Source organism: Rousettus aegyptiacus, unplaced genomic scaffold, assembly GCF_014176215.1.
Source record: "Rousettus aegyptiacus isolate mRouAeg1 unplaced genomic scaffold, mRouAeg1.p scaffold_m13_p_8, whole genome shotgun sequence".
In the NCBI taxonomy this organism is placed as follows: Eukaryota; Metazoa; Chordata; class Mammalia; order Chiroptera; family Pteropodidae; genus Rousettus; species Rousettus aegyptiacus.
The window spans coordinates 10,282,657-10,354,745 of record NW_023416311.1 but is presented as its reverse complement, the minus strand read 5'-3'; the positions used below and the strand labels follow the sequence as shown (position 1 = coordinate 10,354,745).

The window sequence follows — 72,089 nt, the reverse complement described above, 5'->3', positions numbered from 1 at the left end:
CATTTTTATAAAACAAGCAATTACCCACAATCAACGTGATTATATGGGCCAAGATACAGGCATGGAAAGATCCACAACAAATCTTATTATTGGCTGACACTGGTGTGGGTGTGGGGATGAACAATATATATATTTTTTTAAGATTTAACATACATTTACGCAATGCTTACTACGTGCTGGACATTATTGTGGGTGTTTTACAAATACTAACTTATTTAATCCCCTAACAACCACCTGATATTGGTCCTTTATTATCCCCGCTCTACGGATGGGGAAACTGAGGAAGAGAATTAAGTAATCACTTGAGCGAGCTGAGCAAGCGGCAGAACTGAAACGCGACAGCAGCCTCCGGGCTCACAAGCCCTTCGTCTGCTGTCTCTGCATGAATGGGGGTGGTGGGATTCCAGGCCGTTTTGACTCTTGCATGGACTTTCATGTATTTTCCAAATATTTTATGATGGTTATGAACTGCTTATCAATTGGAAAAACTGAAATATTACTTGGCTCCCCCTCTATCAGACCAGAGGCCTAATTTATTCATTTAACAACTATTTATGGAGTTCCTACTATGCGTCAATCAGTATGCCCAGAATCAGTTTGCATGCATTATCTCATTTAATTTGCACAGTATTTCTGTACTGTCTTATGATTGTCTATATTTTACAGGTGTAGAAATTAAAACTTAAAGAAAAGCTTGGCCAAGTCTACACAGGAAAGCTCTGGCAAGGAGGGAAATGAACCCACGACTCTCTAGCCTAGTATCATGAAGTAGAAATATAACATGAGTCAAAGGTGTAATTCTAAACTTTCTCATAGCCACACTTAAAAAGTTGAAAAGAAATAGGTGAAATTCATATCAATACATTTCATGTAATCTAACCTCTGAAATATTATCATTTCAACAAGTAATCAGTATTTGAAAAATTATTAATGAAAAAGTTTACATTATTTTTTGTCCTAAGTCTGCAAAATGCAGAGTGTATTTTACACGTAGAGACGTCTCCATTCAGGCACTAAATTTTCATTGGAAATACTGATCTGCAGTAAGGTTTAATAAAATGTATGGTTGAAAAGATAGATTCACAAGTTGCTGCAAACATACTTAAAATGTTTTCAATAACTAAACTATCAGTTTTTTAATTTAAATTAAGTAAAATTAAAGATTCAACTTCTCTATCACACGAGCCACATTTGAAGTGCTCACGAGCCGCATGTGGCTTGTGGCTACTCTACTGGACAGAGCAGATCTAGACTGTTAGCATCACATAGGCAGGGATCCATTTGTCTTATTCACCCAGCAGAGAGCATAAAATATAGCAGGTGCTCAATAAATATCTGAGGAATAGAGGGAGAAAAGACAGCCTTAAACAAACCTATCAGAACTTTTTTATTCTTCTTTTAATTATAGTTCAGCTGGCATTATCGAAAAAGACAAAATCCAAGATTAATGATTTAGTATTTATGAAGCGTCTACTCAGAGCCAGGGACTCGGTCCTCTGCTAGACCTCTCAGCTACGTAGTTGATCCCATCTCCATCTCCATGTCCTACCCCCACCACTAACCACTAGCCGCAAGCCTTTCTGAGCCTCTCATAGGATAGGGATGGTGACAACTCATTCCACAGAGTGTTGGTTTGGGGACGGATGTAAAGTTCCCCACACAGAGCCTGGCACTTTGCAGACATTCAGTAAGTTCTCGCTTCCCGCCCTCACCCAAGGTGATGCCAGAAATCAGCAAATGGGACTTAAAAGGAGATGAAATGTGACCACTGAAAGGCCCAGTGACATCGGAAACTTAGGTGCGCACTATTATTCCTATAGCTTCTGATAATGACATTTGAGGCAAAAATCAACGTAACTTTCATGAGTTCAAAACTAAACAGAGAGAATTCCTACGGTGAAGGCAGCTTTCTAGAGAAGTAGAAAAATAAACCTACTCTTACATCAATTTGTGTCTCTCTAACCTGTGTTTCTCAACCTTTTTCTTTCATGATCACTCCCCTAATGAGTCTTTTTAAAAGGCACTTTGTTTTCCTAATCACCACTCCTTTTGAATTTTAATAAAATCCCTATGAAATTTTAACACCACAGATATACCGTATAACTGTTTGTGTGTCGTATGCATATCTGCACTTTATACATAAAAAGAACAAGATTTTTCACTACCCAAGGACCCAGTTTTGCCTTTCTGGGCACCATATGACTCCATTAAGAATGTATAATTTAATCTAGTGGTTCTCAACTGGGGCTGATCCCCCCCCCCTCAGGTGACACTTGGCAATGTCTGGAGACATTTTTGGTTTTCACATCTGGAAAGAGGATACTACTGGCATCTAGTGGGTGGATGTTAACAACCTATAATGCACAGGACAGTCCCTACTACAAAGAATGACCTGGACCCAAATGTCTACATTGCAGAAGTTGAGAAACCCAGATTTAGGTCAATTCATTCTTCTTTTTATTATTTTTTTTCTCAAACAATACACCAAATGACCAGTTGAGCCAGCACTCAAAACCTATGAGTCCTCCAGTCACAGACATACATCATAGCCATGGAAACTGTACGAAGGGTGCATGTATTCCATGGCTACTATCGTGTCCACTGAGGTCCTGTGGCTCAGGGAATGACCGCAAGGCAGCCGGCCTGGACAGAAAATGGCCATCTTTCCCATAATCCCTCACTGAAACAAAATGGAGGGAAGGGGCCACCAACAGGCCAGACCCCTTTCTCACATCCAAGCCCCTGCTGCAGTTCAGCAGGGAGCTGAGTCTGTTTGACAAGTGTAAGCTTCTTGTCTGTGCTGTTAAAGGTTTCAAAGCCTCTCCGAGAGGAGGTGTCATCTGAAGGAGAAACATCCCAGCGAGGGGCCCAGGCAGCCCAGGTCAGTGTGATTCAAACAGCAGTACCTTCCCAGAGCAAAGCCTGACCTTGCAGGGGTGGCAGCTCGGTGGAAGCGGGGACAGCGTTGATTTCTGAAGACTGTCAAGTGAGAGCTACTTTGGGCTGAGTTGTAGGGAACTGGAGATCTATAAACCTTTTTATGTGCGGGCAGAAAGGAGCCAGCACTGTTGCCAGCGAGGTTCCCAGGCGAGTGGAGACAAGCGGAGGCTGAGTGACAGTCGGGCAAGGAGCAAGTTTTCCTTTTATTAACAGGCTCATAAAGCAACTCTAAAAAATAAATTAAAGCTAGAAAACTATCCTTGGATTTACCGCCAGAAGGGAAGGTGAGGGGGGCTGTCCTCGGCCTGGCTGTGACACTGCAGGAACGTTCTCATGTAAGATCAGCTGGGGGTCCAGAGGTTGCAAAGCGCACCCCAGGGCAAGCTATTCTTGAGCTTTGACCGACCCTCCCCCAGCCCCCCGCATGAGAGACACGGTGCGCCCTGAGACAAAGAGGCCCTGACTGTCTGGTCTGGGGGAGGGCGACTTTGAGAGCTCATTCTTCCCCCTTAAACCAGGCCCCTGAGACGGAGACCTCTAAATCACGTTGACGACTCCCCTCCCTCCTCCTCAAGCCTTGATACTCACCCTGAGACGCCTCACTAATCTAAATGCAAACCCTAGAGCCTGGCACCGAACAGATGCTCCGGCCATTTTTCTTGCTTTCCCTTCACTCTTTGTCTTCCCTGCCCTCCAGTTACCTTTCTCTTTTCTTTCTGACTCTTTTTCCTCCCCCCCTCTCTTCTTCCCTTCCTCCTTCTCAAGGAACTACTATTGTCACTGTATAGGGTCAGGTACCCCCCATCTCTCACGTGGACAAGCATAACCATGCCACCCCCCATATATAACCCTCCAGGCTCCTCACCGAGCAAGTCTCTGGCATAGAAAACATGAGGTCTAAACAGATTAAAACGAATGTCAAGGTCAACATAGTGCACATCTGGGAGCATAACTTCAATGACTGGGCCACCTTCCCACGTGTGTCCCTTGGTCTCCTATCTCTCCCTTGAAAACTCCAACTCCTTCCCTAGGTGAAAGAAGACCATTCGTATTTTTCCTGTTATAAGTCCACTGTGATACATGTGTGCCTTTTCTTTATATTTTATTTAGCACATTTATTGAATGCCAAAAACCACGAGAGGCACTGGCGATAGCACAGTGAATAGAAACTATCTTCCAAAATAAGGCCGCTGGATTTTAAGCTCTGTGAAGCCAGGCACCGAACCTGTCCTGATTGCTGTGTCTCTGTGACCGGCATAGCACCTGCCACAGAGGTGTTCAGAATCCACGTGATGCGAAAAAATGGAATGAAAGAATGAGAGCAAAGAGGGTGCTGAGATTCCACCCCGAAAATAACCAGATGTCCTCAGAGGGATTTTCCCATAGCCACATCCGTTACTCCTGCTGATGGCATCGGTCATTCCTTCATTCAACAAACGTTTACTGGCCTCCTGCTAAATGCCATGCCCTGTGCTGGGTGCTGGAGATATGACAAAGAATAAAATCCAGTCCCTGCCCTTGAAAGCTTAGCTAGCAGGAGAGCAAAAGGCAACTACAGAGTGATATAATCACACGCAGCCGTGTGTGTGTGTGTGTGTGTGTGTGCGCGCGCACGCGCGCATCTGTAGTGCACACACATGGGAGATGTTGAGAAATGTGTTCCTGGTGGAAGGCTCAACAAGTGCAGGAGGACACAGAGGTGAGGGAGAGCAGAAAAATGTTCATTATGGCTCATGCATGCACTGAGCATACAAGATTGGTGGGTACTAAGATGAAAAAGAGTCCCTCCTAAGTCATGTTAGGGAGCTTGGATTATATCCAGAAGGTTTATTGAGCTCATTCATACAATGTTAAAAAAAATAAGTAAATAAATAACATGCCTCATGGACCTCAGTTTGACGTCCTGGAAGCAGAAGTGGAACTCCCAGCCTGCCCAGTACAGAAAGGTTATTCGTGTGGTAGAAAACAAAAATACAAACAGAAAACATGGCGGCATCAGAGAGGCTCTCTTCCTACATATCTGCCCCTGGAATGAACGAAAGCTCCCTAGACCCTCCTTTGCAGCCTGGTATGGTCCAAGTGACAGCAGGGGCGTGGGTGATCGGAGATGCAGCTCGCTCGCCTTGGAGGCCCCTATCTATCCATTTTCCTTTCCTGATATTTTGTCGCTTGTCATCTTTTTTTCATAAATTCCTATTTTTTAAGTTTCTTTATTGGATTTTGTAACATTGATCACATTAAAGCAAAAATTTAAAAACCAGCAAGTGAGTGACCAAGAGATGGCGCGGCCTTCTCATATATTGTGGCCGAGTGGCACTTTGTCTCATCTGTGCACTCAGAGGAGGAATAAACGTCAGAAATGCTTGGACGACGGAAGAACAAAGTTGAAGGAAATGATGTTAAGTTTGGCTAGATTATTGCTAGGGAACCTGACACGATCATAATCACTTTGTGGCTGGGCCTTCACTCGATTTAGAATATTCTTCCCCTTCTCTCCTCCACTGCACCTTTCAAAATTAAACAGTTATATGCAGGTCAGGTTACATTAATTGAGCACCAACTGCATGCCAAGTACTGGGAAATCAGAGAAACGTGTCATTAATCATTAAGCTCTTGTACTATTTGGGAATTAGGTTGAAGGCCAGTGTATGGCTTGAACTCTGATACTGTCTCACTCCACCCAACATAAAGATGTGTTAAGTGTTGTGTGAGAACATCGAAGGAGGCTTCAATCATTTCATCCAGCAGGACTAGAGGCTTTCAGGAAGAGAAAACACTTAAGATTAGCCCCAATAATAATCTTCAGCATTTAATGAACACCTATTATTGCCTAGTGCTGTACTAGATTTTAATACATCATCTCATTTGGTCCATACAACCCTCTTAGGCAATTTCCCATGTTAGACACTTGGTTTCCTACCCAACAGTCATCCACCCCCTTCCTCTTCGCTAAGAGAGCCACCATCTTATTCACCATCCTCCATGTAGCCATGTGATGTACAGGCCCTTTCCTAGCCCAAGTTGTGAATCTCGATTTCTCTAAGACAGTGACAGTGGGGTTATGCAATTGGCAAAGTGCAAGCACGTGATTCAGCTCTGGCTGTCAAAATACGATGGAAAGTCTGTTGCGGAGTTTCTGGAAAAGGTTTATTCGCTCACTCACCAAGACACGAGAAAGGGATGTTTTCTTTGCTGCCTTTGGGTATTGTCATCTGCACATAATACCTAATAAGCAGGATCCTCTTAGAGCTTGTGGGAGTCAGTCTAAGAAGGAAAGCCAATATCCTACATGTGTCAAATCACGAAAAGACGGATGAGGAGGAGAAAATCCCGAATAGTTGATAACATCACTGAGCTGCTGCATTAACCACCTCTGGGACCACCATAACCCAGATTTTATGTGCAAGCCACTTTTAAATGTTTTGCATTACCTGCAGCTAGTAGCATCTTAAACGATACAGTACCACTGTCCGCACTTCATAGACGAGGACACTGAGACCCACGGAGGTTAGTTAACAGTATCAGAGCCAGGATTCAAACTCCAGTTTCCTGGCTCCCTGATCCTTCCATTGCACACTGCAAATGGGATAAAAGTTTACTGGCAGAAAATGGAGTGTGTGGGATTGAAGGGTTCGGCCTGAGGTGACAGAATCAGAAGAGGTTGAATATCAAAGGGAGGGAGGAGGTTATGTGTAGAGGGAGCCAGGAGGTTACGAAGGCGGATACGTTCCCATCCCAGGGGCCAGAAACACCAGGTCAGAGAGGATTCCGTTATGTCCTCAGTGGCAGAAGTGGGTATGGGGAAAAGGGAACAGGAGCAGGAGTAACGACTTACGTCACCAGCGAATGTGGTAAGTGACTGCTGGGGATGAGGGGGATGAAGACAAAGTGGCCTTCTATGAACACTCCTCCATTCCCACAGGGGACACTTTTCCTCAACTGTGCCAACATGTGTCGCCTCATCAGCAGAAGGGTGATCCACGTACGCATGTCAGTTTCACACGATGACTTCTCCAACACTCTATATCCCAGGAACCAATACCAAGAGTCCTCTGTATGCCTTCGAAGGCTGGCACGGGCTGCCCTGCCTACCTGTCTGCCCAGGTCTCTCTAACCAGCCCACCGCTCTCTCACCGTACCCCAGCGCCACCAGCCTGCTGCTCAAAGACAGAGGGGGTGCTCCTGCCTCACGGATTTCACCCTTAGCTCTTCCTTCTGCCTTAAATGCAATTGCCAAGTTCCTTAAAAACTGCTTCCTTCTCATCATTCAGGTCTCAGCTAAAATTTCACCTCTGTAGAGAAGCTTCTCTTTGAGTTTTACCCACCCCCAGAGAGCTGGAGAGAGAAAAGGGGAGGGAGGAGGGGGAGAGAGAGAGATAGAGATTGATCGAGATTTTGTCTTCCGTATCTGATACAATGAGAAAATTCTGGATGCTTTAAGAATAAACATCCTGCATCTTAGAAGCACCAAGTGCAGAATGTCATTTCCATGTAAATGACCCAGATGAGCAAAGTACTGACTCACCCCAAGAAGCATCCACCTGGGGAAAAAAAATGTTATTTATAAGAACAATACCAGATGTTGGACGCAGAATATCCTGCCTTAACATTTGAAGGCTACCAAGGGAGATACGGGAACTTGCGGGCAGGCAAAGTAAAAGTAGAAGAACAGAGTTCATTTAGAAGTGACTTTACATGTTAAGTTAATTCCCAGTATAATTCAAGAGTCTGATGGGGGATGGAGGAATAATGGAAAGAAACGAGTCCTTTAAAAGTGCTGAAGAGAGAGCAAGACCCATAATTCCATCTAGAAGTAATGGTAGTTGAAATTGGTTGTCCCTGATTTAAATAATCTTGATGGCATCGTTATTTTTAATTGTGATTAGTGGTCGTAATGTGCTAATAAATAAGACTAGAGACAAGGTACAACCTTGCCCTGTCCCATAAACGATTTGGAATCAGACTGTGAGAGGCCGGCCAGGCTCTGGACAGAAGGAACCACTTCTGGGACAGGCGCTAAAAGATGATTTTTGTGAGTGTTTGAGAGAGAAGGCTTCAGTAAATTCCTTCCACTCCGGCATCAAGCAATTCCTCAAAAAAATAAGGAAGCACTGGGCTGGCTTTTCTTTATGGTAGCTCTTCGGTTGAAGAACTATGCCCAGCTCCCCACTGGCAAGGGGTGCTTGGAAAGTCTTTTTCCTGGTTTGTTCATATCATCCCTGAAGCAAGGCATGAGCACAGTAACCCACCGCAAGGTTCCCCTCTAGATATTCTGAAGATGATCTCAGCGGTGGGAAGTTTTGGAGCTGGTGGTAAAGCAGGTAGGTAAGAGACCAACACTAGAACCAAGATGGCAAGCCAGCCAAGACTCCAGAACCGGCATTCTGTGAGCCCAGTAAAACTCCCCTGAGGGAAGTGTATTAGTACCCTACAGCTTCCATTCACAAAGTAACACAAACCAGGTAACTCAAAAGAGCAGAAATTTTTTCTTTCACGGTTCTGGAAGCCAAAAGTCAGCAGAGCCATGCTCTCTCTTCCAGCTTCAGGTGGTTGCCAGCAATCCCTGGCATTCCTTGGTTTGCGGCTCATAACCCCAACCCCTGCCTCTTTTGTCACACGGCCATTCCTCTGTGTGCCTGTGTATTTACGTGATGAGCTCCTCTTTATTTGTCTATCTCTGTATCTCTTCTTTCCTTGTAAGGACACCAGTCACAATGGGTTAAGGGTCTACCCTACTCCAGTGTTATCTCATTCTAATTTACATCTTAATCACACCTATAAAAGCCTTATTTCAAAGTAAGGAAATTCACAGGTACCAGGGGTTAAGACTTCAACAAATCTTTCAGAGTGAACACATTTCAAGCCACAAAGGAAGTGAATTGCTATGGTAAGGGGTAAAAAAGGCTAGTACCAAAAAAAAAAATAAAAAGAAAAAGAAAAAGAAAAAGACAAAAGAGAAAGAGAAGGGAGAGAAGGAGGGAGGGAGGAAGGAAGGAAGGCAAAGACATTGCAAGATGGAGCAAAACTTAATTTATATAAAATTTTGTGGGCATTTACTACTTTTTGATGATTCATGTATTTCCACAAAGTAGATCATTAAGTCGATAAAATTTCCTATAACTTTTCAAGTCATAGGTCTCTGTCTACTTAATGCTGCCCTACAATCCCAGGTCAGGGTCACTGGAGGGACAAATGGCAGTAATGGGTGTTGGTTACCTTAATTCACCCCAGCTGAGGCTCAGAGATGTTAAGCGGCTTAACCACATTTACACTGCTCGCCTATGGCGGAGCCAAGACTTTAATCCGAAGACATATTCATTATTCTGCAATGCTTTTATATTTCAATGAATGAATGAATGAGTGGATGAAAGAATGAGTGACTGAAGGAACTATCCAGTCTATGTAGTGGCCTCCAGTGCTCTCTGGAGAGAAAAGACTGTCTCATCCATGTCCCCGAGCTTGGCAGAAATGCAATCACAATGCTCTGACCAAGGAACCAATCTCTTCAAATGTCAAGCCACCTGATTAAAAATCAGACCTTTTTTCCTATCATCTTCTTCTCCCCTAAACAGACGCTGGGGCTCAGCCTTGCCTCGTGACTCATCTAATTCACCCCTTGTCATTCATCCACTATGGCTGGTCCACAGCAACATTCTACTTTTAGGACCCGAGATACCTGGGCTGCCATCGAGGGAAAAGACTATTAATAAATTAGCTAATGGGTGTAATACAGTGGGGCCATGTGTCTCATAGAGTTGGTCTCAATAAAAGATAACGCTCTTAATAGCAATAAAAGTATTGGTATTCGTGTGGCACTATTATTACCATTTATTTGACTGATTGTATTTGTTTCCTAGGGCTGCTATAACAAAGTACCACAGACTGGGTGGCTCCATAAAATTTATCTTCTCACGGTTCTGGAGGCTGGAAGTCTGAGATCAAGGGCTGGTTCATTCCTTCTGGGGACTGTGAAGGAAGGATGCATTCCAGGCCTCTCTCCTGGGCTTACAGATGGCTGTCTTCTCCCTGCACCTTCCCTCTGTTTGTCACTGTGTCCAAATGTCCTCTTCTTATAAGGACACAAGTCATACTGGATTAGGGCCCGCCCTAACGATCTCATTTTAATTTAATCACCTCTGTAAAGACTCTACCTCCAAATACAGTAACATTCTAAGCTCCTAGGGCTTAGAATTTCAATATATGAATGTCGGGGGGTGGGGGAGACACAATTCATCCCATAACACTGATGTTTCTACTTGAGATACAGGGACTTAAGACAAAGTTTTTAAAATCAATTCCAATGACTCAACAAACTTTTACTTCATTCATTTTAAGCTCTGAGCCTCTCTGGGCTCAGAGTTCCCTAAATAGCCATCTCTCTTTATCTTTTCTATGGTTTCCATGGAAAGGAAAGTTTCAATTATCCTTGGTCAACCGCGGTCCAAAAATATCTACGTCATCCACCTCACTTCATGTTATCACATAGGCATTGTATCACCTTGCATCATAAGAAGAAAGGTGAGTACAGTACAATAAGATTTTTTGAGACCACATTCACATAACTTGTTACAGTAGATGGTTATAATTGTCCCATTGTATTATTAATTATTGTTGTTAATCTCTTACTGTGCCTAACTTGCAAATTAAACTTTATCATAGGTATGTATATAAATGAAAAAACATAATATATGTAGGGTTCGATACCGTACTGGGGGTCTTAAAGAGTAACCCCTGCAGATAAGAGGGGAGGACCACCATACGAAAACAAGAAGTCTGGGCTATTGTATTTCTTAGGGAAGTAGAAATTCCCATGCTCTTAGGCTACCCGCAGTCATGGACAAATTCTAAAGTCAGAAATGAGACTGTAATGAAGGAATCTTGGCTACATTAGCTGGGCTTCTGAGGAGGGGTAAAATATAGGTGAGCAAAGAGGTGGAGGCACAGGGCTCCAGTCTGGGGCTAAAACATAAAGGCTAGAAGGTAGAAAACCCATTTTTTTCCCTTCCGCTTTTGAAATTCCAATGTACACGTCTCTACTCCAGATTTGCCAAAAGAGATGCCCTAGTTTTGAATGTACCCTTCAACCTCTGATTTGGAATTTGGAACCCTAGGAGACACAAGGATACCATGCCTCATGTTGAAGTACCTCTCCATCTTTCCTATGTTTCCTATGCCCGTGGGTCTGTTCTTGCCAATTATCATACTAAGCTAATGGAGGGGAGTTAACAGGAAGTGTCAGAGAGTTTTATAAAATTATCATGTCAACTCTCTTCCTGTCAGTGTGCATAAGGGAAGAAGACAAGAAAATGATATTGTCGTTTAATAGTTCACTTTAGATCTTCATCTCTTATCACTCATCATTACTCCATATTAATTACTTTGTATTGGCAATCTCTGGCTGTCAGTTACTCCATGAAGGATCTTGCTGAGATCATGACTGGATAGCTTTCATTAGGAAGTAATCTGAACCAAATTTAACTTGAGCAGATAAACTGGGACCACAACCACCATCCCCTACCTCCAGCCAAGGTGCAGACAACTAGGGACAGGTGAAAGAGAACGCGGGCTTTGAAACTGCCAACACTTAAACCCTGGCATAGCTACTCCCCAGTCCTACTGCACTGAAGGTGCCGCCTCACATCTTTGAGTCCTGGCTTCCTAATATGCAAAACTGGGCAGCATAATCCTTTTTAGAGAATTGCTATTAAGGTTCGAAATGTATGCTAAAATATCTGACATAGTCTTTGGCACAGAATTGGCACCAATAAATGATGCCTATCAGTATTTTTAATTAGTATAAACTGAATGAGAGAAGATTCAATGGACTTACCAAGATGAGGCCATCTCTTCTTCCAAAATACTGCCTGGTGTTCTAATTTTTCCCGTCAGGAGGAAAGAGAAGGTCCAGGTTCAATTCAGCAGACAAGACAATCACTAGGTGCCTACTAAGATCCATGCATGCCATCCACTCTGGACATAGAAATTTGGGTAAGCTGAGATAGCCAACAAGTCTCTGAACACACCGTGAGCCCTCCAGCCACAGAAGCACATGCTGTTCCCTGTGCCTGGAATGAGTGGCCTTTTTCCTTTCTTTACCCTGTTGACACACAGGAGGGCGTCATTCCCTGTGAGTTCAGTTCATAGATGCCTTCCTCCTCCAGGAAGCCTTCCTCGATGCTCCAGGGCAATACTTGCCATGCATTCTTACAGCTCTTATCACGGTTGTTATGATACATAGATGGCGTGACCACGCGGTTGCTCTTCTCTCCCAAAGATCACAAGCTGCAGGAGAGCAGCATAACTTGTGTTTTCTTCATTGCTGAATCCTCAACGCATGGCGCACTGAAAGGAGGGGGGATGGGAAAGCCCAGAGAGAAAAATCAAACATGAAAACAACAAAAAAATGCCCAACGACATAATTACATCTGAGTCGATGCAACTCAGGTGCCACTGCGACATCACCTTATCCTCTTCCTCTGAGCTGTCAGCTCAGGAAAAAGCAGTTAACTTCCACTTTCTCGCCAATTGTCCTTTCTTTGGGGATCCGCCGGGGGCCCCAGAGTCCTGTGGAATTCCGCAGCTTTCCCTCACCACTCCACCCACTCCCTGGCCACCAGGAGGGACGCCTCATGACATCAGGCCCTTTATTTTTCTTTTCCGTTGTCATGACTACCAGAGACCAACACTGTACCTGGTACGCAGGAGAGTGAAAAAAATATATACTGAATAAATGAATGAGTGGATTACCAGAGCTTAGCCACTGGGTCCATGGAAAATCCCACTATTCCAACCAAACAGGCCACTGTGCCCTGGCCTGGATTTGGTCTTCAGGGATTTGGGAAACTTCTTCCCTGCCATGGATGAAGATTTGCCTTCCCTACCGAATTGCCCCCATCATGAAACCCATTCTCTCCCAGGCATACAAGGGCATGAAGGGGCTTCAGAATTCACCTTCATATTGCAGATGGGACAAGTGAGGCCTGGCTCAGAGCCACATGGATTAGGCGTCTCAACACACGAGTGCAGACAGACCTTAGCTGTACCGCTGAGGCTCCGCGTGACCTTGAGCGAAGCACTTCACCTCTCTGAGCCTCGGCTTCCTCATCTACAAAATGGGGAAGACAGCGCCCGCCCGAAAGAACGGAAGTGAGACTGAAATGCAGCCCGGCCTGTGAAAATATCTGAAACCTCTCACATCTGGACATTTGTCGGTTCACAAACCGGCCCCAGTACACTGGGGGTCCAGGAGAGACTGAAGCCGGCCGCTCCGGGCTGGCAGGCGGCAGTTTTAACGGGCGGGAAACTGACTTACCAGGCTTGTCTCCCAGCTCGCCCGCCAGAGTCCTCGAAGTTTCCACAGAGGCCTTCGCTGGGTTCAGTCACGAGCACCGCTCTTTAGGTGTCAACACCACAGTGCCCTCTCACGGCCGCGTCCTTGAAGATGGCTCCGGCGGGGAGGGTGGTGGGCGGGGCTTACATTCCGCAGGGGGCGGGGCTTACAGCCCACAGGGGCGGGGCGGGGCGGGGCGGGGCGGGGCGGGGCGGGGCTCGGCTAGGATTGCCGGGATCCAGCTCGCAGATCACCACCTCGTGGTCACATCCACTCAGCGACCTCAACCAACATCGTTTCTCATTATTGTTGCACCAGCGCCAAGGCTTTCAGAAGAGGTCGTGGAGGTATTTTCAACCGTCTTTGCAACATTCCCAGCTCCGGCTTTGCCACATTGACCACAGATAGCAACAGTATTAAAAGCGACCATGTATTGATCTCCTGAAATGTTCCAGGCACAGTGACTTGTGCGTTCAATACATTGTCTCATTTCTCCTCACACCAACCCTATTAACTGTGTTCAATTATTTATCCCCTTTTTACTGAGGAGAAAATCAAACCCCGGAGAGTTAAAGTGACTCTCCCAAGGCCACACAAATAAGTGGAGGGGCCAGACGGGACTGCTGATCTCACTTTAGCCAGAGTCGGTGCTCTTACCCACTGCCCAGAATAAAAAGATAAACAGTCCTCCCCCCCCAAAAAAAAAAAAATGGGCCAAAGATTTTTTTAAACACTTCATATATTCAAATGGCCAATAAGCATAAGTGCTCAACATCAAAAGTCATCAGAGAAATACACATTAAAATTAAAATGCTACTTCATACCCACCAGAATGTCTAAATTAAAAAAAAAAAAAAAAAAAAAGCTGACAACACCAAATCTTAGTGAAACTGTGGTGAACTGAAACTCATATGTTATTTTGAAAATACAGTGTTTACGCCAGGGGTCCCCAACCCCTGGGCGCTCTGTGGCTTGTTAGGAACCAGGCGCCACAGCAGGAGGTGAATGGCTGGCCAGCAAGGAAGCTTTATCTGCGTTTGCAGCCACTCCCCAGCACTAGCATTCTGTCTCAGCTCCACCTCAGATCATCAGGCTTTAGATTATCACAAGAGCACCAGTCCCTGGTGCCAAAAAGGTTGGGGACCACCGGTTTATACAACAGCCTTTGGAGAAAAAGTCTATATATTTCTTATAAAACTAAACATATACTTACCCTATGACCCAACGATTTCATCCCAAAATATTTACCCATGATGAAGAAAACACATAATCACAAAAGGAATTGTGCAGAAATTTTTCACAGCAGTTTTATTCATAATAGGTGATAACTAGAACATGCCAAGGGCCTCTCAGTAGGAGACTGTATGAGCAAAACTGTGGTACATCTCTACAATGGAATACTACTCAGCGAGAAAAAAGGAATGACCTGCTGATACATGCAGCAACATGGAGGAGTCTTTAAAGCATTACACTGAGTGAAATACACATAGACAAAACAGTATACACTGCGTGATTCCATTCATGTGAAATATTAGAACAGAAAGAACTATTCTATGAAGAAAAAATCAGAACAGTATTTACCTCTGGGCAGTAGGGGATGGGACTTACTGGGAAGGGGCTTGAGAGAACTCTCTGGAGTGATAATAACATTCTATATTATGATAAGTTTTGAGTTACACATAGGTTTACGCATTTGAATGTACATTTAAGATTTGTGCATTTCAGTGTGTGCTTCAGAAGAAAAATCTGTAATAAAAAAAATGGGAGAAAAATAATATAATCAATACAGCTAATGACTGATTACTCAGAGAAAGGCTAATATATTTACAGCTCTTTTCATGGTGTGATAATAGGCATCAAAAAGACTATCCCAAAATATCTCTCTCTGCAGACCTAACAGAATGAGTACAATTCCAGGAACAAAGATTCATCAATTCGCAAGTCACAAATACAGGAACAAACTTCCTGTAGACAGAGGTCTCCCTCCTGACCATCACATTATAATGCCACAGGGGGGTTATACATCACCCCCCAGCCACCTTCTTCCTTTTCCCGAGCTCTGGGTATGGCTCTTGAGAACCTCCCAGGCACAGGCAGCCACCTTGCCCCCCCCGGCACCTGCTAATTGTAAGAAACAACATATGGCAGGCAGCCTGGCTGCAGACCCACCAGCTCTCCTGACTGAAGCCCTACTGTGGAGGCAGGTTGCATGCTGAGATGCTGGGATCGAAGAGGTGTCATTAGAAAATGATTCATATCCCTCAGCCTTAATGAGCACTCACACCAAGGGCTTCCAATTACCCAATCGATAGCTGGAGTGCTGCTCCCAGCCAGAGGCCTCTCGCTTTTCTTTGTCTTTTTTAACAATATGTGCAAGAGGGCTGGTTGCATTTCTCTCTCCTCCCCTGGCCTCCCCAAGCCCAGGGAGGAAATCAAACCAGAAAACCATCTCAGGAAGTTTCCCGGTTCTGACAGATGAATGTTACACAGTTGAGATTGAAGACAGAAAACCCCAGATGAAGTCCCTGCCTAGAGAGGTGCCAGCTCTGGGCGATGACATGTGACCTGGCACAGAAGGTGAGGAAAAGACCGGTCATTCAAAGACTGGGGGAAAGAATCATGTGAAAGGATGAGGGAACAGCATGCAGAGGCCTTGATGCTGGAAATGGCCTGGCACGTCTCAGGCTTGGGGGTGATCAATGCGAGCGGACAGCTTTGAGAGTGAGAAGGCATGATAACTGGAGAGACTCAGAGCTAAGAGGAAACTGAGGGAAGACACAAAGGCTTTGAGCTGAGAGTCTGAGCATGGATCCCTGTTCTCCCACTTTATAGGGCAAAAATTACTAGGTGCCCACCAAAACCATCATCCCCACCTACAATAGCAGTAGATTTGTAGCAAAGATGCAGCTTCTCAGCTTGGGACTCAAAAACTACATCTCCTAGCCCTTCCTGAAAATAGGTGGAACATCTTGCCAAACTAATATAACTGCATATGTGTACATGTGTAACTTCCAAGCGTGGCCAATAAAACTTGCATGTGCGACTTTCCTGTATTTATGATTTACTACTAATGGGAATGACACTATGGCCCCAGGAGATGGCACAGCCACGAACTGTAAAGAATTTGAGACCACGAGTGACCACATGAGCCAAGCTACCTATCCGCCTGGAATAGTCACGCTAGACTCTATCAGCAAAGAGAATTGAACTTCTCTGTTTTTTAAGCCTCGGAATCAGGGGATTTCTTTGTGATACCAGCTTAGCCTGCTCTAAGTAAAATTGTTTGACAAATATTTTAACCTCCATATATTTCGGTTTCTTCATCTGTAAGGAAGAATTTCTTCCTCCTACCACAGTTCTTATGAGAAATAAGTGAGCTGACATCGACCAGAGGCCCGGCACTCCTCGAAAAGAGGCTCAATGAGTGTGTCTTCCTGCCCACCACTCTGGCTCAAGCAATGTCCCCACAGGACTCCAGTCTCTGATTATACCCTCCACCCCCCTCCCTGCCCCAAGATCTGCTCCACAGATGCTTTTTTTCCTTGCTGATTACAATGGAGACAGGGCTTGTTCATCTCTCATGCAGAATTCTGCATCTCCATTGTCCACAGAGGCATCCAGACAATTGATCTCTTTGTTCTAGTATGATCATCCCCCCAAGGCTCAGAACTCTTTGTTGATTTCTCTTTATCCTGCTTTCCGGAAGCCAAGTGGAGCTCACACAACTTTGCAGGACTTCCTTACAGATCACTGTGTGAGTTCACTGGCAGCTCAGCTTAGTGCAGTAAAAATTAAAATGTGCGGAGTAGATAGAATCCTTGACTGCTAGTCTTGAAAAGTCTCTATTAGAACATCTATTCTAGCCCTTTCGTAATACAGATGTGGAAACTGAGGTCCAGAGATGAGGAAACTTGGCAAAGTCACATAGTAAGGAAAGCAAGCTAAGAGCAGAAGCCCTCAAATCACATATAACCAGCTCTTATTTTTAAAGCTTCAACAAGTACTGACCCATGGTCGTTTTCCTTATAAGGCAAGTAAGAGCTGGGCTGATGAAAACCAGCTCCTTTGATTTAAAGGGGAGAATAAGCCTTAGCTATTTTGTAAGGGATCTTATTTCCAGTGTAGCTAGGATTCAAGCTCAACAATTGCTAGAAATGAACCTTGGAGGTCCAAGCCATTTGTTCATTTAATAGGTATTTTTGAGGGCCTCCTATGTGCCGGGCACATAGATTCATTGGAGAGCAAAACCAGAGATGGCCTCAGCCTCACAGAGTTCATGGTTACTGGGAGGAATAAGAACTTATTAAATGAGGAATTGGCCTTGTGGTGGAGGCAAGGAAGCCTTCCCTAAGGAAGGGATTCTTTGAACTGGGAGAGCACTGCATGATCTTTTTGTCCCCATATTGACTCATTTAGTCAGTCATTCAACAAGTACTGCATACAACGTCCCATGCAAGGCACTAGAGATATTGCTTGGGAAAAAAAAAAAAAAAGCAGACCAAACTCCCACCATGATGGTTTTACATGTTCAGCATATCTGACTCCTAATTTCTAGGCTGCCCAATTGCCATGGCTGGGCTACTATGTATATTCTTCTATCATCTCACTTCCCAGGGTTGATTGATATTAAATCATATTCCTAACCATAATCAGCTGTCCCTGGATCAGATGTATGTGCCACACCAAGCCAGTTCTCAGGGCAACTCTCCTGAGAGAAGCAACCTTCACACTAAAGTGTGAATGACTGATACTCAGACCACATAAGGAATGGCTGGAGAAACTGTGAATTCTTCTCCTGGAGAAGAGAAAACTCGTATATGATCAGTGACTTCAAATATGTGAATGACTGAGGAAAGAGAGCTCAGACCTCTTATGGGGTAAGAGTTATAGAACATCGGTTTCAACACCACACTACTCAGAGCTGTCTAACAATGAAAGGGTCTTCTTCATGAGGTAGTGAGCTCATCATCATCGATGGTATTTAAGCAAATACCAGCTGGTCACTGATTGAGACTTTTCGAGTGGACCTTTTAGACCCTTAGAAACTATTATTTTATGATCACATTCTTAGCGTTAAGTTCAGAACAAGATTTTTTTTTTTTAGGTGAGGCAACCCTTGGTTGACTTCACTGATTGCAAGGACCTTGTCAGCTTACAATCCCTTATTTTTTATTTTTTTACACCTACAGTACCTGATCTTCCTAGGCGGTCTCCCAACCAAGTACTAACCAAGCCCGACCCTGCTTGGCTTCTGAGATCAGAGGGGATCGGGCTTGTTCAGGGTGGCATGGCCATAGACTCAGAACGAGATTCTTAATATTCCTTCCACAGCCTTTTCCATATCAGTTAACAGAACTCAATCCTTCCAGTTGCTCAGGACAAAAACTTTGGAATCCTCATTAACGTTTTTAAGTCTTTCTACCCCATATTCAATGTGCCAGGAAATCCTATGGGCTCTACCTTCACGTATGTTTGGAATCTTACTATGTCTTGCCATTTCCATGGCTATCACCCTGATGGAACCCACTGACATCCACTGTATTAGCCTAGATTCTCCAGAGAAATATACATATATTCTTTAGAGCAAGTCTCACTATATAGATGATAATTATATATCATATATAAAGATTGGCTAGAGGGAGAGAGAGAGACAGAGAGAGAGAGAGAGAGAGAGAGAGAAATAGAGAAATATGTTACCATAAGAAATTGGCTCACACAATTCTAGAGGCTACAAAGTCAAAGATCTGCAGTTAGCAAGCCACAGAATGAGGAAAGCTGATGGTATAGTTTAAGTCCAAGTTCAAGTCCAAAGGCAGAAGAAGACTGACGTCCCACCCATGGCCAAGACAGTCAGAGTGAAAGAATTCTTTCTTACTCAGCCTTTTATTCTATTTAGGCCTTGAATAAATTGGGTAAATCCCACCCACATTGTGTAAGATAACTTGTTCGATTCAGTCTACTGATTCAAATGTACAACACTGTGTGTGAGGCCCCAAATATAGGACCCAGTTCTCAAAGATATGGATTGAATTATCATACAAATGTAATTTTATAGTTATAAGTAGTGCAAACAGAAGGACTCTGGTCCTATGAGAGGATAATTTCATTAACTCAGTAGCATCAATTGTGTTTTAACTATACCCAATAATCTCTCATACAGTTAGAGAACTGTAAAATTTTTCACTGGGTTTCAGGGCTCATATAATTCTCCCAGAAACCCAATGATGTGGAAGAGACAGGATACTGGTCTCCATTTTACAGACAAATAACGAGGACTTGAAAGAGGTAAACTGAGTAGCCCAAAGTCACACAACCAGGAAAGGAACGGAACAGATAGTCAAGCAAATAACCAGGAGTCTTGCACTGTCTCTTATGCAGGTTTGTAAATGCAGCTTTAACTCAAAGGTGTTCCAGGCACACTAGAGAATTAGATGATGACTGTGGGAGAAGAGGACTGAGAATTACCATTAAACATGGCATAGCTCATGACCCAGAAACTTATACAACCACAGTAGAGCCCCAACTGTGTACCGTATATGTTCCTTTCCCAGCAGATATCAATAAGGAAGAGCTACTTGATACTTTAAAAGAGTAAATAGGAAAAAAAAAAAATAGACATCAACAGTTACAATGGTCAAGCATTATATCGCTGCTACGCCGTAAATCAGAGATTATGTTTCAATGATTCTAAAATGCATTATAATATAACCAGTCTTCTTTAGGAAGTAGAATCGTTTCCATGTCTTTTTCAAGACTTTTGGAAGAGTTGCTTCCGCCTGGGTCAGAGATACAAATTCCTGATGCTCCAGGTGTTCAGACTATCTGCTTAAGTCAGGTTCTTGTCATAGAAGTCTGAGCTGCTGCCTCCAAGATAAAAGGTGAACATCAAAAGGCCTTGATCCCAAGTATGTGACCTCTTCAACACCACGGAGATCTCCGCTGCTGCAATCATTTCTTTGGAGTTTTATACAATAAATGATCATATAATCAAGTCCAATCTCTTCTTAGCTGCCACTCATGGCATGCAAAGTACTTACTCTTGCTTCCTTTCTTTTTTTCCCCTTGCCTCATTCTAGAAAAGATTTAAGATGAATATGCCTAACTCATAAAAATAAAAAGCTATGGACTCTAACGAGTTATAAATTCATAAAATGTGAGCGAGAAGAGACATTATAAATAAAGTTTGGTGAGGTTAATCACATCACCAAAAACTATAAAAATATGTTGTTCAGTAAGTATTTATAGAGCGCCCACTAGATCCACATCATTGTGTTGCTTGATAGATTTTGTTTTCACCCAATATATACTCAATTAAGCATCTACTATATGGATCAGGATTAAAGTAATATTTATTACTGCTTCAAGTTCCTCACCTACCTTTGCTTTGGTCCTAGGATCCTGGAAATTAGGATGGAGATGACTTGGCAGTGAAGAGTAGGCCATTATTGACCAGCTCACTAATGCACTGAAGGCAGATAACCTTCTAAGCCAAACTTGATACAGGGAGGTTTTTCCAAAGATTTTGTCAATTCCAAAATTACAGCAATATCTTACTAACTCAACAACCATTCCCATCCTCCTTGGTAACCACATACATTCATATAGAATTGCAAGGTGGGGAGAAAGAAAGAACCTTAACAGTTTAAAAAAAAAAAAAAAGGCAGCCAATGTCTCTTCCTACTTCCATGAGAGGCCCTACTTCGTTCTTTAAACACCTAAATAAGCCAAAACCATTCTGGATTCTACATCTTCTATACCAAATCAGAAAACACCAACATTCTTCACCCTGTCCACCAGCAGTCTTGCTATAATATAGCAGTGACCGGGCCCAAGGTCTTGAGGCCTATTCATTAACAGGAATGCCCTAAGTCAATTAATTAAGCAGCCAGGAAACAAGGGAAAGTCATTATGTAGATATCTAGAAATTAAAAGCCTAGAGACCCTAAGATAATGTCAGCCTTCTCTTTAACAGCAAATGGGGAGCAGAGTTTGGTTTGAACAATTTGTACTCTTTCTAATTTAACATGAGAACATTGCACAGTTTATAAGATTTTCCGCATCCTTGTTTTCTCCATTACAATGGACACTCAGAAAATGTAATTAACCCTGCAGACAGGCAAAGGGCAAGGAGCGGATTCTAACTCAAGCCTAACTGTCTTTTTCTGCTATGATAGCTCTCTCTCTCTCTTAACTTAAGTCTCCATCTAAGGCATTGGAGTACAAAGTGCAGGGTGGTTAAGTGACCCATGTTCCATGGAGCCTACAACACAAATCCAGTCATGTGATGGCGGATGTTTTTCCCCTACACAACCAGAATGTTCTTAATTGTTTGAATGGTTGGGTGCCCAGCCTAAACCATGGTCCTTATGGCTGTTTTAGATTCATTTCTGGATTTTTGATCTTGAGTATCTTACTCTACTGGCTCAGCCTATTCCTCTTATTAGTGAGTCTCCAGTGGTCTTGGGAAATAAATTTTCACCTCCAGCTTGACCCTATAGAGTCTCATTGGCTGGGTCAGGCTCCCTCTCCTCTTCTATAAAGCAGAAAATTTGGGCATGGGTCAGCTTTTAGGAGTTAATTCACTTCTTCACCTTGGAGTAAATTCTGCATTTGGCAATTCACAAACGACAAATGAGCTTCTGAGCTCAGGGAAAAAAAATAAATAAGTACAAGTCTCACTATTAAACTGGACAGTATGAGTCGTAATTAAAAACCCCCATTATGCCATTTCAACAGGAACACTTCGCTGTCATTAAGCTAAAACAGAATGCCTTGAGGGAGAAATTATTTCTCGTTTGATTTCTGTCAGAATAGCTTTGACTTTGCAGATACATCTGCAGCCACCCTCAAACAAAGGCTTCGAACAGATGAAACCTGATTAAAGATTCATTTCAAATTAACTTCCTCTGCTTATTTCTCTTTTGTAATCTTTATTATTACTTTAAGGAGAGAGAAAAAAAAAAAAAACCAGAAAGAAAGCAACCTCCCTGGATCCACACATAAATCTTCATAGTAGCCACTCAACGATATTAATTCCCCCTGAATATTCCAGCAAAGTACCAGACACTTATGCAACGGCAATTTGTTGTGAAATCAAGCCAATCTATTTTTCGACGTTGTTTTATTCAAGTGAGAGAAGGGGAAGCACTGTTGAGATAGATGGAGATGAGAAAGGACGCAACATCCACAAGTGCTGATGTTCTGATAGAAAAGTCATAACAGGAAAAAGGTAGCAAAGGAGACTAATCTCCGAGCACCTGTGCGATGTTCCGAGCTTCGTAACTGGGTTCTTAGTTGGTCAGAGAAGCTAGGCTTCAGATTGCTTTCTGGTGCATGGAGGTCCTACCCGTTTGTAACTTCATAGAGGCGGAGGACAAATTTCGGAAGAGGACCCTGAGCAATATAGGGATTCGGCATATTTCAGACATATGTGACGGGCGAGGGTTTCCTGCCAGAGGTCATATTAGAAAGAAGGAACGAGAGACTCTTGGGAGAAGCACAAACAGAGAAGACAGAGGCTGGCATTGCAAGTCAGATTCAACAGCAAGGGATGAGCATCGGCAGGAAGGAGAATTCCAGCTGCAGAGGGGAGTAAGATGTGCCCTTTCTGTGCACTTCAGGAAAGTGACTTGAAATGTGGACATCACTAAATGCTGTAACACACTGAGTCTCAAGTAACTTAATAGTGTGACATCCCAATCAAGTATCACGCAAAAGAGGTATCTGTCATGTTTTATATAAGAAACGACCTAAGTCTCCAGGGAGGAGGCACAGTGCTAACATCTACAATCCGCCAACACTGGGTGTGTCTAGGCTCTACCTGAGCACCAATGATGGGATGAGAACCCAGCTCCAGCCTCCAAGTGACAACTCAGTGAACTCTTTGGCCCAAAATAATGGATTCCTGGACTAGCAAAGCATGGAAGAGAGAGGGAAAGCTTTATTACCAAACTCTGTCATATTTAGGGCCTAAGCAACCAAACTGTGGGGCCACCTAACTGAGCATAGCACGGGAACATTCTCCCTCTCACTTTCCAGGAGTTATGACTTGGCTCTTGAGCATCAGAATTTAGAAGTGACGTTTCCGGTTTCAATGGCCTTGAGGAGTGACAGAGTTCCAACTCTTTGGAAGCCTAGATGGTACAAACCTAGAGCAGAGAACAAAGGCCACTGGAAGCAGCATTTTATCACACTCTGACTGGGTTGGCATAGGAAAAAATCAAGTCTGATTGTTAGACAAACATGGATACCGTAAGGATTCATGAAATTATTTGGGGAGGGTAGGTCTTTCCATAGTCAAGAACTCAGATTTTAATTTGAATGTGACTTCACTTCGTACCCACAAATGGATGAAGCCCAAAACACGTGCATCTTATCCCATGTAATACTTAGAAAAACCCTCATACAAAGGTATTGCTGATTTTTTAATCTAAATTTGAATTTAACTTTTAATAAAATTTTTTAATTTAAAATAGGGGAACAGATTTTAGGTACAATTTCAGCTAGATTACATGACCTGTCATACAGCTAGAAAGGGAAACTAGATTCACATTCCACAGTCTATACTCTTTCTCTACTTCCATATTTCCATGTGGTCTTTCAAAGTACAAAAGAAGGGCGATGCTATTAGAACAGCATTCAAAAAGGAGGGTCACAGTCGGCAGATACAACTAGGGAAAGGGCAGGGGGTACCCAGGCTGCCTGAGAGTTTGAGCAGACTTAAATGAAGAGGTGAAAACATGTTCTGGAGGACAGTTGATATCATAGACGATGGAGACTAGAATTTATGTTGAGCTAAAGAGCTGTCTGCGATGAGGACATCACATCAGAGAGATAAAGTAACTTTTCCAAAGCCACACAGCTCTCACGTGGTAAGACCAGGATACAAATCTAGACAACACGTATCTCCAAAGCTCATGTTCTTGAATATCATGGTACATTGTCTCTCACTTGGCTGCCTAAGGGTTTTTGAACTAAGATGGAAGGTGGCAATGGAAGTAGAGTCTAACATGGTAAGTGAACTAGACCTCACAGAGAAGACATCATCGAATATCATAGGAGGCTTCATTGGGGCACTCAGAGAAGAAACTACAATGGACCGAGAGGGAATAAAGGTGAGAAATGGAAAACAGTGAGAGTAGACAACATTTTCAAAGTACAAAGATATTGGACGAGAAATGGAAAGGTGAACAGATGAACGCTTAGGTGGGGAGAAGCTAATGGAAGGGTACATTAACGAGGCAGAAACAAAAGAAAGAGACAAAATCTAGGGGAAGATGGTATGTCTTACAGGAGAGATAGCGCAGATATTCATCCTGGAGGAAATGGGAGGATTATGGGTGCAGATGTAAATACATCTGAAGAAAGCTGAGGGAGGAAGAATGCGGTGACCTCATTTTTTTTTTTTCAACGAATTTTAAGAGTCAGAATAAGCTAAATTTAGCTCCTGGAAAAGTAAAAAAGAAAAAGGAAAAAATGGCCTCTGTATCTCAGTAGCTTAACACAACAAAACTTCTCTCTCACTCACAATGAATGTGGTGATTGGGTTAGCAGGATGTTCCCATGTAGTCACTTGAGGACCCAGGCCGATGGGTCCACACCCAAGTAATTGTCGCTGCAGTGAGAAGGACATACAGTAAATTCCACATCTGTTCTTAAAACTGCAACTCACATTTCATTGGCCAAAGCAAACCACATGAGCCAGTGAGTGGAGACATACAACCTAGCATTTAAGTCCATTAAGTGGAATGCTAGAAATATTTGGTCAATGGCACAAATGGTTATTATAATGACGTGTGATTTCTACATAGTCAGGGAAGTTCAATGGGATTTGGAAGTCTTTAAGGGAATTAGAAGAGAGATGATTTAAAACAAATGAAAGGATCGACAGATTACCTTGATAGCCCAGCTGAGTTTGACATCCATAATTTGCAATGCTGCCAGTCTCACTAGTTGCATGACCTTTAGCAAAACCCATCTTGTCTCTGAAGCTGTCTTTCGATCTGTAACACAGGGGGGTTGGATCATATGGCTTATAAGTTTCTTTACCAAATTCCAAGATTCATCATTTGGACAGTGAATTTGATGCTACTGAAATACCTCACAGCTTAACTGCCCCACCCAATGCCCAGAACAGGTCTTGTAGGGGAGGAAAGTGTCAAGATGCCTTTTGGGGTAGTCCCCACAGGCCATATCAGCATTTACGTCATGTGGTCCTACTGTATTTAATGAGTAAAGGAGAACCATTGCTCTCCCACTGTAATAGATGCACCATGAGTCCGGAAGTCAACGAATTTAATTCTCTTTTTTTGGTTCTCACCACTAGTCCAATTCTCTGCCTCCAATTCACTGCTAGTGAATGGAGTCATGCCTTGGGGGTAGGTGGAGGTGGAGGGGGGTATGGGAAGTAGAGGGAGGAAGGAAGGCAGGAAGATGGGGGGAAGCATTAATAGAATAGAGGCAGGCAATGATGAATTAAGGGAGCGGCCATTAATTTTTCTTTTTGACAGATTATCATCCTTCAGAAGGCAGAGGAGATGGCTCTTGTGCCCAGAGAGGAGACACTTGCTCTCTGTAATACACTCTTTTGCTGTTGTTGTTGTTGTTGTTGTTGTTGTTGTTGTCGTCGTTGTTGTTTTATGGAATTAGGTAGTAGGCACCAAAGAATGAAAAATTTATGACAATTTATAATTTACATGCTAGAAGATAAATAATAACTAAACCCTGTCATTAAATTGGCCCTTCGTTCTTCTGAATCCCCTAGGTGATAAATCTGATTTTGCAACAGCATTTAGTATAAATTGATTTTTCTTTAAGTAGGGAAACTATTTTAAATATTTTGGATATAAATAGATTGTCCTGGGCATTGCATCGCCCAGGACCTCGAGATGAGATGGTCCTATTAATGCAGCTTTCCATTAAGACTGGCATTAATTAACGGAGGATGCCGACCAGGCATTTTGCAAACCAACACTGATGCTGTAAAGCTTTTAAGTTTAATAAATGGAAACTTGAAATGCCGATGTGGCAGTGTGACTAGCTTCCATAATGGGAAAACTGGAGAGATTGACTTTCTTGGGTAAGATGAAAACGCCTTCCCTGGATGCCGATCAAGGACGTGATGGTAAAAGACATTTTATCCCTCCGTTTCCTCATCTTTATAGTGAGGATGAGAATCATTTAAAGGCGTCAACCAGATAACACACGTAAAATCAATATTGACACAGAAGACTGTCATTAAAGGGTAGTTAGCATCATTAACGCACTGGCATACAATAGATTATGTAATAGTCAACAGTTATTGGGCGCCTACTGTATTCCTGCCCCTGTTTTAAGCCCTTCATGTACATCGACTCCTTTAATTCTCACATGCACTGTGGGAAGTAGGTATCACCATTTTCTCTATGTTGCTGTGGAGGAAACCAAAGTACAGAGAGAATAAGTAATTTACCAAAGCGAGCAGGCAGCTCCTAAATTGTAGAGTGGTGAAGCTGAGATTATTCAGGAATTGAACTATCATGGATATGCTTACCTGGGCCAGGCACATTCCAGGAGTGGGAACACAGCGATGGAGAAAATAGAAAAGAAAAAAAAAATCCCCATATTCACAGAGCTTATGTTCTAGAGGAAAGGATGAAAATTATAAACAGAATAAGTAATACTATATGCACCCTGTAGGAAGATGATAAGTGTTTAGAGGAAAAATAAAGCAGAGAAGGCTGACAGAGAATGGGAGGTAGGAAGGCAGGAGGTGGGATACTGCAGTTTTAGTCATTGTCGCTTTTAGTAGATTAATACACAGGGCATCTGTTCCCAGAACTGGAACTCGTAATCAGTCCACTACATTGTTTAGGGGGCAGACAGATCTATGCTTTGAATTTCATCTCTACATTGTATTCTCCTTGAAACTTGAGGCAATTTGCTTAATCTCCCCAAGCCTCAACTTCTCAGTCTGCCAAACGAAAATATCACCTGCGACAGGATTGTTGGGAGGATGCAGGATGACAGAGATGAAGGTGAGGCCACGTGGCCTTTTAACATCTCCCATTTCCTTATCTACATAATGGAGATAATAGTAGCACCTACTACTTAGGTCTATTATGGAGAGTAAATGAGATAATCTATAGTAAGCAAATAAAAAAGGATTTATAGGTGACCCCAAGAGCTTACCTGAATTTGGCATCTTATAATTTTTGTGGCCAAATATCATGCAGTGTATAATTTTGAGAAAGACTGTTTTCTCACCTATCAAATACCAGAGCTGGATCAGATGGCCTGAGATGAAATAAGTAAACACAGCGCAGCAGCATAAGCAATGCATCGAATGTTCTGTCCGGCACATGGTAATAAGTAATAGTAACACCAGTTATAGAGAGCTTTCTAGGTACAGGGAGCTGTGCTAACCACTTTGCAAACACTGCCTTCCCTAGACCTCGTCATAACCTTAAGAGAAAGACGATATTATTATTCCCACTTTACAGATCTGCAAACAGGATTGGTAGGTTTAAGTAAGAAACTTACCTCACATTCACCCGGCTGCCAAGAGGCAAAATTGAGTGTGAGGACTCAGTCTTCTACTCCAGAATGATTTTCTTGCCTGAGAAGTTTGGAGTCATGAAGATAGTGTTCAGGACACAGCAGACGCTCATTAACTCTTTGTTAAATAAGCCACCCTTTCTTTTTTCTGGGTCAGATGCGGTGTCTCAACAACCCCCCACCAACTCTAGAAGCTCTAACATTATATTATATTGCCTGACGTAAAATAGTCTAGTGGAATTTATGTGGTCACTGATGCACTAATTTTGTTAATGCCTGCATATAATCTCCTCTCTTTCTCAATTATTCATAACAAATGCATCCTAATGATCCACCATAAAGGGTTGGTGAATAGAAATGACAGGATTCAGTGCCACCCTTGTCTCCTGGTTACAGGGAGAAGGCAGAGGGTGGCAATTTCGAGAAGCCTCTGGAGAATGACTAAAGATTGGAGCCAGATGGTACTTGCCATAATTTTTTAGAACTCGGCCGTAGCTCAAACACATACCACAATTTGCTGGTTTTTAACCTGATGGAATTGACAGAAAGCAAGTATTACAGCGAAACGGATCTGCAGAAATCACCTGATCCACCTATTATTGTACAGATGGAACAATGAAGCTCAAGGACACGAAGTGACTTAGCCCACGTGGCCTTTCCCACTGTAATAGCCTTTGCTCCACAGGTCAGAGAACCAAAGTGGAGATTCTGCCAGCTGCTAAGTATGTCCGTCCTAATTATGTCCTGCCTATGCGTTCTGGAAGTGGGAGAGTAACCACAGAGTGGGTTTGGAGGCCCACTGGACCCACTGTGAGATAGACTTCCATAGATCACCTGACCCTCAATAATACCTACTCTGGCTGCAGGGCCACAGAGATGCTTCCATTCTCCTGGAATCAATGCCATTTCTTAGCCAGTGTCCAGTAGTCTCCAAAAGGTCTGATTGTTTCCTTTTCCCCAAAGCATAGTGATCCTGGACAAGGCTCTAGGTCCTTTGCAGGAAGGCTGGCAGATAGATTTACATCATAAATTTTCAAGAGGACCCGGCCTCCTTCTCATTGGAGGGGCCCGAGGTCTACAAATCAATCTGAGGCTGGGGATTGATTGAAAGACTTATGACTCTTTGTTTTTATGATTTGAGTTAGACTTTTGTTTACTTGACCAAGAACTTTTCTGCTAATACAGCTCAAGTAAGAATTTAGTAGACTTCCTGTCTACCTTACTTACACGACACATACCATGATTAACTTGCCAACGCCATAGGTCTCTATGGGTTGAATTATTCTGATTGCTGCTTTGACTCTGCTGTACCTTATGATAACTATGTCCACCTTGCCCTTGGTGGTTGAGTGCCTCCACTTGGCCCCTACCACCCCAAGATCCAATTACTCCCATGGTTGTGGTTTGATAAAATCTAAGACCCATGGAGCCAATTGAGATGAATTGTGAGCCTTTATTAACCAGCCAGCAACTGACTGTCTACCAGCAGGGTTAGAAGAGATCAGTCTGGAGCCTCCAGAGGGGATAGCTTAAAAAGCCCCAAAACCCCCTCCAGCAAACAAGCAGGTTTACAGAAGCAGAGGCTGGCCATTAACACATCTTTACACAAGATAACTACACCCTTAACATTAGCATATCTTTGCACAGAATACCTCCTACAACTACACCCTGTTTAACATTAAACAATGGAAGCAGAAGTTGGCCATTTGAAAATTTTCCACCCTTAACACCATTGCATTTAGGTTTCCCAGTTGAGTGGCTGTGGTTCCCTCTGTAAGGTCCAGCTACAGAGAAGAACAAGGACAAAGCTCTTCAAGGATGCCAGGCTCTCCTCACGACTTTACTTCTCAAAACATTAGAAAAAGCTATGTCTTCTGGGCCCTCCCAGTGTAGTTGAGCAGGTCTTAAATGGCAAATCCACACTAAAATTCCCATCTCTCTAAGCCTCCGAATCCAAATAGATTCATTTCCAGTTCGTTCCTGGTCAGAGCTATCTTTTGATCCATGTTTCAGCCAACCCACTAACCAACCAACCCACCAACCAAACTGTTAAGAGTCCTAACTTCTGAGCCACAGCATTAACTGCAGAGTCTCTGCTTCGTGGGCCCATAGCAATCCATTCGGCCTGATTCAACTTTATTTTCCTTCCACCCTTATCCCATCCCATATCTGTTCCCCAACATAGTCCCCAGATTTCTGCTTGTGTAAATGAGAAAACTGAAGTAGCTCTTTTGGTGTGTAACACACCTCCTCACAGGTCATACTTTGAACCTCACCTTTGGTGGTGTCTTTAAATCTAATCAGAGTAAAGGTGAGGTTGTAAATCTAGAAGCAAAGAGAGGTGGTGGGGATGGGGTCCTGAGGAGAATCAGTATTATCTTGCATGGCAACTGCCTCAGGGGTCTCATTACCATTTCCTCAGACAGTACAGGGTTAATCCCCTCGGATGAGGTGAGAAGTCTGACAGCAAGGCAGGTAGACAGGAAGCTGCCACTGTGCTTTCATAGACCTCTTCCACTGGCAAAGACGACTTATCAGGATTTAGAGGCTCAATGTCCCCAGCTTCATCAGGATCTCCCTACATGTCCCCATCCCAACATAGAGGATCCCATTCTTTCCCAATGAGGCCCTGCATTTTATTTTCAGTAAGTTAAGCCCTATAGCTCACGAAGGGAAGGCTTTCCCTCGGGGCACCGGGAAGCTCCTGGGCCCTTTATATGGAACGGCAATCCCCGAGCTCATCCTTCTCTCTCACTAATTTGTTCAGCAACATTAGGAGCAGCCAACCAATGTCATTATATTCATTAGTTTTCCAAAAATATTTGAAAATATCACATACAGAGTTACCTAGCTCCTTACTTCCTGTTAGTGTTTGATTAGAAATATCCACGGCAGAAATGTGGCGTCTCTCTATAAACATGAACTTTCTGGATTCTCAGTGTTCCCTTTACCACTGAAAAATAGTGGTGTCTTTAAATCTAATCAGAGTAAAGGATCAGTTCCAGAAACCCCAGAACCAATTCAGAAAACTCATCCTTAAAATTCTGTTCCTCTAGAACCACTCTCAATACTAGAATCTGTATTAGTCATGGTCCTCCAGAGGAAAAGAGCCAATAGGATATAGGTAAATAGGTAGGTAGGAAGAAAGGAAAGAAGGAAGGAAGGAAGGAAGGAAGGAAGGAAGGAAGGAAGGAAGGAAGGAAGGAAGGAAAGAAGAGAGAGAGACAAAGGTAAATAGATGGGAGAGGGAGAAGGAGAAAGAGAAGGAGAGAGATGGAAAGGATGGAATTGGCTCACACGGTTATGGAGCCTGAGAGATACCACAACATGTCATCTGCAAACTGGGGAACCAGGAAAGCCAGTTGTATATTTCAGCCAAAGTCTCAAGGCCTGAGAACCAGCGGAGCCAGTTCAAGGCCAAAGGCCTAAAAACCTAGGGGAAGGGGGGGCCAAAAGCATAAGTCCCAGAATCCGAAAGCCCGAGAAGCAGGAGCTCCAGTGTTTGAGGGCAGGAAAAGATGAACATCCACCTCCAGAACAGAGAACATTCACCCTTTCTCCACCTTTCCGCCCTCAATAGATGGGATGACACCCGCCCACATGGGCGATCTCTTTTATTCAGTCTACTGAATCAAATACTAATCTTTTCCAGAAACGCCTCCATGAACACGCCCACCAACAATGCTGTACCAGCTACGTGGACATCCCTTCCCCCAGGCGAGTCGACACACAAAATTAACCATCACGAGCAATGATGAGCCCTTCCTCATCTCTTCCCTCCACAGCTCCTGATGTTGGGACACGCTCCCTTGCAAGAGTCAGAAGCACAATGCAGACTGAGAGACTGGAACAATTTCCCAGTAACCCAAGAAAAGCAGCTGATACGTCTCCGCGAGACGTTCTGGTGGTGCAGGATGGGGCAAATGTCCCCGAGTGGGGGAGAACGAGCCCTGCGCCGAGAGAAGAAGAGGGTCTCTTGGCAGAGAGTGTAGACAGAATCCAACACACACGCCCAAGTTAGAGTCAAAGGGAAAGTTTATTAGAAAACGGGTAACACTCCACAGACAGAGTGTGGTCTCCTCTCAGAGGCAGGGAGTGAGAGGCACCCCAGAGTGCTCAGGGAATTCAGTTTATATATCGTTCTTTAGTTTCTATCTCCTTTGATATAGACAGACAGTGAGGAAGGGGAAGAGTGTGTAGCCCGAAAGGCCTGCTGGCAGCCCCCAACCATTAATCCATAGTTTCCCATGGTTTTAGCCATAGGAAATGAGCGATTTTAGTTGTGTAGTGCAGTCACTTAAAGGCTCTGCTGTTCCTGTTTCCCCCTCACAGTGTGGAAAGTGGGCCGTCAGCAATCCCAGAAGAAATCTTCCTTTGTTCTGCAGGTGTCCTCCAGGCCTGGCTGCGGGGCTGATCAGCATATTGCAGTCTCTGAATGTGGCTTGATTAACATTTTAATTCTCTTGCCTCCTCCCTAGTTACTGGGATTCTGCTCAGCTCACCTGCCAAAGGAGAGGTGCCTACACCAAGGTCAAGAGGAGCAGAATTTTCCTTCCCTCCATGATCTCACCCATATGTCCTCCACGCACTGGTCACTCCCAAATGTGCACGTCCAGCCGGGACCTTCCTTTTCCTGCAGACTCACCCAGCCAGTTTTCCCCTGGATGTCTTTTAGGTGTCTCAAGTCCAACATGTCCCAAAGCAAACTCCTGCTTTACCCTTCAAACAAAAACAACTGCACACAAACAAATCGTTTCTAATTTCCAAAGACGGAATGTACACTTGGATTAGTCGATAAATCAGTGTGTTTCCTGGCAATCTGCCATCACCCGTTTTGGCCACATTCAGTGTCTGGGAGAGTTGGGAAGATCACTAAGGGTTTCCAGGAGACACCCAGGAAATCCATCTAGGAGGTGTGAGTGCTTTCTTACCCACCCATCCCTAGAATCTCCTACCCACCAGGACGGGATAGATCAAAGGGCTCACTCTATGATCTGCCCTCAGGTCTCACTCCTCAGAGGTAATCAGCCCTGAGCACTCTCTAAAGTAAAAAGAACCAATTTCTGTTGCAACAGTCTAAGGTTTTACCTAAAAGGACCAATTAAACCATGAAAGATTATTTGCAGATGGACTTTGGACTTTGTTAGTCAGGTTCCCTGTCTTTTGTTGTGTTTGTTACGTTGGGGATGCTTTCTTAGGCTTCATTAATCACTGGAATTTGACTCTAATGGAAATAAAATAATTCTCCAAGAGCTTTTCTGGAAATTACCAAGGGCCTCTGTTTTGAAGAAAAGGTGAGAGGATTTCTCTCTAACACTTGAATAGCTAGAAATTCCGACCTCTTCCAGAAGCTGCCCAGTCTCTCTCCCAGCAATTCTACGTCAATCTCAGGAAAGAACTCTCATTGGTCTTTTTAGTTGTTATTTTATTTCATTTTATTTTATTCTTAGGCGAGGCAACCCTTGGTTTACTTCACAGATTGCAAGGACCTTGTCATCTTACAATCCCTTATATTTTATTTTTTACGCCTACAGCACCTGGTCTTCCTAGGTGGTCTCCCATCCGAGTACTAACCAGGGCTGACCCTGCTTAGCTTCTGAGATCAGACGGGATCGGGCTTGTTCAGGGTGGCATGGCCGTAGATTCATTGGTCCTTTTAGATCAATACCTTCTCCTTGGACCAATCATTGTTGCCAGAGGATGTGGCTCTCTGATTGGCCAGTCACTTGTACATAATTGTAATGTGTGTTATTGGAGGAAGGATAGGAAAATATATTTTAAATAGCTTCTAGCTTCCTCCCCCCCTATTATTGGATTCCTTTGTTGATAACAGCGACGTCGAGGTCAATGCTGACACCTGCTCATGGACCAAACACTGTGCAAGCACTTTTTGTGAATGATCTGATTTAGACCCCCCAACAATCCTACAATGTGAGGGCCCTTTACAGATGACGAAACCAAAGCTTAGAGAAGTGAAAGGATATACCAAACTCACACTGCTAGGAAAAAGAACAATTTTAGATTTTAAAACCACTTCTTTAATATTAGCCTAAGTTATCTATCACTATACGGCAAATTACCCCCTAAAACTTAGCAGCTTAAGACAACAAAGATTTATTGTCTCAGTTTCTGCAAGTCAGGATCCAAGCATGGCTCCTGGATAGATGTCTACGGACTCTGAGGCTGCAGTGTGATCAGAAGGCTTAATGCGGGGAGAAACCTTTTCTAAGCTCATTCCTGTGGTTGCTGGCAGGACTCATTTTCACATGAGCCATTAGACTTGAGGGTCTCATTTTCTCACTGACTGTTGGCCAGAGACCTTTCTTAGTTCCTTGCCTCCAGGGCCTCTCCACAGGGCATCTGGCTTAGTCAGAGCAGAAAGCAGAGGGAAAGAAGGATGGGAGTTACCAGCTTCTTGTAACCTAGTCTCCGGAGTGACATACCAGCACTTTTTCCTCATTCTGTTGGTTAAGATGAAGCCACGGGGTCGGTCCTACTCGCTGTGAGGGAATTACAGAAAGTCGTGGAGACACTGGAGCATCTCGGAGGCTGCCTCCTGCAATGCCGTCCTTGCAGATACAAGCAGGCCGCGTTCACACACAAACCACTTCGAATCGTGGAGGGGACTTCTTCAGCTCTCCGCATTCATTCTCTGGATTTGTTTTACCCCAGTTCTCACGGGATCGCCTGATCTGTTCATTTCCGAGGCTAGCCACAGTCTTCCTCGGCTGCATACTTTTCCCTCACATCCCTCCACCCCTCCGCAAGCACATTTGAATCTGAGAGGAGGCATCGCCGACCCTAATTGTCTGGGAGCAGCTAATCCAGTCCCCTAGTTTTGCAAATAAGAACGCGGAGGCTCAGGGAAGGGAAGGGGCCTCCCTGAGATCCCCCAGGAAGCCAGAGGCAAGACTGGGACTTTGAACCTCAGATGCTCCCAATCTGCTGCGCATCCCAACACCCCAGGATCCTGGCTGGGAAATCAATGGCAACCAGGCACTTGAACTCTGGGGAGACTGCCGACATTTCATCAACATACAAATGAGGGAAACATTTAGGCCGCTCCTCTCCCTGTTCCCCATCCCTTTCTTCACAGGGGGCTGGCTTCCTCCCCTCCTGGGAGCAGGGAAGGACTTACTTGTTAACTGAGCGGTGAACAAGCCTTTTTGTATGAAAATCTAAGGAGCTCTCACACTGTGAATGATGTGATTTCTGGGTACACAGCGCCCTCTAGTCCTGAGTCAGGGTAGCTGCAAGAGGAAAGATTTTGAAAACAATGGGAAATCATGAAAATATACAAAATCCAACACTGGTAATTACTTAGAGCAAAGCTGCTTACCTTGAGACTCCTACAGGTCTAGGGATTCCAAAAATTCCAGGTAAATTATTGTGTCATGTAAAATTGTGTCACATAAAATTTTATTTTATAAAGTCTATAGCTTCCATTGACTTTGAAAAGAGTTAATTACAGCTGTCACTAAACAAAAGATGGGGATCCACCGATTTGGACTTTCACCGGTGTAAAAGAAACGTCAAAAATGATAAGCAGAGCATGGCCTTTTTCGATGTAAATCCCAAGTGCTCTGAGGGTTTAATTTCCTATGTTCTCCCCGTTCAGCCCAACTTGTAAAGCATTTCATTCTTTCTTACAGAATGTGATTTGGAAGCTGGTATTTCAGGGTCCTATGTAATTCAATAGATGTTGGCTGAGTGCCTGTCCTGTTCTAAGTACTGGGGATACAGAAATGAACCACAGCGGATACTTGTTCATTTTTGCCGTTCAATATCCATCTCCTATCCCTTGAGCAATACTACACCAATTTCCTTCTGAAAATCACTCCCTTTTCTATTCCTAAACCTTGGCCTCTGGGGTCAGCCTGAATTCCATCAGCACCAGGGATGGATGAGTGATGTAATCCCAGACACTCCATGCACCCCATCCTCCCGTCGCCCACAAAGGCAGTATCGGGGAAGAGCCATTCAGGGCGAACCTTGGAGCTGAGCCAGACCTGTGGGGAGAGAGAGCTACACTTCCACTCACCACTGGAGTTGAACCTGAGGGTAAATCTGCAACAAAGACTAAGAAAGGGGAGCCAAAATAAGGAAAGAGCAAACTGAGCCCTTTGTGAAGCCACATCGGAACATAGCCCAGTCTCTAGACCATCTATTTTTCTCTCTCATGAGAGTGAAATTGGCTTGGTATCACTTGCAGCAGAAAGAATCTTAGTGGATATCCTCCCCTTGAGGATTTCACAATCCCGCAAGGTCATCTGTTTATCATGCAAAATATTATATAACAAGTATACAATAAGTGCCGTATGTAAATACACACAGATATGCAGACACACACACAGAGACACATACGCACTATTTATCTATCTATATAGCTACATATATGTAGATATTTCAAGTTTGAAAGGAGGGGGCAACGTTAAAGATGCCCCAGGAGAGACAGTTCACTCTGCACCTCGAGTCGAAAGATTTGGTTAGAAAGGCATTAGGGGAAAGGACCCTCACAAGAAAGGAACAGTAGGATCCGGGGACACATGGGGGAATAGGTCCTCACTTCTAACAAGATTGTCATAGGAAGGGTCAAGAACTCCTCCATGACTTTCCATATGCAACTGAGCCATCTCAGGCCTCAGCACCTTAGATCACAAAATAAGATCACGTTTACTTTTTAAATTATTTTTTTTTTGTTAAGATATGATTTGCATACCATAAAATTCACTCTCTCAAAATTTACAATTCCGTGGTTTTTAGTAGATCCACAAAATTATGCAACCATCTTCACTGTCTAATTTCGGAACTGCTTTTCATCCCCCCCCCCAAAAAAAAACCCCTGTAGCCTTCAGAAGTCATTTTCCATTTTCTCCCTCTTCTGATCCTTAGCAATCACTAATGTGTCTTCCATTTCTATGGATTTGACTATTATAAATGAAATCATAAAACACATGGCCTTTAGTGTCTGCCTTCTTTCACTTAACATAATGTATTCAAGCTTCCCCCATGTTGTGGCACATAGCAGTACTTCATTCTTTTTTATGGCTGTATACTATTCCATCACATGTATAGACCTTATTTTATTTATCCATTCATTAGTTAATGGACATTTGGATTGTTTCTACCTTTTGGCTCTTGTGGATAAGGCTGCTATGAATATCCAAGTACAATTTTTTTGCGTAGACCTATGTTTTTAATTCTCTTAGGTATATATGTAAGAGTGAAATTGCTGAGCTCTGCATTTTGCCTTTTGAAGAACTGCCAGACTGTTTTCTAAAGCAGCTGTACCATTTCACATGTCCACCAGCAACCTAGGAGAGTTTCGATCTTTCAACATCTCGCCAACACTTGCTATTGTGTATCTTTTTTATTACTGCTATCCTGGTGGGTGTGAAGTAGTGTCTCGTTGTGGTTTTGATTTGCATTTCCTTAACGACTAATACATTTCCTTTAATAACCAAATTATGGTGCTTATGTACCCTGATTATTGGAAATTAGCCCCACTTAAAGTGTTCAACAATTATGAATTTCTTATAATATCACCTGAGCCCACAAACCAGCTTATCAGCCACAGATACCAAACTAAACATACCTTGTCCACCTCTCCTTCTGCAGATCGCTCTGGTCCACACCCACACTACCAAGGTTCATGTCAAGAATTCCCTTTCCAACAGCTCCCAGAGCTTGCAATCCTCCTGGATTCAGGCTGAGAGAACAGAGTGCTGCTCCATTCCATTACAAGGCAAAGAGTCACATTTGTTCAGTTCTAGGGCCAAGCCCAGCTCTGCACAGTCTTAAAATGCTCTAAAGAAATGTTCCCTACGCTGCTGATCATCCTTCCTTTAATGAAAGACAGTTTAGAAAGCCAGATAAGAAATGGCATCCACACAGCTCACCATCCTCCAATACTCTCCCAGCCCTCTACCCCAAATTTCTCCTTCTTTTTCTAAGTCAGCGTTTCTCAGTACTATTGACAGTTAAAGCCAGACAATTCTTGGTCTTGGGGAGATTTCTGTGCATTGTGAGATGTTTATCAGTGTCCCTGGGCTCTACCAACTAGATACCAGTAGCACGCACCTCATTTGAGACAGCCATTGTCAAATGACCCCTAGGGATAAAAATTGTTCATAGTTGAGAACCACTGTGCTAATTTGTGGTAGGCAGAATTCTAAGACGGCTCCCAAAATTCCAGCCCCCTCTTATAGACCCCCTGTATAATCTCCTCGTCTTAAATATAAGTAGACTAGAGATATGATAGTATGTTATCTTAGTTCGAGCCGCTATAACAAACTACCATAAACTGGGTGGCTGAGATAACATATATTTATGTATCACAGTTCTGGAGGCTACGAAGTCCAAGATCCAAGGTACTGGTAGATCTGGTGCCCGGTGAGAGCCCATTTCTTGGTTTGCAGACAGCCAATTTCTTTTGCATCCTCACATGGCAGAGAGACAGCTAGCGAGCTCTCTGACCTCTACTTATGAGGGCATTAATCCCATTTGTGAGGGCTCCACCCTCATGAGCTAATTAATTCCCAAAGACTCTATCTTCACATTGGGATTAGGATTTCGACATATGAATTTAAGGGGACACAAACATTCAGTCCCTTGTAAATGTCATCCCCATAATTAGGTTACATCATACAGCTAAGGCAAAGAGATTTGGCAAATACAATCAAGGTCCCTAATCAGTTAACTCTGAGTTAGTAAAAAGGGAGATTATCCTGGGTGAGCTTGGCCTAATCAGGTGAAGCGATGCTGGACTGGAAACGGGTAGGGTGAAGGGGGCAGAGGGGAACTAGGTCTCAGAGGCAGCCAGGGAGGACATGTGTGCGGTGTCACCATTAGGGAAGCTGGGGAGGGAATGGACTTGGACTAACAGCACCAGCCACCAGTTGTATGAATTCCCAGCATTGTCCCCAGACCAGGCCCTTCTTGTTAAGGGCCAGCCTTGGGGGCTTGAAGCTCTGCTTGGAGTGACCAGTGAGTCAGTTTTCTAACCCACACTCAAACGTTAGGCCATGAGATTTTTGCCTGGAGAACATTTTTACGTTATAAAGTCAACCAGAACAAGGATATACAAGGCTTTGCAGATATCTCTGGTGTTACCTCCATATAGGTCCCTCCTCACTCATCATTCTCTAGTTAACTGGCCTCCTTTAAGTATTTCTCTTTTAACACGTCAAGTTATACGTGCAAGTTACACATGCAGAGCCTCCTCCCACCCTCACCCCCATCATCTGCTGTAGAATTTTTCCTCACCTTTCCCTGGTTACCTCCAACCCAGCCCAGACTTGGCATTCTTTAAGAAGTTCCCCTAGATGTGACAAATTTCGCTTCACAGGGCTAGTGTGTGCCTTTCCTTTATGGCACTTCCTGCAGCTGCCATTTAACATGTGTCCCTGTGATTGTTTGATTACTATCTTTCCCACCGCCGGATTGTAAGTACCATGAAGCCACAGAAAAACATCTTTTTAGTTCATTGCCCCAAGAACCAGCATGGAGACAAACTCCCTGACAACACTCAATCGATGTTGTTTTTGAAGGAATAAAAAAAAATGAGGAAGGAAATTCTCTCATCCCTAGTTTCTTCAGCCATAAAAATAAAATAGAAATAGTAACTGATGTCACAGGGAGATGGTTATAAGGAGTAAATAAAATGGTAAAATGGGGTATGTCAAGGCTTCAAATAACGCAACACTACTTCACAAACATTAATTCTCTTCTTGCTCATCAGGTAGACCAGCTGGCTGGTTACACTTGGGGGGTGGGGGAGGGGACAAGATGAACAATGAAGACAAATTCATTTCCCTCTTCTGCTTTCCCTGAGTCACTCATGCCACTGCCTGCCCGAGACTCTTGCTCAACCTTCATTCATACTCAACCCTTTGCCCAAAAACCTATCTGGCACCCCTTGCCGTCACCTACTCAGTATAATTGGACAAAGATATCATTAGAGGTTGGGACGAGAGAGGGAGGAGAAGGGGAGGCAGAGCAGGAACCAAGGTCGTGGTGCACCTGGGGTGAGCCAAGAGAGGACAGACATGTCAAGTGAAAGGATCTGGGGACTGTCATTCTGATTCTGTACAAAGAAACCCGGAATCCATGGAAAGGAAGGAAAGATAAGTGGGCGGAACTCTTCGTGGGTTCACTCTCTTAAAGAAGCAGCTTCCTAACTTTGAAAATAGTTATGTATTTGCCATAGAATTTCTCCATCTAAAGCCAACTTTTTGGCTGCCATCCAAAGCCAACTTTTTTCTTGGCTCAATTATAATTAGCTTCCTCAGTGACCACGGGTATGCAAAGGCAGGGGGCGGGGAGGCGAGAGACATTCCGAGATTTTAAAATTGTCCTTGTAGAAAGAGGTTGTTGCAATTCGATATGACTTTAAAAATAAAGAAGACGAAGAAATAAAGGAATTCTCAAGACAGAGGGTTTAGAGTGTGGGATCAGTTCAAATCAAAAGTCTGAAGTATAACCTCTGTCAAGCTGAGAGGCCTATGGAGTCAGGAGAAAGGATGTGCCTGAGCCATTCTTTTCCTTCTCTCTTTTTTTGTAATATTTTTCAAAAGAGTGCATGAAACACTAAATTATGCAGCCTTTACTTCGTTTAAGTAATTCAAGACAGTGACATCTAGACTGGTGAGTCTCAGTATGCAGCCTGCCCCCAAATCGCCTTGACCTTTTCTTTCCGAAAATAGGTTATTGGGCACCATCTCTAAACATCCAAGTCCCTGATGCAAGTTGTTTGAAGACGGTATTTGGGAAACACTAATTAGAAAGATCCTCTGATTCAGGCATGGCCAGTAAGCTTCCACTCAGCTGTTAACTGTAATTGATTGAGAGTGTCTGCTGGAGCCTGAGATTGAGACAAACCATGAGCCTGAGCCTATCGATTAGTGATGTCTGTCACGAGCAGTGAATTGAGAGTTGTGGTATGCACATCGTGTATCTTTCACTCATTCTCTAACCATTCCTTGAGCAAACATGTACCAAGCGTCTAGACACCAGGAAGATTAAGACATATCCAGCTCACGCTGCAGTTAAACATATGAGAAAATACATTATAAAACTAAAAAATGTTTTTTCACAGAGATATTGACACAGTGCTGTGACAGGACAGTGAAGGGTGCAGGGACTTATGCTTGGGTATTCAGAGAAGAAAGACCCTGCAGAACAAATGAAAGTTGAGCCTGATCTTAGAAAATGGAGTTTTGCAAGTAAAAGAAGGGGAAAAATACATCTAAGCTAGAGGCTAACATACATAAAAGAGGAAAAAGCTTTCTGGAATTTGGTTGAAAATTGAAAAGTTAATTAACTGAAATGTGGAATAATCAGGGCAAGTGGCAGGAAACAAAGCTACAAAGTTTGTCTGGGCGCCAAGAGCTGTCCTCCACATCTTATGCCTTTATGAATCCTTGGACCTGCATAATAATGCCAGCCACACCACAGTAGGTACTCAAGAAGGGTAGCAAATAAATAAATGTTGTTTCCTGTGCTTTCTTCTCTCTCTCTCTCTCTCTCTCTCAATGTGTGTGTGTGTGTGTGTGTGTGTGTCCGCGCGTGCGCATCTCATTGGTCAGGTACTTTATGTCACTAACCTATTTAATTCTCACAACAACCCTATAAGCCTTTTTTCTCCTCTTTTTTTAATAAGTGAGAAACTGAGGCTCTCAGAGTTCACACTTTAGAGCTAATGTTTTAACCCGGGCCTTTTCAACGGCTATTTTATATGTAAAACCCAAGGATGAGACTCTTACCTGAGAACCCCAGGTCTAAGGAAAACGTGAATAGAATGGAAATGTATAAATTCTGGGGGAATCTCTTAGGGTATAACTACCAGGCTACATAAATAATCTTAATAACTGTGTCCTTACGGCTCTACTGTGGTCCACAGTAATGCTGTTTGTTTAAAAAATAAATTCAAATAAATACAGAAGAATAATTGTTCTCATGTCCACTGGATCCTGTTGTCCTGGGCAGAATGTCAGCATCGGGATGAGTTTTGATGTGGGAAAGAGTTAAGCTTTGAGTTATTATCAGAATTAGGGGGCTTTATTGGTTCACATCGTCCAATCTGCCCCAGTCATTATGGTTTTGCCGAAACATTAAACTACTTTAAACTTTCATTTTCCCCTTAAAACTAAATTAGTTTGGAGGAAATTGTATTTTCCCAGCTCTAGCACCAGCCTCGGGCAGAGGGAGTTACAGTACAGTGCGCACAGATACACAACAATCACAGCCTAATTACGAAGTGGTGAGAGTGGTTGTTTCTCGAGTTACATTTGCCTCAGAGTCCCCGGGTCCTGGAGGGGGGCAGCTCTCCCGTGGATTCGCTCAGGAAGCTTTGTATTGTTTGTGTGGTGGTCTTCCTGCATCCGTGGCTATGGAGAGGGAAAGGGCAAAGGATTTATGAGGCTCCTGTTATAGACCTGCCCTGTTCGATTCTAATATGTGTTACTCAATCCTCACTACTAGCACTATGAGAATTCCGTTTTATAGATGAGGATCCCTGAGGTGAGGACTAGTAAATGGAGGATGATTCCTTAAAGATCTGTTTCTGTGCCAGAAAACAGGCTGAGTTTTTTTGATTGTTTGTTTTTGTTTTGTTTTGTTTTTGACCATAACAGAATGCTACTGTGTTTCTCTGTGAGGTGCCTTCCATCTTTGGGGAAATACCATTTCTTTTCTTCCAACCACACATATGAGCTTTAAGACCAGTCATGTGATTAAAGCTGGACCAATCACAGGCTCTCACCACTCTGGCTACCGTGATTGGTCCAAGGGGGAGGGACCTTGATGAAAGCCCAACCAATCACGTTTCTTCCCCAGGATCTTTCTACCTGGAGCTAGAGTTAGAGTTTGACTTTCCCTAGTGGAAAAGCCAGAAAAAGTGTAACTTTTACCAATTGGTGGACATGCAGGCAGATGAAAGCCATTCTAAGAAAGCAAAAACAAACAAACAAAAAACTTGGCAAGCACAGAGGAGAAATTTGAGAGTTGGAGAGAAAGAGTCCCTCTCCCTGGCCATAGTTCGGTAACTCCAATCCTAATTCACCACCCTCTTTTGCCCTAGAGGAGGCCAGTCAAGATGAGTCTCTGTCATTTGCAAACAAAAATCCTGGTGACAGCCTTATTGCCATATCTAACATTTATTGGACTCATACTCCGCTCTAGGCACTAATCTTAAGGCTTCATCTGTATTAAATCCACATGACTTTTTGAGGTCGGTGCTAATGGCACACTCATTTTACATGTAAGGAAACTGAGGCACAGAGATATTAAAGTGACTCGCCCAAAGTCAGAAACCTAGAGTTCCAAAAATGAAAACTATGGAACATGTATGGTTCTCTTTTAGCAATGCTTATTTGCAAACCGTGAGAGAGGGACTTGAGTACTCATATCACAAATGGGGAAAACAAGTCTCAGAGTTGAAGAGTCACAATGCGGTTGATCTAAGATTCGGACCCAGCTCAGAGCTAATGCTCTCAATGTCTACACTCCATTACCCTCAAGATAAAATCTTCCTGTTGGATCTGCTCAGATGCTTCGTCAGGTTGCGGCCCTGAGCCGATCTCTTTTTATTCCTACAAATGAAAATATCTTTATTGTGTTTTCTTTTTCGGCTGAATCTAAAGATGATCCATGCTGCCTGATGTTATTCTCAACGGCAGCGCCCCAGCCCACAGATGGTGAGGACTGAAAATGCCTGTTATGCAACCGTTCCAAACCTACGGGGCTGATTGCCGCTGGCAGAAGCAGCCCCAGACTGACCAGAGTGTTTGATGCCGCCGGAGGCTGTCAGAGCTGCCCAGGCATTTGCTAGTCCCTTTTAATTTTGAGAGTGAGCGAGAGCATCTGGATGTGTGAAACAGAGGGGAAGACATAAAGACAAGGAGAGAGAAGGGCAAGGTGAGATGAAACAGTCCTTCTGTAAAGCAGCAGTCAAAAGAAAAACAATACCGCGATTGCTCATTTCCCCGCTGGCTTCCTGGTCTGATGGACATTTGGGGTTGTTTTTGAAAACGTGGATTTGATCAAGGTGACCTTGTGCACAAGGATGCTTCATGCACCCAGGAATCCGAGACCCTTCCAGATTGGGCACAGCGGTGGGCTTGGTCTGCGGAGAATTCCTTCTCTCTCCATCAGACCTCGTCTCTTGAGTGGGGTATGAAAGGCCTATCCATGCATGTCTGCAGGTAGCATCTTTGGAGTGGGAGGAGGTGGCTTTACTAGCAATGAACGTGTGATCCTAGCATGACTGGCATCTGGTGTCAAAACGTGAGTCTTCTGGCAGCAAATTCAACATGACCTCTACCGATCCGGTGGTCCTGGCGGCCTCTCCCCAGCCTCAGCCTCCTCCTGCCTCCTACCCACCAGTTCCATAAAACTCCTTTCAGAGATAGACTCCTCTTTGCTCTGAGCTGTGAGACTGGGCTTAGGGACAGGGCTGTATTCACTTCCTGTTGCTGTTGGAATGCATCACCACAAACTTAGAGGCTTAAAGCAACACACATTTATTATCTCACAACTCGGGAGTCTGAGATTAGTCTCACTAGGCTAAAATCTAGATGCCAGCAGGGTTGCATTCCTTTCTGGAGACAGAAGGATCCATTTCCTTGCCTTTTCTAGCTTCTAGAGGTCACCAGCATTCCCTGGCTCATGGCCCCTTCCTCCATCTTTAAAGTCAGTGACATTGGGCCAAGTTCTAACACCCTGTTCTGCTTATAAGGACTTCTGTGATCACAGGGAGGATAATCCAGAATGCTCTTCCATCTCAAGGTCAGCCAGTTAGCAATCTTAATTCCTCTTTGCCATGTAATCTAACATGTTCACAGGCCCCAGGGAATGGGACGTGGACATCTGTGGGCGGCGGCCATTATTCTGCCCGCCACAGGGGTTTTAGCAAAATCGTTAGTGACACATTGAATGGCCTTACCCTGACGCTTCCAGAGACTGAAAGACTGGAGCGGGAGACTCAGAAATCAACTTGGCGATGTTTGCCCTGCCCTTCAGTGCAGTAAGGTCACTTGTTGTGATATGGAGAGATACGTATGTGGACACAGAAGCAGGTACATGGACGTCTGTTGCAGCGCTTAGAGTAGCAGAAAGAAAAATGGAAACTACATCATCATCCACCCACCAGATGCCATCTGACACAACCAGGGGACAATGGACCTGTGGAAAGGCTTCACTGGTTAGCAACAGTGATATATGTGAAAGTGTATGGAAGGATCTCCCAGACAGCAAGGCCGGTGTAGGAAGAGAATAACATAGACTTTGTGTGCACGCACAAACACTACGCCCTCTCCTGTCAAAGTAATGATGTACACTTGTGTTGTCAATGTCCTCTCTCAAGCTACTGTGTGGTCACAGCGTCAACACAGGACACGGTTTGTCCACCAAGATGTTGGTTCAAAGGAACATGAGTGTCACATCAAGGAGCGCCACCATGAGGCGCTGTCATGAGAGAGTGTTCTTGGGGGTTTCGATGTGTCCCCGACAGGCAGGTGCTATGGGACACAATCCAGACCGCCAGAGGGTCGTGAGCGGGTCGGCGCAGACTCTAGTTGTGCTACTGGGGTGTCTGACTTTCAGGACATTCGGGGATCTCAGACCGTGCTTGGGAGTCATCAGCTGGCTAGGACAACGAGCTCCCATTCTGGGATCGAAGACAGGATGTCCTCACACTCTGAAGAGTGTCTACAGGTGGTGAGTGACCTCTCAATGAGTGCTCAAATGTCCTCTCAGTCAGTTCAAGTTCTGGGCACATAATAAGTTTTAAAAGGCTCAAAAATGAAGTTCGATTTCCTTCTTTTCTCAGGTTAATGTCAGAATTAAAGTCACCAAAAAAGGCTCCTCTCAGTTCTTCCCAAATTTTACATTTCTTTTTTGTACTCTGCCAAGTTCTCTCTCTCTCCTCAAGTGTATGTATACGTGTATGCACAGACATTTCTCTCCGTACATCTGTGTGCATGTGTACACGAGTGTCTGTTTCACTCCTGACATCTCTGTGGCTCTGTGGCTTGTCCTCGAGCCTCTGTTTGGGGCTATCTCTCAACTTTCCCTTTTTTTTTATTTCTCCCCGTAATTTCTCTTGCCTCACTCTGTCATTCTCCCTCAGGGTCCCTCCCTCTTGCATTTCTCTTCGATCCTCCTCTCATTCTTCCATTGTATGTCAAGGAGAGAGAGACAGAGACTAAGCCAGAGACTGAGACAGAGACAGATACAGAGACAGACGTTTTCTCTTTTCATTTTCTTCTCCCTCCATCAGTCCAGGCCCTGAGCTCACGTCCCAGGCTCTGCCCACACAGTACCCTACAGTGCGAATGCCGGGGACCAAGTCAGCCCCAAACATAAGTAAAGCAGAGCCTGCCCTTCCACATCGCAAATGCCAGTGCATTTGGTGGGACCGTCACTATTTTAAAATAGGCTGCGATGTTCCCAGCGACAGCCTTTGATTCTTCTCCAGAAAAGTAGAGAGTGCCAGCTTCTCGACGTCGCCCCATGAGTGCCACGTACCAGCTCACAGTCAGCAGTTTCATTGTCAACTTTCTCCTTAAGGACACTCCAGAACTGCTTTGGGAAGGAGGCTAAAAGAAAAGGGAAAATAGTAATTGTGTACCCAAGTCCTGTCGGATGCAGATAATTTTCCTCCCGTTTTATGTATCTAGTCATAATCTTGCACACATAAAATTTAAGCACCTCTGCATGGTTAGCATTTTGCAGAGAGAAGTTCTCTAATACAACACCACCAATTTACTTGAAAGAAGAGTCTGTATTTACAGCCAACAGGCCTGGGTTTTGCTTATAACACTCCCGGTGAACAGATGACAGATGCCATTGGCTTCTCTACATTCTATCCATCATCCGTGTAACGCACAGCTTATCATAAACGTGTTGCTTCTATGACAGAGACCAGAGCCCCCACTTTTGGCCTCTTGTGAGGGTAGATAGCAATGGTACTTCAAGGAAAAAATTGGATTTTGTAGCCTCCCAAAGCAGGGATTACATCCTAACTTCTTCACTTACTGCCTTGGTTACTTTGGGCAAATCACTTAACCCTTCTGGGTTTTGCTGTTGATTCCTTAAGTGCAAAATAGGGATGGCAATCCTATTTTTCAGGCTGTTGTAAGGAAGCCACACAACGTCATATGTACACAGCACACACATTGTACGCATACAGTACAATGCAGTAAATGCCTGTTCTCTTCCTTCCACATGAGGACGCGGGCTCTAGCAAATGTTAGTTGCTCAATAAATGATTGAAAGGATGTGGGGCGGGGCTCGATTGGGCTGTGGATGAATGGGACCAACCTACCCACTTCTGGCTAGTGGTCAGGCTCAGTTGAGGCCTCTGAGCTAAGATTTTTTAAAAGCCCTTTCCCTCTTCCTGCTTCCCAGGTCATTGACGGGTCTTTCTGCCTTGGACATATTACGATTTTATGGCTCCAAGAATAGACTGCTGAACAAGATCCATATGAGTCAGCACAGTCTTTGATGACAAAAGCTTGCATCAAATTACCTTAAGCAATAAAGGGTGATACTGGAATACATCAGTGGCCTTCCAAGGAAAGAGAGAAAGAGCGACCAGCCTTCAGGCGTAGCTAAATCCAGGGTTTAATGGCTGTTGCCATAACTCGCTCTCTCTGCTTTTTTTTTTTTTTAACGAGGCAAGCTTCGATCGACCTCACAGATTGCAAAGACTTTGTCAGCTTACAATCCCTTATTTTTTATTTTTTACGCCTATAGCACCTGGTCTTCCTAGGCGGTCTCCCATCCAAGTACTAACCAAGCCTGACCCTGCTTAGCTTCTGAAATCAGATGGGATCAGGCTTGTTCAGGGTGGCATGGCCGTAGATCTCTCTGCCTTTTAATTCTGCTTTCCCTCTCTTTACAAGATGGTTTTATGATGCCTCTCTTCACAGGATGGATCCTAAATACCTACATTCCAATGGTTTTCATTTAAAACAGGGGTTAGCAATGGGCTAACTCAGGCTCCCTACCTGTTTTTATAAATAAAGTTTTATTGGAACACGGCCACATCCATTCATTTACGTATTGTCCAGGGTTATTTTCACACCATGATGGCAGAGCTGAGTAGTCTCAACAGACCCTCAAAGCCTAAAGTATTTACCAGCTGGATCTTTACAGAAAATTCTTGTCAAGCTCTGATCTAAAAGAGGGATTCCTACTTCTGCTTTGTGCAGGTATAAACTTTTGAGGGTCATGTTTGGGTCCTGGTTCTCTCCCTGCATCACTTGCTCTGACCAGGGATATAGACACCTCGGACTGGCCAGCCTTCCTCACATGCCCGTCCTTGTGGCTCGGGGCAGAGCATCTTGACTGAAAGCCTCACTGAGGCCGCAGGGAATAGCTGAGGGGCGCTTCTCCTGGGGGAAAGATGAGAACAGTCACAGAGGAAGAGGGAAGGTATGCTGGGCAGGCAAAAACAAGAGAAGCCTATTTCAAAGACGCGAGTGAATCAAGAGAGGGGTAATAGGCACAAATCAGGGACTCCTTGTCTTTCACAGCATCCAGTCCCTGACAATTCACTTTGACATGGTTTGGGTCAATGTGCAGATGCTTAGGACAATCACGGATTCCTGTGAACAAGAATTCCAGAGCTAAGAATAATAACAACAACAAGAAAAAATAAATAAAATAAAATAAAATAAATAAAATAAAATAAATAAAATAAAATAAATAAAATAAAATAAATAAAATAAAATAAATAAAATAAAATAAAATAAATAAAATAAAATAAATAAAATAAAATAAAATAAATTAAATTAAATAAAATTAAATAAAATAAATAAAATAAAATAAAATAAAATAAAAATTCCAGAGCTGTCTCATTCTCACCACTGATGACTCAACAGATGAAAAAAGGAAAGAAAAGAAACACGATCGATCCTTCAGTCGGTGATATTGCCAAGGGCGGAGGCTCTATTGTTCAGGCCTCTTAAACCAGACCTGTAACCTGAAACTGGAAAAGGTCCTTCAGGCACTGCCTGGGCCCCCTCAGCTCTGAAACTAACTCTTTACACCATGGGGCTAGGTGACTAGCCAAACAGCGCAGACCAGGGATATAAATACAGGGCACTCCTCCCTGCCTCCTTGAGCATGAAAGACACGACCAATCCATCACAGAGTTATTTCCCCTGTGTTCAACGCATTTCCCCTGTGTTCAACGCAGCCGTCATGCACTCACCACCAGCTGGTAGCAGCTCCATTAAACCTGTCTCTCTTTCCAGAACCCAGACTCCTTATCTGGTCACAAAGAACCTGGAACCCCTCCCCATTCCAAAACCTTGCCCCAACCCTACCCACCTCCGTACTGACTTCCTCCATCGATGCCCGGACGTAACAGTCCCTCGTTCGAAAACATTAAAAGACAAACCAGATGTCCATCGATGAATGGATGAACAGATAAACAAAATATAGTATATACATTCAACAGAATATTTTTCAGCCTTTAAAAAGGAAGGACATTCTAACACATACTGCGAATTGGATAAACCTTGAAAATATTATGCTGTGCAAAATAAGCCAGTCACGAAAGGACAGATATTTGTATGATTCCATTTATATGAGGCACTTAGAACTTCATCAACACAGAAAGTAGAATGGTGGCTACCAGGGCCTGGGGTAGAGGGGAGAGGGGTCGAGTACTTAATGCTTACTGGGGACCGAGTTTCAGTTTCGAAGGTGGATGGTGGTGATGTTTGCACAATAATGTGAACATACTCAATGACCCTGAACTGGGCACTTTAAAATAACTTAGGAAGTAAATTTTATGTTGTGCATTTAAAAAAAAAAGTAAATGGCCTTACATTGCCAGCGTGATATTTCGTTCCTCTACTGTTCCACCCATAATTTCAGTTTTATTCCCCCGTATTTGTCGTGGCTTTAATGCTCTTGCCGCAGGTTACTTTCCCAAGACGCATGCCATGTTTGTTTTTATCACCATCCCTACTCAGGCTGTGTCCCTAGCCTGGGGAGTGGAGTATGGGAGCTATATATATTTTTTTTGTAGAGGATATACACTCATCCCTCCTTTTTCATTCCTTTGGGGACTCCTCTCTCCCTCCATGTGACCTCAAAATCCTGCACATCTTACCCTAAACCCACCTTTCTTCTTTAACACTCACTTGATTTCTTGTGGAATCAAGACTTCATCTCGCCCCCGATGCTTCCCAGAGCACCTCCTTTTATAAGCTCATCTCTGTTTCTCCCGTTCTAAGCTTCACTGTGACCCAGCCTTTGTCCTCCACTTTTTCAGCTTGGTGATGCAGAGTCACACTGAGTCCAGATGTGCAGGACCCATGAAAAACGTATGCCCATCATGCCCACAAATCCAGGACCTGTGTTCCCAAGCATCGAGGTGCATGAGCTCACCTAGGCATTTGCTTAAAATAGAGGTTCTGGCCCTGCCCCATAGATTCATACGGGTGGTCGGTCCATGGACCACGCACTAAGAAACACCACTCTAGAACCTAAGTCAAGGTAAATTTTAAACTTTAGTCTCTTATTGTATCAGCCTGAGGTTGGGGGGTACACAGTATTTGGCATTAAGGAGAAAGTTGCAATATGTGCCTAGGTGTAATATTTCTTTACATTTCACTCCATCTTTTATTTCACATCCAATCTGTTTCTTACTTAGTTTTATACAATTACTATTAAATGTTGTCATTTTGATAGCTCGGCTTTCTATAAATAGCATAATTGAGACATTTGCCTAAATGTTGTCCCCTTCCACTCTAGTAGCCATACCTGCACTATTTTAACCACTGAGGAGACAAACCATAAATAGATACCATCTTCCGTATGATCACAGCTACTTAATTTATAAACATAGTGCATAGGAAGGAATGCCCCGTGTCCATTCACTCATTCAACTACTATCTACTGCATTTTTGCCATCCCAGCATTGCACCAGGCAAAAGTGCCCTGGGAATCCAGAAAAATAGAAGATTAAAAAATTTATCAGTTAGATAGTTGAACTGGTCATCTGGGAGGCTGACTAACAGCAGTTGATACAGCAACCAGCCTGTGTGACAGAAAAGAGGAAGAATGCCTGTAATCCACTAATAGCCGGGGTCTAATTTATTTCTCATTGCTTGCCTCTCCTAAACCCTTCATTCAACAACATAAAACTCTCTTCTTTGAACAAATTATGGAGACCAAGGTAGTGAAATGTCAGGTCTGGGTCATGTTTTGTTTCGGTTTTTTTTTTCTTCTTTTTTCTTTCGTTTTTGTTTTTAATTCCAAATATAAAATACACTGTTATTAGCTATAATCACCATGCTGTACATTAGCTTTCCAGAACTTATTCATCTTAGAACTGAGAGTTTGTACCTCTGATCACTCTCTCCCCAATTTCTCCAATCCCCTAGTCTCTAGTAACCACTATTTTACTCTCTGACATCTGTGAGTTTAACTTTCTTAGATTCCACATATAAGTCAGATCGCGTAGTATTTGTCTTCTATGTCTGGCTAATTTTATGTAGCGCAGTGTCCTCCCGGTTCATCCATGCTGCAAATCACAGTCCCACCAATAGTGTACAAGGATTCCCTTTTCTCCACACCCTCAGCAACACCTGTCAATCTAAACAATAATCTTAATAGTCATCTTCATGGAACAGGACAAAATACTTGCAAGCGAAATATTTGATAAGGGGTCAATAACTAAAATATACAAGGAACCCATACAACTCAATAGCAAAAAAAAAAAAAAAAAAAAAAGACCGATTTAAAAATTACAAAGGATTTTTGCTAACATGGATGGATCTTGAGAGTATCACGCCGAGTGAAATAAGTCAGATGGGAAAGGACAAGAACCGTATGATCGCATTCGTATGTGGGATATTAAAAACAATAACAACAACAACAACTCGTAGATACATAAAACAGAATGGTGTTTACCAGAAAGGAGAAGGAGGGGTGGGTAACAGGGGTCTAAGGCATGGTGTTGGGGAGAGAAGGAGACGAGGCTTGTGGTGATGATGAGCACACGATGGTGTGTACAGGTGTTGCCTGGTAAAGTTGTACGCCCTGAAACTTACAAAGTGTTTTTAATCAATGTCGCCCTAATGAGTTTAATTTTTAAAAATGGCAAAGGATCCAAATAGACCCTTCAAAGAAAACATGTAAACGGCGAACAGGTATATAAAAAGATGCTCAATGTCACTGATTATCAGAAAAGAAAAAAAAAAAAAAGAAATAAAAACCATTGTGTGATACCGCCTTGTACCTACCTACCCGGATCGTGTTTCACTCCTGGGGCTTAGAAGAGGAGGCAGGGCCAGTCCTAACCCTACCAAAGAGACCGGGAGCCAGGCAGGCTTAGTTCCTCGAAGGAAAACCCCTCGCCATCATCGGAGGAAGGTGAGGATTACTGCTAGCCCTACCAGATGTTCTTTTTAGAGGTCTCTCTCCATTCCTAAATCCAGCCAGGTCACCCCATTGCTTCCGGGGATCATGACTCCTTTCCGAACCCTTGACCCTCATCCCCAGTCTTTGCCTCCCAGTTTCCTGGGTCTCCGCATTCTGTCCCTGAAATCTGCCCACACCTGGCATGAGAGGATGAGAAACTGGGAATGGGCTGCTGGTGAGGGAAGACGCACAGTCTCGGCTTTTCCCCATGACAAATGGGCACCTGTCAGAGAGGCACTTAGGAAAAGACGTGGCCTCTGAGGATCTCGTGCTTGTAGACTTTAAAATTTTCTGCTGCACCCTGGTTTGGCTATTAATTAATGTTATTACTATCTTTCACTGAGATGGATGGGAATACTAATTGCTCCTTTCCCATGAATCTCTCCATAGTCATACTTATCTTTAGACAAATAACAATCTGAGGACAAATGATTGACTCTCGGTATTTAATACTCGTTGTGTTAAATGGATAAGGAAGAGGGCAGTGACGAAATTCTGTGATGGAGCTGCCCGTGCCAACCCACCTGCTGCAGTCGGGGACCCTCTGCCCTTCCATTCTCCAACCCGCTGGCCTCAGAGGCGCCACCCTCTGCCTGTCCCTCTTCCCTTGTTCTCTCACTTCTGTGACCACACCACTTGTTCCTCAGTTTGGGGACAGAGAAAGGGAGACAGCTCTTTGAAATTAAGCACTGTGTTGAGGAAGAAAAGGGGCCATGGCCTCAAACACAGGAGACCCAAGTCCCACGCAATTGTTCCTTAGCTGTGTGACCTTGAGAAGTCCCCGGTCCCTCAGAGCTGCCTCGGTTCCGTGGAAATAACAAAGACCACCCGAATCTGAACAAGAAAAGCCTGTTTATTTAGAGCCGGCTGTAGCAGCAGAGTCCATCACCATCGCTTGCCTCTGGCGGAGACCCAAAGGCAGGCAGAGGAACAAAATAAAAAGGGGAACTCCAGGCATGTTTGATTCGTAGAGGCTGTTTGCCAGGGGAGAGCAAGACAGGCTCCTTTGAAGTGGGGTGTCCATGTGATTGGTTAGGGGATTCTATTTGGCTTTCTCCGGCTGGTCCAAAGTTGGAAGCAGGAGCAAAAATTAGAGAAGCTGGCAGTTTGGGGCTATGTTCTGACTATTTGGGGCCGACGGTTGCAGAAGCTGTGGATCGCTGTCCCAGGCTGGTAGCTACAGAGGCGTGGGTCGGAGTTCTGTTTCCGTATCCGATCCATCCACACTGTCCATTTGTATATTCAGCCTCTCAATTTCCTCACTGGTAAAATAGGGAAGAAAATAATCCCTAATTCAGAGGATTGTAGAGAGGATAATAAGACATGATATAAAAATCATTCGCCATCAGGCCTGGCATTCATTCATTCATTCATTCATTCATTCCACATGTGTTCTTTAAGCACCTTTACATGGCGATGAGGATATTGTGTTGGGCAAACAGGAAAGGTCTCTAAGCCCACAGGACTCACTTTCTAGTAGCAATAAGCAGCCATGAAGCAGCAAACAACAACTAAACAAAATATTTCCAGACAGTGATAAATGCTGTGAAGAAACTCAACGAGGGCACGGGGGCACAGTTCACGGCGGAGTGGGGCAGGACGGTACTTTAGCAAAGCTATTCGGGAAGGCCTCGTGATAAAGACGATATTCACACACAAAGGAGCCAGACTCGCGATGACGTGAGGGAGAGGCAACCGGACAGGGGAACCACGAGGGCACAGGCTCGAAGTGTGGCATGTTCACGGCACGTGGTAAAGCCCAGGTGAATGGAAGCGGGTGAGCACTGGGGAGAGATGAGGTTAGGACCTCAGAGAGGCGGGCACAGGTCGGCTCCCGGGAAGGCGCCGGACTTTCATTCTAAAAGCAAAGGGAAGTCTTGAAGGGTTGAACCAGGACAGTGACGAGTAACCTCATTTGCATTTCTAATGGATCATCGGGGTTAAGAAAATGTCACGCTGGTGCGAGCAAGAGGTGGGGCGGCTTGGACAAAGGCAGCAGCAGAGATGGAGGAAACTATCCAATCCGTGCCTATGTTGGAGGCAAGCCAACAGAACTTGCTGAGGAGCGAGACTTGGGGGAAAGGAAGGAAAAGAGAGGAAGTGGAGAGGGCTCCCGGTGGCGAATGGAGAAGGAGCCATAATTACCGTCTTAATTACTATTGATCACCAGTTGCTGGCACGGGCTTTGAGTGAAGGAGGAGACAGGAGACGGAGGAATTGTGGCTGGAGGAGGAAGAGTAAGGCCTGTCTCAAACCTGTTTTGGAGACACAATGAAAAATAACTTTATGGTCCAGGGTTCTGCGTACACACAGGCTCCAGGCTTTCTGTCCCCTCTCTTCTGATCCTGACCCCTTGATTTGACTCCCAAGCTGCTCAGGGCAGGCAGCTGCCTAGAAAAACCATCCCCATGGCTGTCATGGCCCCCTCCCTCCTTTTCCACTGGGGGGAGGGAGAGATGGGTTTCCACGTCCAAACTTTCCTAATTACCTTCACAGCGGCTCTCGGGTCCCTGGCTGACTCTCCTGAAAAAGAGAAATCGCCTCTAGATGCAGACCCCAAGCGGGGAGCAGGCCGGCGATTGGCAGGAGATAATTGGGCTGTTGTCTGGGTCTGTGGGAATGGTCTGTTCAGGACCATTAGCTATGGCCGCTGGCGTCTTGCTGGGCTGGGGCATGCAGAGAGACAGAATGAACCGAGCAGGGGGTGCCGTGGTCATCAGAAACTCCGCTGGGGCCAAGGGCTGCCTTCGGTCCCCTGGGGGTGGGGGTGGGGGTGGGAAACAGAGCTACCCGCACCGCTGGGAGCTACGGTGCCCTCTCTGATTTCTTCTCCCAAGAGCCCCCTTCCCTCTGACTCTCTTCTCCATTGGCCCTCATGGGGGGTAACGGACGGAGTACGTGCTTCAAGAAGCTACGGAGGTCCTGAGATCGACTCCCCAGTCTGCAGCTTGACCTGGTTCACTCTCAAACCTCCGTTTCCTCATCTGTAAAATGGAGGTCATGATGCTACCTTGCCTGTTTTGTTCAAGGATGAAGGACTTTCACGTGCGTGAAAGTATTCAAAAGTGTCCCTGGAGTGTCCAATAAGTACTGTTCCTTTCATCCTATGCTATGGATGAAGCCATGCTTAAAATGCTTTCTTTGCCCTTGCATTCAGTTCTAGCCCCACGAACCCTCAGACTCTCCAGTGAGGATGGTCTCCTGTCCCCATGTGTCAACACCAGTCCTCACGGCCGCTACCAAGACCACCTGATGGATTGTTTACAAGTTCCCTGTTAGAAAAACAGCTAACATTTGTTAAGTGGTAACAGCGCACCGGGCACTGTGTTCAGCATTTTCCATGCATTAGCCCACGTCCTCCTCATACCTGCCTCATGAGACAAGAGCTATTAATGTCCCCATTTTGCAAATAAGGAAACCGGCTCAGAAGAGCGAAAACCCTTCCCCAAAGTTGCCCGGTTAGTAAATGGCATAGCTGGGCCTCGAACCCCTGGACCGTCCCCAGCACACACATCGTGACCACCGCACTGCATGCACCCAGATGACAAAATCCACCGCCATGCCCTCTGCATTTGCTCAGGTCTTATTTTCTCATTCAAGTTTCATAATCACCCAGATAAAGAAGAATTATTCTCTCTCTTCTCTATCAGACCAGTTTCACAGATGGAAAAATCAAGGCCCAGCAGGATAAAGTAACTGACTCGATACCAAGAGTTACTCAATGGTAAGTAAAACAGTAACTTATCTCGACTGGGCGGGTTTTGACCGAAGGGTCATGGAGGTGAGGGACGAGGACACAGTATTGTGACACCGGCTTTTCCCATCAGCACAGCATCTCCCGTAGGGGACAAAAATCCAGCTATTCTAAAACCTCATTGCTGGATGTTAACTTGAGGCTGAGGCCTCATTTCTAACCCTGGAATTGAATCATTGGGTTGAAACGTTGGGTTTGGGATGAAATAATTAATGATCATCAGGTATTTTCTTGAAGGTCAAACGTGTCAGGATGGCAGGTGAAGGCACATTCTCTGGGGTCAGCAGCGAAGACCCTAGGGGAAGGAGAAGAAGAACTTTCTAGGCTGCCAGTCCCAGCACCATTCCGTTCTCTCGCATGAATACTGTTGCCTGCCCCAGATCTTGAGATACGTTTGTTCTAAATGCGTCAGCAGGGCCGGAGACAAGATGTCGTAGCTGTGAAGAGCACGGCTTGGCTATGAGACAGGGTTCAGCTGGAGCCTGGCCCTGCCACTTACTCACAGTGCAAACCTGGGCAGGTGGCTTTACCCTTCCAAGAACGCGCATTCTCATTTGGGAAACGGGTGACAAGGTCACACTGATCTCACTGCACTGTTGTGAGTATTTAATGAAACGGTGGGTGTAAAGAGTTAGCCGGACGCTAAAGCTTAGTAAGAGCTCAGGAAATAGCAGCTTCAAAAGCCAGGAGCCCGAGCACAGGGAGGAAATGCCCAGCCAGGACAGATGGGGAGGGCCTGGAGGAAAGCATTTTCCTTTTCCAGGTGGGACCCCAGCGAGGGGGGAAGCAGAAAGGGCTGGGCTCAGCGCCTGACCACACCAACCACATGACCTGGGACTCACTGACACCTGCTCTCAGCTTCACTGTTATTAAACAACTCTTATGAGGATAAAATAAAGAACCACCTGTGAAGTATCCAGCCCAGAGCAGGGAGCTCAAAAAAACCTTGGACTTCTTTCTCTCCATCCAGCTGCATTAATCGCCTTGAGTTCAGCAGTGGATACAGAAGACTTGCCGTTGTCCTCCAGGAAGCCAGAGCTGTTTCCTCCTTGATGCTCTCTGTCTTCCCAGCAGTCCTCCCCATCCTTCCCCAGCATCCCAAAGCACCACCCACACCCCAGTCCTGGCTGCCATGCACCTCCCACCGAACTCACCAGGTTCCCTTGAGACCGAGGCTTCGCTCTTCCCCGTTGGCTCGCTTCCTCCTTATTAAATTCAACCCCGCCACCTCTCCCGAGAGCAGTCCCAGAGGCCCCTCCAAGACATTAGCATGTGTTCAATATGACCTAATTGCACTCTGGGGAGTCTCGCCTGGAGTCCCAGCCCTACCTTGCTCCTTACTGACAAATAGTGACTCCTGAATTTCTCCCAGAAAACCCCGCTCCTGTCGAGTCCAGAGAGAGGCTCCCTCTCCGTCCTGGAGGCCAGGCAGCGGTCACATGATTTCTGTAAGAGGCTTTAGTGCTGTCTCAACCCACTCGTATCGGTTCCGACATGGGCTTGTTTGAGTGGGTTTGCAGCTCACCACGAAACTAACCAGAACCCCCTGTTATTTTAAATGTCCCCACACACCTCCCTCCTCCAACGATGCAGCTGGAAGAGAGAGAGAGAGAGATGTTACTGTGTCTCTGAAAAACGGGTTCTGCGCGGGTCCGGTTTTCAGCACGAAGGTGAGCCCAGCAGGGCTGTCAGATGAGAGGTGAGCGAGGCGTTCCCCCTAGACGCGGATGTGAATCGTGAAAATCAGAAGACAGAGCCCGCGCTGGGAGCATCGCGAGGCTGCAGACGAGCAGTCTGAGCTGGAACGCGGGAGCAGGCGAGAACACGGGCCCCGGGCGGGTTGGGTGCGTGGGTCACAGAGCGGTTTAGGCGGCGGCATCGCCCTGGCGTGAGAGCCGGCTGTGCCCGTCGCTCCGTTACGCCGTGACATGCCCCCCCCCACCCCGGCAGCTCGACATCAGCCGTGATCCAAGCACCTACACCACGGTCATCGACAAACTCCACAATCAGATTTCCGTTGGGTTTGGGGGGGACTCGGTTTTGCAAAAAAAAAGCTGGTCGTGAAACATTTACCAGCATAGTTAGCACAGCGAGTGGCAGAGTGGCTAAAGGCACAAATGCTGTGACCGGACACACTGGGAAACACGAACAAGTTATTAAACCTTGCTGAGCCTTGACGTCGTAACCTGCATAAAGGACCCTTTATGTAGCACACTGTCAAGCACACGGGAAACACTCTCTAATAATTCTGTTACGATGACCAGTCTACTGATGACCCTGCACGAGGGCTGAAGGTTTCTTTTCCCGGGGTCCCCTTCACGGTCACGAATGACCCACTGAAAGGAGATATTCCGAACAGGACGCATAGCTCAGGAGCAAAATAAAGCCGATGTGCACATTTGTGTTGACATTCACATTTCGTTTTAGAAGTGCCGAAGTCAAAACGAAAATTTCTACAACCTCTCATCTCTGCCAACTGACTTCTTGAGTGCTTGTTAAGGACGTAGGATTCGGAAAGGCACGTCATTCCAGGAGGATTTTTCAATAATTGCCTTTTTTTTTTTTTCCCTTCAGATGTTCAGAGATGATTTCATCCACCATCGAGATACAGATCAAAAGGAAGTCGAGTGTTTCGGTGGCAAGCCCAGCGTGCCTCGTGCGCAGGGAGGTTATAACGAGAAGATAGCTGTCTCCGAGGAAAGCTAATCCGTCGTTTTCATATCTGACCTTGACCGATTGTGTCCGCGTGGCAGGGTCTGAATCACTCTCTCTAACAGCTTCTCAAAACAAATGCAAAACCTTTCAAGTTCATTCAAAGTCATTACAACACTTTGTAGAACCGAATCAATTACCGTAACCTCTGTGGGTGTGTAAAATATGAAATTACCAGCACCCTCACCGAGCCAGAGAATTGGCAAATTAGCAGAAATTGATTATGAGAGCTTGGGGAGCAGCCCCTGTGTATTAAGTGTCTTGGCGACAAACAACAATACATTATTTGTCAGATTTTGTTCGATGAAATTGTCTCGTCCGCTAATGGTGCTTTGTCTTGGCGATCACGGATTTTACCACCAACAAATCGACGCGGCGGTTGAACACCCCATGGTGTGACTGATGAAAACCAGACAATCTGGTCGTTCTGACAGACCCGACATCCATTCTGTGTCATGATAAAGATGAGAATGTGACCGTTCCGAATGAGCTCGCCATGGTGTCTCCTCTCTGGACACAATGCGTTGGGAGCGAACTATAATCCAGGCTCTTTGGGTGCGGGGGGAGTTTTTAGTCCTTCTCATCACTCCTTTCTCATTCTCTGTTCCTTGCTTCTCTTCCCCCTTAGTATGGTAGGAATCCACTTTCTGAGCCAAGTTTATTAGAAGGAAGGATCACTGTACCCTAAAAGATATAATGATCCCAATGTAACCCTTTCTTGGAGCTCCTGCCTTTTTGGTTTATGTTTTGATGAGTCTCGAAGCAAGAAGCTCCGCTTAAGGTGGTCCTCACTGAGAAGGGAGACGGGAGAACAGTCATGGGCACGAAAGCCACGACATGAGCATACTGAGACCTCTTGGGGTATCTGTCTGGATCACTAAAATAGAACCTCCGGAAATGGGTGTTGTAATATGTCCTGCCCCTCTGCCAGCCCAGCCATAGCTGGGTGACCCCCAGGCATGACCCCCTGGTTGAAGCTGAGCACATTAGGTTCCCTACTGGGAACCTGACCTTTGGAAGACTAAGGTTTAGAAGAAATATGTCACCGAGGCTGAGAAACGTCGTGGATCCTTGAGCTGACATCCCCAGAGCAAACCTGGTTCCTGCTTTTATTAACTCTCGTTATCCACTAATTTCTGGGGCTCCTTTGCAATAAAGCCCCACTTTCTAAAACTAAGTTCACCACAGTCTATTTCTATTGCTTGCGAACCAAGTCACTTTAATCGACAGGATATCGATTTGGAGAGGGTGGACGCAACCTGACGCCTGAGTAATGCGGCCAATGGTTTTCCACACCATTTATGTAGCAAGTGGAAAGAGTCTGTGCTTTGAAATCAGACCCAGGTTAGAATTCTAGCTCAGCCACATGATGGCGCAATAGTCCAGACCAGGGGTCCCCAACCTCTGGGCTGCAGACCAGTACTGGTCCGTGACCTGTTAGGAACAGGGCCGCACAGAAGGGGGTAAGCGGCGGGCTAGCGAGCAAAACTTCATCTGTATTTGCAGCCGCTCCCCAGCGCCAGCATCACCGCCTCAGCTCCACCTCAGGTCATCAGGCATTAGATTCTCATGGGAGCACTGGTCCCTGGTGCCAAAAAGGTTAGAGAGTCAGTTAGTTATCTCATGTTTCTGTGCCTTGATTTCCCGGTCTGTAAAATGGGGATAAAACTGCAGATCTCTTGGGTCTATTTTGAAGAGTCCATGACACACCACGTGTAAAGCACAGCATGGGCACACTGTAGGTAACCAACAATTACTCTCCAAGTGGGAAGCCTGAGACAAGAGTTGGGATCGTCCTCCCCAGGTCACCCTGGAGCCAGGAACGGTTTCAGTGGCTGCAGGAATGAGACTGGTGCACCCCGAATCTACCTAATCTACTTAAACCTACCTAAAAATGAAGGAAAGTGGTACCTAACAGAGCCTCCTCTTGGAAAGGTTATTCCTCCAGAGAATGTTCAGAAAGGGAGTATGTTCCCCCCAGCCACCCAGGCGTCTCTCGTGAAAGGAAATCTGGGGACCCCTCTGAGTGAGGAACAAAAGCAGAAGGATGAACTGGGGCGGTGGGTCCCAGGTCACTGCATACGTTCAGAGTCTTCACATTATGACCCGAAGCCTACATTTCTAGTTTACTCATCATTCCAATTCCCAGCACAGTTTCCATCCGGCCACACCAAAACAACACTCACTCATTCCTTGGCGCACAAGCACAGCTAATGGCTGTGAGTTGAGATAGTTTCCCACCAGATCGACACGTTAGACTCGGGAAAGGAGCCAGATACAACGGGACGAACATCGTATGATTCTTTGTGTATGAAAAATCCAGAAAGGGCAAATCCATAAACACAGGAAGTAGATTGGTGATTGCCGGGGCAGGAGGAAGTGACAGCTAAGGGACACAGGGTTTCTTTTTGGGGTGGTAAAGACATCCAGGAATTAGAGCGCGATGATGGGACCTCAACTCTGTGAATGTACTAAAATCCACTGCATCGCGCACTTTAAAGGGGCGAATGTTATGATATGCGAATTATGTGTCGATCCAAAACAAAAAACAAAAAAAAAAGAAAGGAAAAGAGTGGGAAACAGAAAATAAGAGGAAAGAGAAAAAGGAAGAAACAGGTGGAGCTCAAGCTAACCCTTAGGAAGAGGCAGAGGGTGGTGGTTATAAGAGTGTGAATCCTGAAGTCGGGCTGCCTGGGTTCGAGTCTCGGCTCTTCTGCTTATCAATCGGCCTTTCGCTTCTTTCAGCCTCACTCCCCCATAACGTGAGGAAGGATATGGTGATCGCTTTGAGGCTCACGCTGGATAATCCATGTAAGGTGCTTAGCATGGTACTTGGCACATACTCGGGGCTCAGTAAATATTCGTAAGTATCCTCAGGAAAGGATACTAACGCTGAGCGACATTGAGCGACAGGGAGGGGGGAATCGGGGAGGAAAAAAACAGCAGAGGTAGTCGAGGAGGAGACGCACAGGTCGGAGGAGGCGGGGCAGTCGCTACGGGCTTGGGGCTCTCTCCCAGATGCCCGGATGGTCTGGGGAAGGAGCCTCCTCGAGGAAAGGAAGCAGGTGACGCACGCAGGAGGCGTCAGGGCAGGCCCGGACACTGCACTCCGAGCTCTTCCTTCCTGTCCCCTGCTTGAATGAAATCATCGAGGACCACGGCCTTCCAGCGTGGTTTGTGTTTCCCAAGCTCCCAGCTGCCCAGGCCAACCGGGGACAGCGGATGTCCATCCTCTCTCTCTCTCCTAGGACAAAGCCAGGCCTGAGGTCGGAGAAAGAGAAAGTGCTTACTGAGCTGTCACTGTGCTGGGTGCCTCGGTGTGCGTGACCGTGCGGGACTGCCACCCCAGCTTGACCCTGCGATGCGGGCGCAGTCGCCCCCGTTTGCACCGAGGAGGAAACCGGGGCTCGGGGAGGTTAAAGAGCGTATCGATCCTTTCATTCATCCATTCAACAATATTTATGGAGCCAGACGACATCTCTAGGGCCGTGGATACAGCAGGGACAAGACAGAGTCATTTACATTCTCCCAGAGGAAAAGAGACCATAAACAGGCGGTGAATCGTGAAGCGCGGTCGTCAGAGATTGCGTGAACCGCAGGGAAGGCAAGAAGGTGGCATCGCAGACTGGCGGGACAGGAGCTCTGCCCTGCTCAGGCGGCCGCTCCCAGGAGGTGACACTAGAGGGTGATAGCTGAAAGGTAAGAAAGGGCCAGGGTGCCCAGACAGTGGGAGAGAGCTTTTTTTCCCCCACAAGTGCAAAGGTCCTGGGGCAGAGCTAGCTCACCCTTGCACAAAACAAAAAAATAAAGATAAAGAATGAAGAATGACCTCACCTTGCAGTCAGCGCTGCGTTTAATTCAGACAGATGCATGAAGGGTGCTCGATAAAGGTGCTCGATAAAGGTTCTTCACTCGCTGCTCGTTTCACAGGCCTTCACAGCCCCCACACCCATGACAGCGGGGGGGGGGGGGGGGGGGGGGGGGGGGGGGGGGGGGGGCAGGGGGGGGGGGCCTCTGGGGCATCAGGCATCCTCTCTCAGTCTGCATCCCCAGAGCCAGGCACGAAGTCGAGGCCATTTGCCAAATGAATTAGTGAGGAGACTGTGGCTATTCTGTGCTTGCTCGGGGACGTGGCATGGGAGAGCGGAAATGCCCCAGCTTTGACATCAGGGGGGACCCCATTTCAAATCCCAAGTCTGCCTATAAGTGCCTGCAAAATTTAGGGCTCAGTATTGATCTGAGCCTGAGTCCCCTCGTCTGTGAAATGAGCATGAAACGGACACTTCCCCCAGTTTTGTAGTGAACATAAAACATAAGGTAGACAAAGCCCAAATGAGATGCCTGGTCTGTGGTAAGATTTTTTTTTTTTTAATCATGGAATTTCGTGGATTTTCATCCAACCAGCACTGCCAGACCCTCTCTTGAGCTGCTTCTTTTGATCCTCACAAGAGACCATTAACAGAGGTAGCAGGTTGGCCTCGAGGAGGTTAAGTAACTTGGCTAAAGTCACACAGCTGTAAACAGCTAATAAACAGGCTCGGACCCCAAACCCACCACATTATCCTGTCTTCCCAATAAGGAGTGGGAGGTCCGTGAGCTGTGCTTTAATGACTTACCATACCCACTCCCATTACCTCAGTGGTATCTGCCAAGCCAAGAAGCCAAGTCTCTTTTTCCTGACAGTTTCTGACAGGAATTTGTTTACCTAAAACACACTCACACACACACACACACACACACACTTTTTCTTTTGAAGGAATCCTTAAGTTCTGATAAAAAAAAAAAAAAAAAAGATGCGTCTCGCTCCAACCCTCCGTCCCCTTTCCCACAGAGGCCCCCATGCTGTTCCAGTTAATAGGCATTGGGCACCCCGCCGCCCCTTCTGACCTGCTCCCCCAAACACAGCCAGCTCTCCCAAAGCATCCAATCATCCAATTGTCACCTCACGCAGCCTCTCACGCCTCGGCGGGGGCGGGGGGGGGGGGCGCGCCTCGCAAAAGCCAGGGGGGTTGATGCTTCTTCGAGGGGAGCACCACAGGCTTTTGGCAGCTCGGAGGGAACACTCTGCCCGGCATCACTCTGTTAACGTAATGAGGGACTAACCCGATATTTAAAACACAGCCGAAGTGGTAAATCTGCTTTGTCAGCCTTCAGTGTGATTTACCAAATAACTTAAAAATGCATGAACCTTCTTCTTTACAAAGCATGGGGGTGCTAAGTTAACTTCTGAATATTTTATCACCCAAGGTGAGCTGTTTGCCTTGTGGCCAGAGCGTGAGGCACGTTTTCTGAACACCCGCCGTACCCAACGGGGCAGAACCCCCCTGGGGAGGAGGGGGGATGGGCTTCCTGGTTTCTTTTGCCTCTGGTCATTTGAATGGTGGTTTCGTTCACCATCTCCTGGAAAATGGCTTCTGCGGGCATCTCTGGCAGATGAAGCCGAGTTAGAACCGAGCAAGAAACAGTATATACTAAGGGTCTCCTTTGCCAGGGTTTCTAGAAGGAAAAGAAGAACCTGCAGGGAGTGGGGGGGGGGGGCGGGTGAGGAGGCAGGAAAACTCTTTGATGAGCACTTTTCAGAGCACACAGGGAAAACAGTAGCACCCTGCTCATCTCTGCCACCTGGAAGCGATTGCACCTGGCCGGCGTGAGAGCAAAGACAGCCAAAGACTCAATCGGTCTGGGGAGAGAAAAATGCTCCACTTGGAAGATGGTTATTGTTGTTTTTTTTTTTTTTTTTCCATGTCCCTAACTTCCTAGTCAAGGCTAGGATCATGTTCCCATGCCTGGAACTAAATACCGAGGACCGCCAGCCCAAAATGATTCTGGCCAGGACTCCCAACGGCCGCCTGGGACTGCGAGCCTTGGGTTGAAGCTCTAGTGTGAGGAAGTTACTCCATCACTGGAGCTAGTTCCTCCCCATCCATGGAGGAAGTGAAGTGGGTGCTGGACACAGGTCCCTAGGGATGTTTGTTGACATGCGAGGAGTATCACATGGAGAGGTGCGCCAGGCCCCTCCCAGATCAACCAAATCAGAATATTTGAGAAGAGGAGCCCCGGAACCTGCATTTATAATTGACTTCCAAGGTGGTTCTCATGCACGCTAAAATTGTAGAACCTCGGGCTCTCCTAGAACCATATCTGAACATTAAAATTTGTAGAAGGGAATTTTAAAAAGTACTGCTTCCTCAGAACCCATCCCCCAGCAATCCCATTGTGGTCCCCACTCTATGTGGCTTGGGCATGGAGAGTTTTAAAAGCTTCCAAGGTGATTCTCAGGTGCAGCTTAGATTAGTTCTAGATTCGTTCTTCAGACTCTTCCAGCTCCCACAGTCTAGCCTGGGAAAGGATTGGGAAGAGTGGGAATAAAGGCTATGTAGTCAGCCAGTGGAAGGAGACTGGAAGGAGGGAAGGAGGGGGAAATGTAGTCAGACAATGGAGGATGGAAGGGGGAAGAGAGAGAGAATGGGGGGAGGAAGGAAGGAAGGAAGGAAGGAAGGAAGGAAGGAAGGAAGGAAGGAAGGAAGGAAGGAAGGAAGGAAGGAAGGAAGGAAGGAAGGAAGGAAGGAAGAGCGGGCCACGGGAACCTTTTGAGAACTTTCTACCGTATCAAGCAAAATATTTTGAAAACTTAGACAATATTACTCTTTATATAGTTACTTATTACACGGTGCTGGTGTGCTGTTTGAATCACAAATTGCATGCTAATGGCCTAATTCATAAACCATTGACATTCTTTATGAGTCCTTAGCATTCAGAAATGAAGAATTTGTGTTCAAAATATAATTTGCATTGCAAAATTCAATAATTTAGTTTCTCATATTCATTAATGCCTAAAACCACAACACATAACTTATCCCATTCCAGCCCCCTCCTTGGGACATTGGGAAAAGAAGTGGTTCAAGCCAGGAAATCAAGTACTGCTTTTTATGGCCACGTTGGCAACGGCTCTGAGTCATCACCAGGGGAAGCCATGCTGTTTTTCCTTCAGGAGCCAGCCCTGAAGGATTCTGCCCCAGTTAGATGATAGAGGTAGAGGACCTTTTTCGAGCACGTGTTCATTTAACCTTCCCGATCTCAGGAAGCCCATCTGAGACTAAAATTCCTACTGAAACAGGTGTGCACTTTTCAGTGAAATAGTCCCTGGGAAATTCAGTGAAACAATCAATATAACATTCAATTGTATGGTCCATGGGACACTCGAAAATATTGTCTATCAAATAGTCAACGGAAAGGGTTATAGAATACTCTGTGAATCAGACGTGAGAATAGTCCTTTGGCAGATACATCTCCTGTGGGAGGAAACTTGCCTCATCTATATGAAGGACCAAGCTGGATTCACAGCCTGCCTAGCTATTTTCATGTCCTAGTACAAGGTAGGCATTGAAAATTGTTGGAAGAAAGGAGAGACTGTTTGTGGAGGAGCCAATGGGAATGCTTACCTGGCTCAGGTACACCTCGAGAACTGGTCCTTTGGGTTACCACCCCAGGTTCAGCTTCCACACATCTATTTTGGTTCCATAGGCTTGACGGGAGTGTGCTCCATAAGTTTTTCCCTAGGCCGCTGGGTCAAACCAGAACTTTTCAGAACCCAGACCTAAGTTTCAAGACAATGGAATTGAACCAACACAATTCCTGGAGTCAGAAGATCTGCAGCTTCATTCTCACTCTGCCAACCTGTTGTGAGAATTTGTCCGAGGCATGTCCTGGCTCTTGAACTTGTAAATAGGGAGATTTGGATGTCATGGTCCTTAAAAGCTCTTCCAACACTGAAACCTCTAGGACTTCAAGATCCAACTCTAGTATCGTGACCAAAATTAGACACTTTTTACTCCTGTCTGGATGTGTCTTCCTGAAAGCTGGTTATAAAAGGTCAAAGACCAAAGACCTTACTAGAGTGCAAAGTGGTCCATTAAAAGTAACCCACACGTGTTTCATTTAGTGCTCAGCACCCAGTGCGCATCATGCACGTGGACTGTGTCCGAGAAATAATCCCTCATCCATTCAACGGATGTGTCTGAGCGCTGACAACGTGATGAGCTACCTTTCACGCAGTACACCAGTGATGAACTACATAGATCAATTCCCTGCCTTTGTGAGTATTACATTAGGGTGAAGAGACAGATGGCCGTCACGTAAAACACACGTTAAGTCAATAAAACAAAACCAGTTCGAATAGTGATCAGAGCTGATAAAATAAGGTAGTAGTAAGAGAATGATTGACATGAAGGGCTACTTTAGATTAGATTCTCGAGCAGCTCCTACCTGACATTTGATGGAACATCTGAGTTGAGATGTGTGGATAGCCAAAGGAAGCCAACTGTGGAAAGATGTGGAAGCAGAGCCTCCTGGGAAGACGGAGTCGCAAGTGCAAAGGTCCTGAGGCAGAAACATGCTTTGTGTATTAATAGAAGATGAGCGATGGCCCATGTGGATGGAAGGAATATTGTTAGCAGAGGCGATGGGTAGGTGAAGTGGTCAGAGGAGCTACGAGCGTGGATTTGTCCACTACACAAACTCATGGGCAAGAGTTGGGATTTCAGTCTAAGTGTGATAGAAAACTCCAGAATGTTTTAAGCACATGAGTGGCATCATCTGGTCCATAGCACTAAGGATCCTACTGGATGCTTCATGGAAAATTGAATTAGTTGAACTAATGGAGTACAAAGTACGTGCTCTGTGCACCTTGGAAGAGAGTCAGCCCGGGAGGGCAACGCCCACCCAGGAGAATGACGAAGCCAGGCATTTTGGAAAGCCTGCTACAGTGACGACCGACCCCGAACGCTACTCTTCCTGCCTGGCACCCAGCACCTCCTTATGAAGCCTAATGTACCTCTCATTTTGTCGCTTACTCAGCGTCATCCTCCCGCCCCTGCAAGCTCACCAGCCTTGGAATGAGAGCACGTCATTCGTCAGCAAATCTACGGTATTTATCGTGCACACGTTAAAGGCCAAAGCATTACATCATCGAACTCTGCCCAGATGGGGACAAGGCTTCGTGGTCTGATGACTGGGATGAGGACGTGCCGGATGAGATCGAAGACAATTAATCTGTGCGAACGGAACTCTTCAGGACTTGCCTAAGTGCCAGACACCAACCGGCCCGTAATGACCACCATTAAAATATAATACGATTTGCTTATTTAAAAAAAAAATGGAATTCCTCCTGTCCTTTCTAGCTATCATTAATCCTACGGGGGAAATGGGAGGGAGGGTGAGAGCGGAGGGCATAGGACCGCTCAGGGGGTGGGTGGATCCTGAGCCAAACTCCTGAGAAAGAGTATCGCGAAGGCGTCTACACTTGTAGAAGGCCCTCTGTCTTGCGTCTGTCACTGTTTTCCCTTTGGGAAGGATGGGGTGACGTGCTCGCGTGTTTGGTAGGGGTGCTGGAGGTAGAGGAGCAGGTGGGAGAAATGCACGAGGTGGGCAACCTGGTACTCGTGACTGACCTTGACCCTTAGTCTCCTCTAAGTCTCAGGACCCTTGTTTGTTTTTAAATTGGAGGTGAGAGGAAGTTCAGTGTCATGGGGTTGTGGTGAGGAAGGGACAGAGGCGCGTGCAACGTGCAGAGTCCTGTGCTTGGCACGGGATCAACACCAGATTCATGCGGTTGTCATCACCATCGTTATTATTGCCGTTGCTACGGTTACACCGCTGGATATTGGCCGTGGGGCTTTGGTGCATCTCCTAACCCTCCCATAACATGGGGCCGTGATAGTCACTCCCTCATTGGTTTCTGGGGAAGATTAGACAAGGTAACACGTGCCCAGTAAACAGCGGCTTCCGTCGTCGTCACCATCTCTTCTTCGGTAACTGACTTCATCCTCGGGTCTGGATTGGTCTTGGAGCTGGCGCTGGTGCTAAGATGCTGTTGCGGGACGTCCACCATCCAGGTGTCTGCTCTGCCTCACTCTTGAGCTTCTCAGTGCCTCACTGTGCCCAGTCAGTAAGTCAGGGGTCATACTGAACCTGCACTCTTCGTCAGCATTGTTTTCCAATAAAATGCAATTAACAGATACGAAGGCACTAAGAAGAGTTAAAAAGCTCTCTAGACGCATAAGGTGTTGGTGGTTATCGTTTATTAAGTAGAGAGGAAGCCTTTTTGTTGTTATTTGGGTTCCTCCAGCCCTGAGAGAGCAGACAAATCAGAGAAGTGTCAAGTCAGAGTGAAACGTGAATTTCTGGAAACCTGAGGGCTGAGCTTCATCGGTATTTCTTTTTTCCTTTTCCTTTCCGTAATCTTTGCTGAAAGACATTTGAAGTGAAGTTAATAATTGAAACATAATGAATAATTGCAGTTTGGGGTCCATAGCACAATCATAATTGCCAGTTTATTACTTTTTTAATATATTTGCCGAGTATTAATAATATTGAAATAATGCGAGAAGATCCTGGGAAATAAATGAAATATATCATTTGTCAAGGAAAAAGGATTTCCGAGCTGTAGGCACCGCTCCCATGAGTTCTGTGATGAACGCGGCATTGCACTGAATCCCTCATCATGGGGACATCACCTGCAAATTTGGGTTCCTGCAGAATTCTCATCAAGATAAATATAGGTGAAGGTGTAGAAGGCTCACTGCATAGACAGCCTGACATTATCTATGCACTTCTTGGGGTGTGTGGAACATGGCACCAAAGAGAGTTTCAGAGCTAGGAATAAAAATACCCGGGTTTTAGTCCTGGCTCTTTGGTTTGACCTTGGGAAGGTCCCTTCTGCTCGCAAGTTCTCGTGGTCTTCACTGCAAAATGAAAGGCAAAAACATGAACATAGGATGAAAGGTTTGGAATAGATCCTGAATCCCAACCTTTCATCTCTAAGAATCCATTTTGTTATTTTTTCTCCCCCGGGGACTACACATTTTGAAAGAGCTTCGTATAATAATTTGAACATAAATTTACCACTCTTCGTACCCTTCCCCGGGCAGAACGCAGGGACTAAACATCACCATCTGTAAAATGAGAAGGTTGATGTGGGCAGAAGCTTTCAACTCTGGTATCTCTACATTGGCGAACCATGACTAGCAATGGAGAGAGTCACAACTAATTCATTCCTGGAATCAACTAAAGTAACGAAGTCCACAAATGAGTCTCCACAACAAATTAGAGGGAGTCAAGGTCCCTCTGACAAAGCCGTCATTGCTCCCTTACGTTCAGACTCATTTCCTTTAAGGTGCTACCGCGTCTAAAGCATCTGCCATATGCTGGCCGCTGAGCTGGGGAAATGAGTAGCAGGAAAGAAGTGGACATGCAGCTAAGGTTCTGGGCATCGCCACCATTCGTGGTCCACGTCATCCATCCTCAGCCTGCAGTAAAAGGCAAGCGGGGTGGGCCTGAAGGCTAGACCACTAAGCCAAAGAGGAACAAACGTTCTTCAACCTTAAGATCTTGTGGCATTTGCCTTGTAGTTTGGACTCACTTGGGACCCATTGCTCTTTCTTCTTTCCTGTTTCTTTGTCTTGGAATGAACATGTCTACCTTAGGGCTGTCCTACCACTGTATTTCGGAAGAGCCTAACTCATCCGGTTTCACAGGTTCACAGCTGGAAGGGAAATCATCCCCCAAGTCTGACCTATTATTGATGTAGATGATGTTCAGATGAGACTTTGGATTTTAGACTTTAGAGTTGATGCTGGAACAAGTTAAGATTTGGAGGCTGTTGGAATGCGATGAACGTATTTCGCATGTGAGGCAGACATGACTTTGGGAGGGAGTAGGCAGAATGCTATAGAGTGAATGTACGCGTCCTCCTAAATTTGGTTGTTGAGATCTCAACCCCAATGGGATGGTGTTAGGAGGTGAGCCCCTTGGGAGGTGATTAGGTCATGAGGGCGGAGCTCTCATGAATGGGATTAGTGCAGTTATAAAAGATGCCACCCAGAAGGTTCTCCTGCCTTTTCCGTAATGCGAGGACACAGCAAAAAGACAGCCCCATGAACCAAGAAGCAGCCGTCATCAGACCCTGTTGGCACCTGGACCTTAGATGTCCAGCCTCCAAAACTGTGAGAAATAAATTCCTGTTGTTTTTAAGCCACTCAGTCTATCGTACAGTATCCCATAGGACTAAGATGCTGATGCTACTATTTTAATGAACATTCTTCTCAATTCATATAGATGTCCCTCTGCACACGTAGATTCAACTTCATATAAACATGATGATACATGTGCTAAACTCTAACCTGTTTTGTTTTCCTTTTCCCTTATTTGATTCCATGCCAGGAACTTCTTTCCATTACTGCAAAGCCCTGCAGAACTTTTTCATTGTATTGATTTATGGTTAATAATTCACCATTGACATCCATATCGCTATAAAAAGCAGCTGTAAGAAGAGCAAGAAAGCTTTTTGTGTACTGATACGGAACAATCTCCAAGATAGGTTAAGTGTACACAGCAAGCTTGGAACACTGTTTACTTTGCTCCCGTTTGTTGGAACAAAAAGAAAAAAGAAAAAGAAAGTAAAATGGAAGGGGAAGAATATATAAACACATGTACTCTGGAGAGAAGCCAAAGAACAGGTAGGTGCATCCAATAAATATATTGATTATTAAAATATATTTGAAAGTTGTGTGGGGTTTTTTTTCCATAGTTACTTCCATTCTTTTTCAGTTTGGGGGATTTTTGTCACAATCTGGGTATCGCCATGGCAGCATGTCACATCCACCTTGTATATGGTGAGAGCAAATGTTTGCAAGTCCCTGGGCCCATTTTGCTCAGGATGCTTCTGGCCGATACGATCCAGAATTCCGAGATGGGAACTGGAATTCACGAGATTCAGGCGTCATTTCCCTCTGAGAAGGGAATCAGGGAGTGGGTGGGTGGACGGGAGGATGGGGGAGGTTGGTGGAGGAAGCTTTGCCCAGTGCCCAGAGCCTTCTGGTAAGAGGCAGAGGTCGAGAGAGGAGCCTTGACACAGACAAAGTGGTCCCAGGGGCCATGGGCAGAGGCTGTGGGTAAATAAGTCTCACGTCAAAACTCTACTTCCGGATTCTCCATCGCTCCAGGAGAGGAACTTACTCAGTGAGGAACAGGAGCTCTGGGGTCTACTCGCCTCTGAAGGAATTCATTTCATCATCCCCTCCCCCCTGGGAATTGTCACCTTAGCCTCGGTTTCCTCATCCGTAAAATGGGAGCACTCATGACTGCACCGAACTCATTGGATTATTTTAAATCTTGGAGGGGATAATGCAGGTAAAATGCCTCGCATGTAGTAGGTGCTTGAAAAAAGCCTCAGCTATTATTTTTGTTACAGGAGCATCCGTTTTATCCAAGGTCAGTGGGTTAATGAAAGATTCAGAAAAAAGACTGGGAGACTTGGGAGTTGACAGGAACCAGGGTAGCAGAACCGAAAGAGTGAAGAAGCATTGAGATTCAATTCGC

General features: G+C 45.1%; 3 pseudogenes; all 3 read right to left on the bottom strand.

Annotated features, from left to right (window-relative positions):
• Positions 1 to 18,450: 18,450 nt before the first annotated feature.
• LOC118607348 lies at positions 18,451 to 18,569 on the bottom strand (annotated as a pseudogene).
• Positions 18,570 to 33,330: 14,761 nt separating this feature from the next.
• Positions 33,331 to 33,449, bottom strand: LOC118607231 (annotated as a pseudogene).
• A 14,102-nt stretch (positions 33,450 to 47,551) lies between these two features.
• Positions 47,552 to 47,670, bottom strand: LOC118607212 (annotated as a pseudogene).
• Positions 47,671 to 72,089: the final 24,419 nt, after the last annotated feature.